General features: G+C 36.6%; 1 protein-coding gene and 1 pseudogene across 1 annotated transcript; one reads left to right on the top strand and one right to left on the bottom strand.

Annotated features, from left to right (window-relative positions):
* Positions 1 to 20,466: 20,466 nt before the first annotated feature.
* Positions 20,467 to 34,507, bottom strand: LOC129082175 (BTB/POZ domain-containing protein KCTD3-like; annotated as a pseudogene).
* Positions 34,508 to 55,140: 20,633 nt separating this feature from the next.
* LOC129082208 (40S ribosomal protein S17-like) lies at positions 55,141 to 55,572 on the top strand. The gene has a single exon (XM_054587903.1). The coding sequence runs from the start codon at positions 55,141 to 55,143 to the stop codon at positions 55,546 to 55,548; it is 408 nt and encodes a 135-aa protein (XP_054443878.1). The 3' UTR covers positions 55,549 to 55,572.
* The last annotated feature ends 16,517 nt before the right edge of the window (positions 55,573 to 72,089 follow it).

Genomic DNA, 72,089 nt, shown 5'->3' with positions numbered 1-72,089 from the left:
TGTTGCTAGACATGGACCATAATCTAGGAGGCTCTGCCTGAACAGTCTGAAAATGGGTCCTTGCAAAGTCACAGGAAAAGTATTTTGGAGACTCATGCATGTAGGAGGATTTGAGGTGTAATAGCAACATTTATTGAAGAGGCACACAATGTATAGATGCCCCTGGAGAGGCTGCTGTAGTGCCTCATACACAATTAGGTGATTCAGCTTCATCACTGTGGAAGAAGTCCAACCTCAGGGGCTACAGGTACTCATTTATTCTCAGCAAGAACAGGAGTAAGACCAGGGCTCAGAGATGCTATGCCATTAGCCTGACATCTGAGGCTCTACCAGTCCAACACCAGACAATGTGCCTTGGGCCTTTTTATGCTTTGATTATATATCCTTGGGTTTGGGATAGAGTGGGCTTTCTTTCAAACTATCAAATCTCCTTCCTAATTTTTGTAGGCTTGTGGTGGGCCCTCCCCCAATCCAATCCCTTTCCTGGATCTTCCAGGATTTCATCCCCTTACTCTATGTGATCCATTTCTCAAATTTTCCCAGGCTAGACTTCTCCCCTTTATGGTGGCCATTTTGGCTTCTACTGTGCATGACTTAGAAGAGGAATTTTCCCTCTTTCAAGGTTCTCCCTATACCTGGTAATCTATGGGAAGGGGCCAGTTGGTCCCTGGGGAGAATGGGAAGCCAGTCTTTCCTGTCTACTTTGATGCTTGTAGTGACTGTGAAAGTACCTCTTTCTAGTTAATCCAGCTTAATATCTGATTTTATTTGCTTCCTTCCTGTATTAATAGCTACTACCTATCTACCTACTGAGGAAAAAAAGAAAAACATTGTAACATTCTAAGCAAAAAAAAAAAAACTTTAATACAGTTAATTAGAGGATTATACAACTTTTGAAAGCCTGGGGGAGGAAAAAAATAAGAAACCCATAGCTACTTTTGAGGAAATTGTGAAGAATATGGGATTATAGGGTCCTATAGGGACCTTGACTACCTTCAATTCTGAAAGTGATGATCTGTAGGCTTCCAATATCTAAACCTCTGCCCACACATGTCACAAGAGAATAATGTCATCTCTTTTTCATCCACCTCCAGAATCTCATTTGAGAGTCTCAAAGAATATAATCCAGAATCACAGAAGCAAATGATCTTGGAAAGGCAGTTTCTGGGTGATGCAGAAAAGAATGAGGAGGGACAGCCACATTTCTCAGTAGCAAAAACATTCCCATAAACTCAACAATTTTAGATTACTAATATTTTTAAATTGTTATATGTTAGCATTCCATTAGACACTTAATATGCCTCATCTCCTTTAAGGTGAGGTAGTGTTATTCTTGTTGCATGCAGGGAAATATGAAGCCCAGTTGGTCAAGATTGCTCGAGGTTACATGGTTAATAAATTCAAGAGTGATGATGGGAATCCAGGTCTGTCTTTTGAACCACTGTTTATTTCAACAGATTTACCACATTATATCCAATCAGAGAAATGACAATGGACAAAGGCACATACAATGATGAAAATTCTCACTGTATAATGGTCAAAGATATTGAACAATAACATGCCCTCAATTTTGTATATTTATGTTCTTGATTACTACAAGCTTGAACATTAAATCATTATAAATGACAAGTACACTCTGACAGGTTTTACCTCTTTAGCTTACCACACAGGTCCGATCACTGCAGTTACATGACTTCTCCAGAAAGGCAGAGCTTCTAAGGTTTACTGCAATCCCTGATTTACTGTGAAATCCTGGATTTCAGTAAACTTACAAAAAAGGGGTTTAACTAGTGGTACATATTGTAGTATAACTTGTTATTTAATCAGCTGGCAAAAAAAAAATCAGGATTGATTTCAGTCCTAAAAAAATCTGTATTGTGACCTTACCAAGATAAATGCATGTCTAGTTTGTCTGATTAAGTTAAGTTTACAGATTGGAATATAATGTGTATCTGCAACATGGCCACAGTACATTAATTAGACAGCTTGTCCATGGACTCTTAATAAATGTTTTTTGCTTATTTTATTAATACACAGTGTTGTTTTTGATGCTATAATTCTCAAGCATTAAACTATTTTCATATTATGATTATTTTGATTATTTAATGACTTGCTCTTTGATGCATTTTTAATGGATCAGGAGTTTCCATCCCAATATCAATTAAGAATCTTCCATTTACAACTGACTTTTAGTCAGATTATGATTTTTTCATAGAAATGAGTACATTTTAATAAAATTTAATCTATAGTTATGTTTGGATTCCTCTGTAGCTCACTCAAAGTATATATTTTTATGAGTTGCACCAATTTAACCTTATAACTTTGAAGAATATGTGAATTCTAATTTATATAGTAGATTAAGTTGTAAAATAATTAAAATTTAATTTTAAGGATTGGAGAGATTTGTGGGATCAAACAAAAAATTGAATTAATGCCAAAATGAGTGAATATTGAATTATTCCTATTGACATAAATGTCACACAATGAGTTTAGAACCCAAGCAGTTATATAAGCTTAATTGTAAAATATAATGGTAATCTATAGAAAAATAAAGCATCATACAAAAGCCCAAAAATGATAAAAGTACATTATATTCAATTTGATAATTATAAATGATTTATTTTATTTAAGATTCAAACCGACTTTGTTAATTTTTACTTAATTTTGCTTTGTATGTATGATGCATCTTCAATATCTCCTTTATTGTGGCTAATCCTACATGACTTTGCTGTCTAAGAAATCTGACAGCTCTGTAGAGAACAGAGTGTGTATACATTATACTCCTTATTGTTGGGAACTGTCCTGCCTGGTTTCAGGGTCTGTAGCCTCACTGACAGGCAAGAGGACTCCAAGGCTGGAACTGAGCAAGGAGGCCTTGGGATAATAGGCCACTTAGGAGACAAAACCTGTCCCCCTGGCAGGGACTGTGCCCCTGCCTCCCTCACATCACCCTTCTTGGCCCTGGAGGATGGCTGGTTAGTCAATGATGGGTATGACCCCTCTATGGAAAGAGCAACCTAAGACAGACACAGTCACATAGGGGCCATCAGGGAAGGACTTGGGTGACACAGAGAATGGGGAAAAAGAACCTCACCCCACAGCTTTGTCAAGGCTAGAGTCCTATCTGAAAGAAATCTCCTTATCTCTTGGCTACTCTGCCCCTCCCACCTGACTCAGGCTTGAAACAATACTAAAGGAAAGTACAGCCCTAAACTAGATCAGGTAGATCCAGGGACAATTAGGCCTAGAAAAGAAATGCCTTAAATCCTATGACACTTACTTTGCTAAGCATTCCCTTGAGTTAATGAGTACTGATGTTTGGCGTCAAGCATAGAATGTGATCAGTTTCCCAGATTTCAGGGCTGAATGGGCACTGCCCTGTCTACCAGACCCTGACCTGAGGTAAATCTCTTCTGTGCCTTCAATTGTTATCTATGATCTCTATCTATTTTCTATAAACATAGCCCTTTGACATTGATTGATGAGCTTTGCATGCATGCTGTATACCCCAGCCTATTGTTCTCAATGAAAACCACTTCAAGAGAAAGGGTGGGGACATTTTCCACTAGAGGGAATCGCCACCCTCTTTTCCTAGCAGACTGAAAAGTGTCTGGAACAATTTATTTTATTTTCCTCCATCTGCTGCAACCTGCGGGGACTTTGCATAGGACGTGGTGCCCCCCCTCACCTTATTACAGTTTACATTACAAATAACAATGAGCCCTGGCTGGTGTGGCTCAGTGGATGAATGCAGGCCCATGAACCAAAGGTTTACAGCAGGTTTGATTCCCAGTCCAGGGCAAATGCCTGGGTTATGGGCCAGGTTGTTACCGAACAAAAGGACCCGTGGGGGGGTGGCCAGATGCTATTACCGAAACAATGATACCCTCCTTCCCCTCGGTTGTGGGTCCTTTGCCCACTGCCCTTGGAATTATGGCTCTGAATGGCAGAGTTTGGTGAAAAGGAAAAGAACTATTTATTCAAAAGTTATACAGGTTTGATTAATGGCTAAATGTCACCCTTAAACCTCAAAATCCCTTTAAAACAACCACCAGCACACACACCGTCCTGCCTTCTCCCCTTTGCCCAATTAGGCCAGTCAGGCCAGTCAGGGTACTGTCCTTCAGAAGAAAAAGAACTCAAGTCCGGGGCTCGGCTAGGCAGGCCTCTCCTGGGTCCTCCTTGCAAAGGAGGAACGAAGCTATCCTGTTATTGACATGCAACCTAACTTCTCGATGGCCCTGCTCAAGGCTCCCATCCCCCATCCCCCATGGCAGCCCTCCCTGGGGTGGGGAATATATTTATCTTGGACACCCCAATCTCTGGACCCCATTACAAATACACTTTGGGGGGGGGCTGGCTGTGCCCTGTTACAAGGTAGCCTGTAGGGGGTATGGAGAGGCAACCACATATTGCTGTTTCTTTCCCTCTCTTCCTCCCTCCATTTCTCCCTCCCTTCCCTTCTCTAAAAATAAATAAATAAAATCTTTAAAATAAGAACAAGCCTATCAACATTTTCTTTCAGTAGAAATGAGGGCAAAATCCTTAGAAAGATTCATTGATTTCTAAAACATGCAGTATATCACTCACTATCTGCAACCTCAGTTACAGTAAAATCCTAAATTATATTTGATCCTGGAATTCAGAATTTTTATAAGTGCTTGCAACCTTTAAACATCTGTTTTCTATGTATCCTTACTGATATTAAAAACAAACTCACATGATAATTGTAAAGACACTGCACTGTCAAAATTTACGAGAGACCTTATTTAAGACAGGAATTGGAGAGGTCTATAGGAAAAGCTCCCAAACCTTATTTCACACATGAAAGCCCTACAGGAAGAACTCTGTGGTCACACCACAACTCTATAGTTATAACCACCCTTCCCCTTAAATTAGTATCCCCCTCTTTAAAGAATCTTTTTTCCATATCTCAAAAGTAGTTGCACATGGCTGGCCAAGACTGCATGTACAAGATTGCAGTCTTTCCTTTTTCCTGAATAAATTCTTTTTGTTAATGGAATACATAGTCAACATTTTGTTTGTGGTTGACAGCACATACATGATAATTGAGTTTTGTTTATGAGAAACCTTGAGGTTCTATTAATTTGTTTTGACATCGATTACTGTTTTGACTAAATCATCAAGCAAAGGATGACAATCTTCATCTTGAATTCTGTCCATCAAAAATAATGATTAAGAAATGTGACATTTTAATTTTATTTCATTAGTTTGCTAATTTATCTAATGTTATGTATAATCACTATTAATTATTTTTCCTTTGTGAGTTTTTCATCCCTAATTACTCAAACAAGATTCTCATATAAATGTAACCATGCCATAACTACTGCCCACTCAGTTTTAACAATTAATAGGGTATGTAAAAAAAATTTCATTTATGACCAAATCTGTAAACATAGTCTTCATCCTTCATGCATTGCATGAGGCTATCCGTTTTAAAAGAACTTAACGATATAATTTAGTATTATCATTTCTGAAAATGCCAGGTATTTTCTCACATCCAGGTTTTTTACTTCTATTTACTCTACATAAGAATTTTTTATCTCAGACATCATCACATCTTACTCCTTTACCTCTTCAAGTGTTTGCTTAAATGTAAGCTTTTCAGCAAAGTGTATACTGGCGACCTTATTTAATATCTCAGCTGCCCTTCTGTATAACACCATATCACTTACCTTGCACAATTTGTTTTTGTTCTCTAAAATATATACCCAGAAAGACACTGATTTTTGTCCATGCCATCCATCAATTCATTACTAGCATATAAAACAATATCTGATATATAATATTTACTTAACAAAAGTTTGTTATAAAATGATTGATTTCTGTACTGAAAGTTTGGCCTGAGGTTTCTATAGGCAACAGTGGTTACATTCCTCACTTATATAAGCATTATAATTTTTTCAACAATTTTCTATTTCAAGTAAAGAACAAATAACTCTGTCATTTATTTTTTTAATATCTTAAAAGCCCTTTATTATTTTTGCCAAATCTTTTATTTTAATCAGAAATGCACGAACACCCACCTGATCACACTCTTGCCACTACTGGGTTTGTAAGGGGTTCTAATTATTGCCAATTTGAAAGATACAATTTTAGTTTTTACCTTTTGTGATTGAGGCTATATAATTGCATGATCAATGCCTCATTTTAAGATCTGTTAAAATTCTGCTTTTTCTTTTTAAAAAGTGATTTATTTTTAAAATATCACTTAATAATCCCTAAGAAATACATATGTAGGGGGAAGAAAAACCAAAAAACCAGAAAACCCGATGCTATTAACCAGCTCTGCTCTCCCTTCTGTAAATTTGCTTAGCCCAGGAACCACCGCCAGCTGCAATAAGCCTCTCCCCACTTCTGCCAGCTGTGATAAGCCCTCAGACAAAGGGCTGACCATTGCAATTTACTTCACCATTCCGATTCTTTTTCCCGCCCAACGCTAAGGCTGATAAATCTGGGCCCAACCCCAGTTCGGGGCTCAGAATTTGGAGACTGCCTCCTCTGAGCCCGCACGCATGAATAAAGGCTTACTCTGGTCCCTGAATCGTGTCTGAGTTTGATTTCCCGTAACACCTATATGTTCATCTACCTAAGGGGCCTATGACTCATCCCAATTTTTTTTTTAATTCCAGTTAAATACAGCATACCAACTGGAAACTAAGGACAAGCATCTTAGAAGGCGAGGCCTTAGGCAGACCACCTTCTGAAGCCCTTCCAGCCATGTGAAATCTAAGCTGCTCTAACCTTTCCAATCAAGTTTAAAAGTAGAGAAAAAGAAGAATATGAACAGATATTTGTACACGCATATACAAAACACCAACTTCCACAAAAGCCAAAAACTGAAAGCAATTAGTCTCAATCTTTTTCCAAAATCATTTACTGAAAAGGCTTCTCCCCCCTTCTTTTAAGGTGTTTCCTTTATTATAAAGCACATTTTTTTTATATACAGGGTGGGGCAAAAGTAAGTTTACAGTTCTGAGTCCTTGAAAGACTTTATCTTTGTATTACTTATTAATTATTGTGTTATTTTCTTTCTTTAATTAATTTATTTTTTAAATACATATGTCTCTAACTACCCCCCACAACTTTCCCCTGCCACACTCTCCCTCCCTCAATCCTTCCCCACTTTGAGGTTGTCCATGAGTTTTTGCTAGATGTTCCTTGACTTTCCTCTTTCCTTCCTTTTCCACACCCACCCCTCCCTCCTTCCACCTTGTGTCTGTTGGTTTCGTTTCTTTTCTTTCATTCTTTTTATTTTTTCAGTATTGCTGGTCTTATTTTCCTTGCATCTTTGTTTTATTGGTTAGGTTCCACTTATAGGTGAGATCATATGGTATTTGTCTTTTGCCCCCTGACTTATTTCGCTTAGCATAATGTTCTCTGGTTCCATCCATGCTGTCACGAAGTTTAGTAGTTCTTTTTTTTTTGTTTGTTTGTTTGTTTGTTTCTGCTGTGTAGTATTCTACTGTGTAAATCTACCATAATTTTTTGATCCAATCATCTACTGATGGGCATTTAGGCTGTGTTCACCACTTGGCTATTGTAAATTGTACTGCTATGACATTGGGGTGCATAGGTTCTTTTGAATTGGCATTTTGGGATTCTTAGGATATAGTCCCAGCAGGGGAATCACGGGACCAAAAGGTAGTTCCATTTTCAGCTTTTTGAGGAAATTCCACACTGCTTTCCACAATCGCTGCACCAGTCTGTATTCCCACCAACAGTGTACTAGGGTTATATTTTCTCCACAGCCTCGCCAGAACCTGTTGTTTGTTGATCTGTTTATAATGGCCATTCTGACCGGGGTGATGAGGTATCTCATTGTAGTTTTGATCTGCATTTTTCTGATAGCTAGTGATGCTGAGCATCCTTTCAAATGTCTCTGGGCTCTCTGTATCTCTTCCATAGAAAAGTGTCTGCCTATGTCCTTAGCCCATTTTTTGATTGGATCATTTGTCCTCTTGGAGAGGAGTCGAGTGAGTTCTTTATATATTTTGGAGATCAAACCTCTATCTGATGTATCATTAGCAAATATATTTTCCCATACGGTTGGTTCCCTTTCAATTTTGCTGATGTTTTCTTTAGCCATGCAGAAACTTCTTATTTTGATGAGGTCCCATTTGTTTATTCTTTCCTTTATGTCCCTTGCTTTAGGAGACATATCATTGAAAAAATTGCTGCATGGGCTATCTGAGAGTTTCCAGCCAATGTTCTCCTCCAGGACTTTTATGGTGTTGTGATTTATATTTAAGTCTTTTATCCATCTTGAGTTTATTTTAGTGTATGTTGATCCAATTCACAGCTGATGATCCAATTTCAGTTTTTTGCATGTAACTGTCCAGCTCTCCCAACAGCATTTGATGAAGAAGCTATTTTTACTCCAATTCATTGTTCTTCTCCCTTTGTCAAATATTAGTTCTCCATATAGACCTGGGCTTATTTCTGGGATTTCTATTCTGTTCCACTGGTCTATGGGTCTGTTCTTGTGCCAGTACCAGATTGTTTTGAGTATAGTGGCTTTGTAGTATAGTTTGATGTCCAGTATTCGGATCCCTCCTACTTCATTTTTCTTTCTCAAAATGACTGCAGCTATTCAGGGTCATTTATGGTTCCATATAAATTTTTGAAATGTCTTTTCTATTTCTGTGAAATATGTCACTGGTATTTTAATAAGGATTGCATTTAATCGATAAATTGCTTTGGGTAGTATGGACATTTTGATCATATTAATTCTTCCAATCCATGAGCACGGTATATGCTTCCATTTATTTGTGTCTTCCTTAATTTCTTTCTTCAATGTTGTATAGTTTTCTGCATAAAGGACTTTTACCTCCTTGGTTAAATTTATTCCTCGATACTTTATTATTCTTCTGGCTGTATCGAATGGTATTTTTTTCTGATTTATTCTTCTTCTATTTCATTGTTGGTATACAAAAATGTCTTTGCTTTCTGAATATAGACTTTGTATCTTGCTGTTTTGCCAAATTCACTCATTAGGTTAAGTAGATTTTGGTGGAGTCTACAGGGTTCTCTATGTACACTATCATGTCATCTGCAAACAATGATAGTTTTACTTCCTCCTTTCCTATTTGGATGCCTTTTATTTATTTTTCTTGTCTGACTTCTGTGCCTAGGACTTCCAATACTATGTTGAATAGAAGTGGTGAAAGCGGACATCCTTGTCGTGTTCTCGAGCTTAGTGGGAAAGCTTTTAGTTTTTGCCTGTTGAATATGATGTTGGCGGTAGGTTTTTCATATATGGCTTTTATTAATTTCAGGAATGTCTCATTTATTCCCATTATGCTGAGTGTTTTATTCATAAATGGGTGCTGTACGTTATCGAATACTTTTTCTACATCTGTCGAGATGATCATGTGGTTTTTATCTTTCCTTTTCTTTATGTGATATTTTACATTTATTGATTTGCATATATTGAACCATCCCTGCATCCCTGCGATAAATCCCACTTAATTATGGTGGATAATCTTTTGAATGTATTGCTGGATGCGGTTTGCCAATATTTTATTGAGGATATTAGCATCTATGTTCATCAGCGGAATTGGCCTGTAGATTTCTTTCTTTGGTGTGTCTTTATCTGGTTTTAGGATTAGGGTGATGCTGGCCTCATAAAAAGAGTCTGGGAGTCTTTTCTCCTCTTGGATTTATTTTTTTTTTAATAATCTGAGAAGGACAGGAGTTACCTCCTCTTTAAATGTTTCGTAAATTATTCATGTGAAACCATCCAGCCCAGCGATTTTGTATGCCAGGAGTTTCGTGATTACTGCTTCAATTTCCCCAGCTGTTATCGGTATGTTCAAGGTTTCTGCTTCTTCCTCTTTCAGTGTTGAAATATTATACTTTTCTAGAAATTTGTCCACTTCAAGTTTCTTCACATATAATTGTTCATTGTAGTTTCTTACATTCCTTTGTATTTCTGTGTTATCAGTTGTTATTTCTGCTGTTTCATTTCTGATATTATTTATTTGGGTACTCCCCCCCCTTTTTTTTTTTTTTTTTGATGAGTCTGCTTAAAGGCTTGTCGATTTTATTTATCCTTTCAAAGAACCAGCTCCTGGATTGGCTGATCCTTTGAATTGTTCGTTTCATCTCTATGTCATTCAATTTTGCAGTGATCTTGATTATTTCCTTCCTTTTACTTCTTCTGGGATTTATTTGTTGTTGTTTCTCCAGTTCTTGAAGTTGTAGTGTTAGGTCTTTTATTTGAAATGTTTCTATTTTTTTCAGATAGGCCTGTATTGCTACGAACTTCCCTCTCAGGGCTGCCTTTGCTGTGTCCCATAGGTTTTTATATGTTTGTTCATTTTCATTTGTTTCCAGAAACTTTTTTAATTCATCTCTCATCTCATTATTGACCCATTCATTGTTTAATAGTCTACTGTTCAGTCTCCATGAGTTTTCAAGTGTTTGAGGTTTCTTTTTGAGGTTGATTTCCAGGTTCAACCTCTTGTGGTCCAAATAAAAGCTTGGTATTGTTTCAATTTTCATGAATTTGCTGAGGTTTGTTTTGTGTCTTATCATGTGGTCTATCTTTTAAAAACTTCCATGCACATTTGAAGAGAATGTGTATTTTTCTTCTTTGGGATGTAAGGTTCTATATATGTCAGTTAATTACCTCTGATTCAGTATGTCATTCAGATCTACAATATCCTTGTTGATGTTTTGTTTGGAAGATCTGTCCATTTTTGATAACAGGGTGTTGAAATCCCCTACTATCAGTATGTTGTTGTCTGTATCTATTTTGAAGTCATCTGATATTTTCCTTATATATTGAGGTATTCATATGTTGGGGTCATATAAGTTTATAAGGTTTATGTCGTCCTGTTGGATTCTTCCTTTAAGTATTATAAAGTGTCCCTCTGGGTCTCTTTGTATGGCCTTTGTTTTGAAATCTATTTTGTCTGACATAAGTATTGCAACCCCTGCTTTCTTTTCTTGCCCATTTGTTTGGAATATTTTTTACCATCCCTTTACTTTCAATCTGAGTAGGTCTTTTTCTCTGAGGTGGGTCTCTTGTAGGCAGCATATGTGTGGGTCGTGTTTTCTTATCCATTCAGCTATCCTGTGTCTTTTGATTGGGGCATTTAGTCCATTTACATTGAGTTATTATTGATAGAAACGTATTCATTTTTTTCTCTTTGTACCTGTGTTTTTCTGGTTCTCACTCTTTTCCTTCATCCTCTTCAACTAATCCCTTTAGCATGTCTTGTAGTACTATTTTGGTGGAGACATCTTTTAGCCATCTTTTGTCTTGGAAACTTATTTCCCCTTCTATTTTAATTGCGTGCTTTGCTGGGTAGAGCAGCCTTGGTTGTAGACTTTTGCTTTTCATTTCTTTGAATATTTCTTGCCGTTCCCTTCTAGCTTGTAGTGTTTCTGTTGAGAAGTCAGCTGCTAGCCGTATCAGGGCTCCCTTGTAAGTTACTACCTGTTTCTCCCCTGCTGCCTTTAGGATTCTTTGTCTTTGAAATTTGTCATTATAATGATGATGTGTGTTGGAGTGGGCCTCATTGAGTTCCTCTTGAGTCGGGTCCTCTGTGCTTCCTTGACCCGTGAGGCCTTTTCCCTCATCAAATTGGGGAAGTTTTCCATCATTAGTTTTTCAAAGATGTTCTCTAGCCCTTGCTCCTCTTCCTCTCTTTCTGGTATCCCTATTATGTGGATATTATTGCGTTTCAAGTTGTCCTGCATTACCCTCATTGCTTCTTCATTCTTTTTGAGTCTTTTGTCCTTTTCTTTCTCATTCTGGGATTTTCTTTCTACCTGTCCGCCAACTCACTTATTTGATCCTCTGCTTCATCTAGTCTGCTTTTGATTCCTTCTACTGTTCTTCAATTCATAAATTGTATTCTTCATATAGCCTTGTGTCTTCTTGATAGTTTCTATGTCCTTTTCTAGGTTGATATGGTTTGTTGTAAGATCCTGATAGTTTCTCTAAAGTTTCTCAAAGTTATCTTTGAGCTGGCTGACCTCTTTGAGCTTCCTTAGAGCCATTGTTTTGAATTGAATATCTGATAGTTCACTTACCTCTATTTTATTTAGCTCTCTTTGTGGGGATTCTCCTTTTCCACTCATTTGGTGGGAACTTTTTTTTCTTCCCATTTTTGTGAGAATCTATTAATTAATTAATTTATTTATTTATTTTTGCTTGTGCTTCAATTGATCTGTCTAGATTTCCTGACTTTGTGGATTAAACTTCAATGGTAGTAGACGGGTCTTTTTATTTATTTGTTTTTTTCTTTACTTTTCTTTCTGGGCCTGCCTCTGATGCTGTCAGTTTTTGACACTATCTGACCTTGGGTCGTTTGTTTGAGCCTTCCCAGAATCTAATGTCTGTGTCTGTCTCCTATGATTGTCAATCTGGTCCCTCTCTTCTCATTTCCCAGGCTTAGACTCCACTGGGTGGAGCAGTGTCTACTGATGGTGGGACTATCATCCCTTTATAGGCTGCTGTCACTCAGGGGAGTAGTCCTCTTGAGCAAGATGGAGATCGTTGACTGGGGAAGAGTCACCACCTGGACTCCTCAGCATCTCTGTCTCCAATCTCTCCTCGAGCATCTCTGGGCAGCTCTGTGACCCCTTCAGCCAGGGATCCATTATTTCTGCGGTTCGCTCTGCACTCGCATGCCGACGTGCACACACACACTCTCTGGCCACTCACAAGCACTCACTGGGCACTGGAAATTTTAGGATCACCTATTGTATGCTTTCCCACTTTTGGCTTTTTAGGGGCATGGCCTGCCCGCGCAAAATGGAGACTAAGGAAAGGGGAAGGTGTCTCCTCCAGAATCCCCGGTTACTCCTCCAGTTCTTTTCTCAATGCCTCTGTCTCCAGTCTGTCCTCGAGGGTCTCTGGACAGCTCTGTGACCCTTTCAGCCAGGGATCCACTATTTTTGCAGACCATGTAATAATAGCGCGCCTGCGTCTGCCTCTTTGGGGTATGGCCTGCCTGCGCAAAATGGGGACTACAGAATGGGGAGGCAGTCAGCTCCAGGAATCCCAGCTATTCCTCCAGTTCTTTCCCCACCACCTCCGTCTCCAGTCTCTCCTCAAGGGTCTCTAGGCAGCTGTATGTCCCCTTTGGCCAGGGATCTTCTATTTCTTCCAGCCAGTGTGCACTCAGCGCCCAGCCCACATGTACACAAGCTGTGCATGGAGTGTGCAAAAGGCAGGTTTATTGATTGACTTATGCATGAGCGAGATGGTAGCTGCATAGTGGGAGGTGAGTTATCACCGGGGCTCCACTGACCACCGTTTCAGTTCTCTTCACAAAGTTTTCCTCACCAGTCTTTCCTCAGTCACCAGCCCACTCAGCTGCCGCCTCTACCCAGAGATCAAGGAAAGTGGCTGCCACTGCAAATTTTTGCGTTGGCCCTTTAAATGTCTCTCTGCATCTCCAGCCACCTGTTTCTGGCAGAGAGCTCCCCTACGCTTTTTGGGGTTGCATTTTGTCTGTGTGTTTTCTTGGTTTCAGATGCTGTCGTCTAGGGGTCCCTTTTTATGATTCAGACCCTGTTCTTCTTAAGGGGATCCAAATGGCCGTTTCAATGTCCTTCTGGTGCTGGTGCCTGTGGGCACTGAGCCCACCATCTTGAGCCTCCACCATCCTTCTCACCTGTTCGGATGTGTGAAAGTTGATTCCACTGTCTGTCCACGGCTCCAAGGCTCCTCTCCTGTTATCGTTCCATTGTTTTCCAGTGATTTCTCCACTATATAGTCACAATTCCAGTTTGGTCTTGGGAGGAGGTCAGTGTAACTCCCATTCACTCCTCTGCCATCTTTCAAATCCTCTCTGTGTCATTTATTATGTTTTTCTTCCAGCTTAATAATATTAATTATCCTTGCATTTCTATTAGTCCATCAGCTACTTTTGATTTACTTCCCAAGAAATTTTCCTTAGAAATTTAAACCATGTAACTCCTAAGAAAGTAAACTTCATTAAACTTGAGAAAGAGATCAACTGTTATTATGTATATCCATGATTTTCCTTTTATTTCCATATTGGTGATATTATGACAATAACTCTCTTGGGAACAAAATATATAAGTGCACAGGTCTGACAATGCCCAACAAAGGTAAACTAAAAATCCTATCGTGACAGAAATCCAGAAATACTAAATAGAATATGACAATTTTATAAATAATTTATAGCTCAATTAACAAGAAAAAGACAGAAATCTGTGATAAAAACAAAAAAGGGGATTAAAAAAGCAGAAGAAGCTGAGTCCATCCATGAACCAGAAACCATCATTTAAAATAATTAGAAGTTGCCCTGGCTGGTGTGGCTCAGTGGATTGAGCACTGGCCTGTAAGCCAAAGTATCACCAGTTCAATTCCCAGTCAGGGCACATGCCTGGGTTGCAAGACTTGTCCCTGGTAGGGAGCACACAAGATGCAACCACACATTGACGTTTCTCTTCCTCTCTTTCTCCCTTCCCCTCTCTAAAAATAAATAAATCTTTAAAAAATAAAATAATTGTAACTTAATCAGGAAGTTGATTACATAAGGAATTAAAGAGCTGAAAGACATGCAAAGTGCAATGAGTAAGAGATTATCTACAACAGGAGATCATTTGCATGCTATTTTTATGGCTGAAGTATTAGAGACATTAAGAAGAGAAAGGAATTGACTGAGTTCTCATAGTAAATAGTGGAAACATAAAGCATAACAGGCAGTTTGGCTGAACAATCTGTGTTCTTACCCACTATAATACATGATTTTAACTAAAGAATAACCAGAATGTGTAGAACATAACCAAATTAATATTTTAACATTAAAATGTAATAATTAAAATTTAAAGCATAGATGAACAGAAAATACTGAACTGGAAGCTATTTATAATTCAGTTATTCATCATATATAATGTAGAGGAAACAAGTAGATTATGAAGTTAAAAGATATGGATGAGAGAATCAGAACATAAATCAAATCCCAGAAATAAATCAGAAAATAAACCAAATCCCAGAAACAGAAAATAGAAAGAATGAATGATTGTCTCCCTGAATTGATGAAACAAATCAAATATTTAATGATTCTTTGAGAAACAAAACTAAATATTTTAATCCTAGTAGATAAATAAAAATAAATTCACATTTAACATAATATTGCACATGAAAACAAACAGGAAAACTGAAAAGCAACTGGAAAAAGATACAGTTTTTGTAAAAAGTAATGATAAACAGATAGCAGCTATGTCAATGGCACTAACAGTATCTAGGGACAGTGATTGATAAAAATAACAGAAATTAAATTTTAAAATTTGTGAGGAAAAGTAGCTGGCTTCCTAAATATCTACACCCAGCTATTATTTAAGAAGGAAGGTAAAAGGAACATTTTAAGGAAAGTGGAAACACACACATGACTTTCTTGAGAATTATATTTTTAACATTATAAAGTGTCTTTGTCTTATTTAATGGTTTCAGAGCACACATTTTATTTTTTTATAATGATATTTTTAAATTTTATTTTTATTGTTTATTGTGTCACAGTTGTTCTCCCTCTTTCTCCATTTCCCTACCTCCACCCAGCTCCACTCTCTCCCCTTCCCAAGCCAATCCCCATATCGTTGTCTGTGTCCGTGGGTTGTGCATAATGTTCTTTGGTTAATCCCTTCACCATCTTTCATACCTCTCCCTCTGCCTCTTTTCTGGCAGCTATTTTATATATCTAAGCTTCTGTTACTATTTCTTTGTTAGTCTATTGTGTTCATTATAGTCCACATATAAGTAAGATCACTGACTGGCTTATTTCACTTAGCATAATGCTCTCCAGTTCCATTCATGCTGTTGTGAAGGACAGGAATTCCTTCTTTCTTTCTGCAGCATAGTATATCATTATGTAGATGATGGAATACCATTTTTTTTAATCCACTCATCAACTGGTGGACACTTAGGCTGTTTCCAAATCTTAGCTATTGTAAATAGTGCTGCCATAAACATAGGGGTATATATATATATATATATATATATATATATATATATATATATATATATGATGGATCCATAGGAAGCTCCATTTATAATTTAGTATACTCCATAATGTTTTCCACCAGACTGCATCCCAAACAACAATACTCTAGATTTCCTTTTTCTCCGTATCCTAGTCAGTACTTGTTATTTGTCAATTTATTGACTATAGTCATTCTAATAGGTGTAGGGTGATATCTCATTTAATTTGTATTTCTCTGATGAGTAGTGATCTTGAGCATTTTTCACAAGTTTAGGGGCCCTCTCTATGTCCTTTTTGGATAAGTGTTTATTCAGGTATTTTGCTCAATTCTTAATTGGGTTATCTTCCTGGCATTGAGTTGTATTATTTCTTTGTATATTTGGGAAATTAAACCCTTGTCAGGTATATCATTGGCAAAAAATGTTCTCTCATAAATGTATCCCTGATTAGATCCTTTAGCTCTGCAGAAGCTTTTTAATTTTATGTAGTCTTATTTGTTTCTTTTCTGCTTCACACATAGTTTAATATTATAATATTGGGACCTGACATTTTTTGTTTCTATTTACCTAGGATACCTTTGCCCATCATTTTAATTTTAACCTTTTAAGTCACATTTAAAAAAAAATCTCTTATGTATATTATTGTAGAGTACGTGGAGGCAGTCTGGCTCCCTCACCAAGATGTGTGGGTAACCAGAAGGAGCAACTCCTCACAACCTTGCAGGAGTCTGATAAAGCAGTGTTCCCACAGGCTTTTGCCCTGGTCTCATGATCTTGGGCCCCGAGAGCAATAAACTGTCCTGTAGCCTTGAGTAGGATCGCATGCACAGCTCATGATAATTACTTCACCTTCTGGCCTGATTGCCTGCTTTGTTTGGGGCTAGTATAAAAGGAATCGGAGCTTTTGACAGGGTGGGGAGTTGGGGCACCAACTTGGACGCAGGCTTGTGGCCTGTGTGACTCCTTCCACATGGGCTCATGGCCGTGTGCAGCACGGATACAAGCTTTGTGGCCTGTGTGATTTCACCAGACCGGGCTTGTGCCTGTGTGACTCTCCCGAATAAAAGCATGTCAAGCAACCCCAAGTCTCCACACATCTTCATCCATCTACCTAAGCCCCAATCTGACCTGTCCAGCCTAGAGAGGCTGCAACGCAATTATAGAGTTGGATGGCTTAATAAAATTATGTAATTTTTTTGCTCTTAATAAGGGACTTAAGCCTAATTAAATTAATATGGCAGATATATTTATTCTTTCATTTGTAAGTGTATCTTGTTTTCTGGACACTGGTTTTAACTATAGTCTTCTAATTGCTAAGAAGTTGTGCATTATTTTAAAGCTTATCTTTATGATTAAACCTTTCTATAATGCCTTTACCATAGCATTCTATTAGGGGAGAAGACTCATAAAGATGTCAATCATGATTATAGTATTGCTAATGTATTAATTTAACATGAGCTCAGTAAAACTATATACAGCTTCTTTTTGTAGTGGAAGACTAGAGAAGCTGATTCATATGCTCATAAAGATATACAGTAACATATTGAAAAGAGAGGTTAATGAAGGAAATTTAACCCTACCATATAATAAAACATTATTTAATGCCTCAATAATGAAAAATAATATAAAGAACATACAAACATAACAATATTACAGAATAGAAGTTCGAGAAATACAGAATGATGTATATGGGAGTGGCATCACATATCAATTTGGAAGAACAGCTTTTTAGTAACTGGTTTTGAAAGAGCTAGCAAAAAATATGAAGAAAAAATTAAGGAAATAAAGGTTAAGTCCTCTTCTCACATCGAAAGCCACTATAAAGTCTACAGGTATCAATTATTTAAAAGAAAATTATGAGAACCTAAAAGTAATCAAAGAAAAGATGGCAAATTTCTTTACAAACTTAGAGTGGAGAAAGCATTTTTGATTACTCTGAATTCAAAAGCTATTAAAAATTGATGAAATAGACTATAAAACACTCATTATTTTCTTCATAGAAACAATATCAATATTAAATGATAATGACATGTTTGAAAATAACTTACAAATCATTACACACAAAGATTGTATCTCCCTATAACAGTATTGAAGAGAATAGTGATCCAATAAATATTAGCAAAAATATATGAAAAAACAGGTTACAAATTGCCTGTAAAAAATGAGTTACATTGAATTATAGTCTATCCACAGATAGGTTGAACAAATAAAGTTGCATTGATAGAAAATATTTTAAAAAATGAGTTACAAATTGTCATTAAAAATTGAGAAAGTAATTATTGTCACTCAAAATAAATACAAATTAGAAATTTAAGTTTTGTTGGGATAACATATTTCACATATTAGATTGGCAAATTATGTATAAGGTTGACTGCTCTGTTAGCAAGGTCATGGAAAACATGCATTTCCATGCATTGTTGATGGAAATGAAAATGATAACATTCACCTGAAAGGCAATTTATAAATATCTATTAAGATTACAAATGAGGAGGAGGGAGGGAATGGTGGAAAGAAGGGGAAGAGATTAGTCCAAGAATATGTATGAATGGCCCATGGATATGGACATTGTGGAGATAGACTGTGGGAGTGGGGGTGGGGGCTGGGCAGAGCAGGGCAAACGGGGAAAATTGGGACAACTGTAATACAATAAATAAAATATTTGAAAAATTACAAATACATTTATCCATTGATAATTTTTTTCCTCTGAGAATTTATTCTGACAATATGCATACATGAATTAAAATCAGAAAAGTATAAGATAGTCACTGCCTCATTATTTACAATGCAAAAAATAGAAAACAATTCAAGTGTTCATGCACAGGGAATAATTAAATAAACTGTTAAAATCATACAATGAAGAGTAATGCAGCAATTTACCTATATGGAAAAATCTATGATATACAATGTGAGATTAAAAAAGAAAAATTAGCCCTGGCTGGTGTGGCTCAGTGGATTGTGTGCTGGCCTGGGAATCAAAGGGTTGTCGGTTCAATTCCCAGTCAGGGCACATGCCTGAGTTGTGGGCCAGATCCCCAGCAGGGGGCATGTAAGAAGCAACCACACATTGATATTTCTCTCCCTCTCTTTCTCCTTCTTTTCCCCTCTCTCTAAAAAGTAAATAAATAAAATCTTAAAAAAAATAAAATGCAATGTCTAATAGCATAGTATATAGAGTATGTGCTGCATTTTCCATAATAGAATGTAAAAAAGAAAAGTAAGAACATATATTTGCATTAGCTTATTTTTGTCTAATAAAACTCAGTTAAGATAGACAAGAAACTGATTTAAAACACAGAGGCTTATGTGTATGTATAGGAGAGGAATGAGAATTTTTATTGAATTTTATATTGTTTTGTTATCCATATGAATATTTTACCTATTCAAAAGTAAAACTTAAAAAAAAAATAGAAGAGCCCTGGATGGTGTGGCTCAATGGATTGAGTGCTGGCCTGCGAACCAAAGGTTTTGATTCCTAGTCAGGGCACATGCCTGGGTTGCAGGCCAGATCCCCAGTAGGGGGTACATGAGAGGCAACCACACATTGATATTTCTCTCCCTCTCTCCTTCCTTCCTCTCTAAAAATAAATAAAATCTTTAAAAATAAAAATAAGGTATAAGCACACAACAAAAAGGGAGAGGAGGCAACAAAATTTTGAAAGCTGGAAAGCTTATGTATAGGATGGGAATAGTTGAATTCAGGTACCAGGAGTACAGAAAGCCAGCTTATTTGGGCCACAGAACTCCAGAATAATTCAAAATTGAAAGCAGGAGGAAATGGGTGGAACTGAAACTAAAAAATTAGCTAAAAATCAGTGAAGGAAGTAGGTCCACATACCTATCCCATAAAAAGTAGGTGACTAAATCTCTATCAACTTGGCAAAAAAGAATAATCTCTGGAGATATTTAATATCTGGCACAAGTGATATTTGGGGCACTGTACTATAAATGGAAAAGAAGAGAATAATGATGGAAAGAATAAAAGAAAGATGTGAAAGAAACTGAGGAAGAGAACTAACATTCACTGAGTAATTACTATATGTCAGAGGCTATTATGGTATTTTAATTGTTTTGGATCACTTAATCTTTGCAACCGCTCTTTGAGGTATGTACTATAATACTCTCTATGTCACATATAAAGAAGTGGTGATACAGTAAATTTAAATCATTTGACTAAAGATGCAAACCTTTTCAGTGATAAGGCTGAGAATTAAGCAGATCATCTGCTTCCAGAGCCCAAACCCTTACATTCTACTCACATTGAAAGGTAAAAATGATTGGGCACTTCTCATTTTGGTCTCTAGAGAACTCATAGCTTAATCTATGTGCCCTAATTCCACCCACTCACTGCCACTGCCACCATTATGACTGCCAGAATTCCTCTGAAGAAACTGACTAGCCCAAAAGATACCCATAGATTCTAGCAATTCTGAGTTTTGCAACCCCACACACGCACACAGGGAGAACTCTGCCAACTCATTTTATGAGGCCACAATAAACATGATTTCAAGAAAAAGACTCAAGTTACTATTTTTAGGTACAGCTCTTTCAACATTTCTGTTCAAATCAATAGCCTGGAAGTCCCTATAACTGTGAAAGCTCTCAGTCCGTGATCTTACTAACAAAGAACTCTATAAGGCCTGATAGAATCATAAACAGATGCTTCATGGATGGTTTCATGGTGCTGGAGCTGAAGGTTAGAATTCGATTCCGAGAAACAGCTGTGCTGAACCACAGGTGTTGCTGGACTGATATTAGGAGTGGCACTGCAAGATGTGCTCAGATATCAATGATCCAGTTATTTCAGCAGCTCTTTTCCAGTCAGGCCACTTGCATCCTCATCTTCGCTCTTATTAATCATGTCCATGTTAGTGATCAGATTTCACATTTGAATGCTGCTGTCTATGAGGCCTGTGAACAGGTTGCCCCTTGCCCTCGAGCCCATTCTGCTAAACCCCTCATACTCCCTCAATGTAAATAAGGATATTGTAATACAGCCAACAGTTTGAATCTCACATATTCCTTTTCCAGTAGAAGAGAATCTTACAAACACCTTGTTAGTGATGGGAACATCTTTCTGGATAAACACCTGTTGATCATCTTGCTCTCCAAAAGGCCCTATGTCATTTCCAAAGGAATAGATTCTGTGATTTTCTGTCTCCTCCAGAGAAAGTATCTTGATTGATGCTAGAGGAGTGGGCCCAGGCTTGGTAGAGATTATACCTCTAAATTGTGTTACCATCCATGTCCTAACATGGTTATTGTCTGCAGAAACTGACACAAGATGCTTCTCCAAGAATATGATTTTTGTGATGAGGTTCTAATGAACTGTGAAAGTCTCAAAGAGCTGAGAGCCTGACCCAACCATGCTGGGGTGCTGCTGCACAATCACCCATACTGCTCTAGAGCTGGTACCATAGGCAATCTCAATCCAGTTACCACTGACCCTTGTTTTGGGAGTGTGGTAAACACTCAGAGCACCATTTGTAGAATCATGATAAAGTTCACTTACAAAAAGATCATTATACTTCATTTGCAAAGGGAAATTCTGCATATTTATGTAATATATTGATCCATCGTTACATCTGAGTAGAAGGAATGACTACTCCGAAGAATTTGGAACTATAAAACCACATCTTAAAGCGTGGTGCCCATGGTGGTGGGAAAATAGAGACAACTGTACTTGAACAACAACAAAAATAAATAAATAAATAAATAGCATAAAAAATAAAGATGGAGAGAACATAGCAAAACAGAACAAAACAAAAAAACCCATGGTGCCCATATAAGTGAGCACCCCCTTGAGCATGGGAACTAATATACTGCATTCTTAATCTTGATTATGCCTGAGACTTGTCTGCAATGTTATCTTAAGTGAATCACATAATATTCTTTGGAACTTAATCTCTCAATTCTTATTGAAATTGCAAAATACTTACCAGATATTTGTTGAGGTATTATGTTTCTGACCAAAAATATCATGTAATTAAAACACACACACACACACACACACACACACACAAATTGTTGCTGAATACCAGATAACACTGTAGCAGTAGGTCCCTGGGGATAATTTTAATTGTATGTTATCTTCTGATTCTCATTGTTGGAGTTTTTAAATCTTAGCAAGCATTGCTAGTATTAAATCCCTAAAGTCCATTTAAAGTGTCTTTAAAGCTGGTGCAGTTGTCTTTGTTTAAACAAATGAAATAAAAATAATAACCAAGGACAAATCCATGAGTGCCCAGAAGGAAAACTACCAGTTCCTAGTCTGCCTAGATTTAGGAACCACTGTACTTTTTTCCAGTGTTAATAACCAAGATAATTAAATTAGAATGTAGCCATTTTGTTAGCCTTATGAATCTATGGTTCTGAATTTTTGGTTAAAGGTTTTGGCTGCACTGAAAATGTTATTCTGAATATATTTTAAATTGTGAGACTAAAAGAAAGAATGTTTTTTACTTTTTCCATTTAATTGGAATGATATTACAGTTTCTGCAAATAGGAGAAATGTAAATTTAAAGAATTAAGTATTTATTGGTGAAAAATGTATATATTCCCACTTCAAAAAATATAGTGTGTAAAGTTGAAATAAATCATTTAAAGTTTTCCATATTTCCAGTTGTTTCACAACTGTTGTCTTGTATTTATTTACTGATTAATTCAAATAAAAATAGTTAAGAATAAACCAAAAAGAGGATCACATGGGCACAAAAAATTGTAAGTAAATTGTAATTATAATAGACCTAAAACAGTTTAAGCAAAGTGATTACACCAATGTATAAAAATAGATTTGGCGCCAAGAATGCAAAGATGATATAACATCAAAAAATTTATTAATTTAATTCAATGCATTACCATATTTAAGAAAAAACCTTTGAAGTATATCAATAAATAACTAATTTCAAAAAATAACATCAAACTGATAATGGAAAGGAAAGAACATCCTTAACATGATAGAATATCTACCAAAATCTATAGTAAAATCATAATTAATGGTAAAACTGCAGGAAATTCCCTTGTAAACCAGAAAAAGAGAAGTGGGTCTAATACTATCATTATTAAGCTAATACTGTAGATCCTGAATAATATAAGACAAGAAAATTCATTTATATATAATATAGTATATGTAATAGAAAGGAAAAGGCAACACTATCACCATTTAATGATGACTTTTTCCAAGAAAATCTATAAAAAAAAACACTTTGTAGTAAAATCTTTTAAAAGAACTCCATACATATCTTAGATACTAGATCAATCATTTCCCTCAGTCATTTAACATAAATGTATTGAACAAAAAATATGTATTGAACATGAACTATGTGCCAGGCATAATTCTAGACTTTGAAGACACAGCAGGGAACAAAATAGACAAAAATATATTTTCTCATAAAACTTGCATTCCAGTAAAGGGACAGGAATTTCAATAGTACTCTTGTACATCACTAAAAGGTAAATGCGTGTGTGTGCGTGTGTGTGTGTGTCTATATATGTGTATATATATATTCAAATATGTCATTACATAAGCAGCAAGGCAATAAGATACCTAGGGAATGAATATTAATTCAATATTCATCAAAATGTCCATACTAGCGAAAGTAATTTATAGATTCAACACAATCTCTATTAAAATACCAGTGATGTATTTCACAGATATAAAACAAACATTTCAAAATTTATACAAAACCATAAACGACTCCAAATAGCCACAGCAATTTTGAAAAAGAAGAACAAATTAAAGGGGTTCACAGTATCTGATATTAAACTATATTACATGGCCACTGTAATCAAAGCAGTCTGGTATTGGCATATGAACAGACACATAGATCAATGAAACAAAATAGAGAGTGAAGAAATAAAGCAATGACTCTATGGTAATTAATAGTCAACAAAGGTCACAGAAGCATAAAACAAATTAAAAATAGCCCCTTCAAAATTGGTGTTGGGAGGCGGACAGTTACATGCAAAACTAAAATGAAACTTGTCCACCAACTTACACTGTACACAAAAATAAACTGAAGGTGGATAAAAGACTTAAATATATGTCATGACATCATAAAACTAGAGGAGAACATAGGCAGGAAAATTTCAGATATCCCATGCAGCAATGTTTTCACTGATATGTCCCCTAGAGCAAGGGGCAGAAAGGAAAGAATAAACAAATGGGACTTCATCAAAATAAAAAGCTTCTGCATGACTAAAGAAAGCATCAACAAAATGGAAAAAAGAACTAACCATATGGGAAAATATATTTGCAAATGACACCTCAGACAAGGGTTTGATCTTCAAAGTATATAAAGAATTCACACAACTCCACACCAGGAAAAAAAAATTTAAAATGGTCAAAGGACCTGAACAGGTATTTCCCCAAGGAGGACATACAGAGGGCCCGGAGAAATATGAAGTAATGCTAAGCATCAGTAACCATCAGAGAGATGCAAATTAAAACCACAATGAGATACCACTTCACATTGGTCAGAATGGTCATCATTAACAAATAAACAAACAAGTGCTGGCGACGCTGTGGAGAAAAGGGAACCCTAGTACACTGTTGGTGGGAATGCAGACTTGTGCAGCCACTGTGGAAAACAGTATGGAATTTCCTCAGAAAACTAAAAATGGAACTGCCCTTTGACCTGGCGATTCCACTGCTGGGAGTATATGCTAAGAATTCTGAAACATCAATTCAAAAGAACCTATGTACTCCAATGTTCATAGCAGCACAATTTACAATAGCCAAGTACTGGAAGTAATCTAAGTGCCCACCAGTAAATGAGTAGATCAAAAGAGAATGGTACATTTACACAATGGAATACTACACAGCAGAAAGAAGGAAGGAGCTCCTACCTTTCACGACAGAATGGATGGAACTGGAGAACATTATGCTAAATGAAATAAGCCAGGTGGTGAAAGACAAATACCTTATGATCTCACCTATAAGTCAAACCAAATCAACAAAACAAGCAAGCAAAATGTAACCAGAGACATTTGAAATAAAGAACAAACTGACAGTAACCAGAGGGGAGATGAGGGAGAGGAATAGTGGGAGAAAATAGGGGAAGGGTCATCAAGGAACATGTATAAAGGGCACATGGAGAAAGCCAAAGGGAGTAGATTCAAGTGTGGGAGGAGGGGATGAGTAGGGTGGAGGGGGTGGTGAGCGGGAAATGGAGACAACTCTATTTGAACAACAATAAAAAAAATAAATAAAAGTTCAAGTACCTTATGAAAAAATCATAAAATTTTTGAAATTGTGAGAATACATTTATATCTATGTTCTAAAATTAGAATAATTTTGTCAATTCTCTTCAAATTAAACCAGAAATTGAATCTCTAGATCCCAATGAAAAAACCTAACAGGCTTTCTCACTGATTGAAAAACTGACCTAACCATTCATGAAGAAAAGTAGGACAGACTATACATGACATTACTCACATGTATGCTCAGTCGTTTTCCTTTACCTGCTTTCTCAGCAGAAGTTAGAAAATTGAAATATACCCTTTCCCAGATTCCCTTGCAGCATAGGTTAAACATGAAATTACATTTTAACCAGTGACTTAGTATACAGAGAAATCTCCCAGGAGCTTCTGGTAAGGCTTTTGATTTTCTAATGAGACACATGGCAGGGGTCACCATTTCTCACTTCTCCCTGCTTTGAAAGTGATACTGGGGCCTGCAGGCTGATGTGATCCACCTTTGAGAATAAGACCGAGTGAAACATAGAGACACCAGCCCTGACATTATTGAGATGCTGAGATAATACCAGAAGTCACATAAATTCATAATTCTTGTTATATGTGAAAAATAAGCTTACATCCTGTACATTTGTCTTTTCCAATACTCGCAACTGAAATCTTTTCTCACCTATTCAATGAATGAAAAGCCAAAAGTAGTCTAGATGATTTCAAAAAAGAAAAAGAGGGACATTCTCTCAGGAAATTAAAAACTTATTATAAAGCTATAGTAATTTAAATAGCAACATATTTTTCAATCTAGGGAAACAAAGCTAATGAAATGACATAATTGAAGAAGAAATAAATCTACATGTACACTTCAAAGTTTATTTATTACAGTACCCTTCAAATCTATAGTAAAAGCAAGAACCATTCAATGAGTTTTGGATAATTGGTCATTTATATCAGAGAAGAAAAAAAACAAATCATTACTTCACATCAAATAAAAAATAAATTGTAAATAATTAAAAACAAATATGAAAATTAAACTGTGAGACTCTTAGAACAAAATATAAGAGAATATCTTTTCTTAAATCATTTTTTATTGCTATTTGACTACAGTTTTCCCCCATTTTCCCTCCTCTGCCCATCCCAGCCCCCACTCCCACAGTCAAATGCCACACTATTGTCCATGGTCATCCATACATGTTCTTTGTCTAGTTACTTTCCCTTCTTTCCACATTATCTCCTTCCCGCCACCCTCCCGCCAGCTCTGGTCATTTTCACACTGTTCCATGTTTCCATTCCTGTGGTTCTAATTTTTTCATTAGTTTATTGTGTTCTATAGATTCCTTTTATAGGTGAAATCATATGGTGTTTGTCTTTCACTGACTGAAATATTTCATTTAGCATAATATTCTCCAGTTCCATACATGCTGTAGCAAAATGCAGGAGTTCCTTCTTTCTTTCTGCTGCATAGTGTTCCATTGTGTAAATGAACTAGTTTTTTGATCCAATCATTTAGTGATGGGCACTTAGTCTGTTTCCAGCACCTGGCTATTGTGAATATCACCATTATGAACATAGTAATGCATAAATTCAGTTTAATTGGTGATTCTGTATTCTTAGGATATATTCCCAGCAGTGGAATGGAAGGGTCAAACTGCACTTCCATTTTGTATTTTTAAGGAAATTCCATACAGTATTCCACAGTGGCTGCAGCAGTCTGCATTCCCACCAACAGTGCACTAGGATTCCATTTTCTCCCCGTCCTTCCTAACACTTATTAATGATGGTCATTCTGACCAGTGTGAGGGGATATCTCATTGTGGTTTCAATTTGCATCTCTCTGATGGCTAGTGATTTTGAGCATCTATTCAGAGGTCCATGGACCATCTGCATGTCCTCGTTGGAAAACTGTCTGCTCATAACCTTTGCCCATTTTTTAATTGGATTGTTTGTTTTCCTGGTGTTGAGTCATATGAGTTCCTTATATAGTTTGGAGATCAGAACTTCATCCAATGTATCATTGGAAAAAAAGTTCTGCAATACAGTTGGTTTGCCCCACTTTTTTTGATGATGGTTTTTTCAGTCTTGCAGAAGCTTTTTAGTTTACTGTAGTCCCATTTGTTTATTTTTTCATTTATTTCTCTTGTCCAAGGAGATATATAGGCAAAAGGTATTGCTATAGGGGATATTTGAAATTTTCCTGCCTATGTTTTCCTCTAAGACTTTTATGGAGTCATAACTTATATTTTTTTTATCCATTTTAAGTTTATTCTGGTGTATGGTGTAAGTTGGTTGTCTAGTTTCATTTATTTTTTTTGCTTGTACTAGTCTAGCTCTCCCAGCACCATTTATTGAAAAGGCTATCTTTAATCCATTGTATGCTCACATCCCCTTTGTCAAATATTAATTAACCTTTGAGATGAGAAATTATTTCTTGGATCTCCATTCTGTTCCATTAATATAGTGTCTGTTCTTATGCCACTACCAAACTGCTTTGATTACAGTGGTCCTGTAGTATAGTGTGATATTGGGTATTGTGATCCCTCCTACTTTGTTCTTCTGTCTAAAGATTGCTGAGGCTATTTGGGATTATTTTTGGTTCCATATAATTTTTGAAATATTTGTTCTAGATCTGTGAAATATGTCATTGATATTTTAATAGGAATTATGTTGAGTCTATAAATTGCTTTGGGGAGTATGGACATTTTAATGTTAATTCTTTTGAACACAGTATATGCTTCCATTTATTTGTAATTTCCTTAATTTCTTTCTTCAGTATTCTAGTTATCTGTGTACAAGTCTTTAGCTCTTTGGTTAAATTTATTCCTAGGTTTTTATTTTTCTTGTTGCTATACTAAATGGGATGTTTTTCCTAGATTCACTTTCTGATATTTCATTGTTGGTGTACAAAAGTGCTATCAATTTCATAATATTGACTTTGTATTCCACTCTTTTCCCAAATTTATTTATTAGGTCCACTAGTTTTTAGGTGGAGTCTGTAGGGTTTTCTATGCACACTACCCTGTCATCTGTCAATAATGATTGTTTCACTTCCTCCTCTCCAATTTGGATTCTTTTTATTTATTTTCTTGTCTAAAATACTATGTTGAATAAGATTGGTGAAAGCAGGCACCCTTGTCTTGTTCTTGATATTAAGTAGAAAGGTTTTAGTTTTTGCCATTGAGTATGATGTTGATTGGAGGTTTCTCGTATATGGTTTTTTTATGTTGAGGTATGCTCCCTCTATTCCCACTGTGCTGTTGTTTTTTGTTTTTTGTTTTTTGTTTTTATCATAAATGGGTGCTGGATTTTATCAAATGTTTTCTCAGCATCTATTGATATAGTCATGTTATTGCTGCCCTTCATTTTATTTATGTGGTTTATTATGTTTATTGATTTGCAAATATTGTTCCATCCTTGCATCTCAGGGATGAATCCCACTTCATCGTGGTGGATGATCATTTTAATGCATTTCTGAATCCAGATTGCAATTATTTTGTTGAGGATTTTATCATTTATGTTCATCAGAAATCTTGGCCTGTAGTTTTCTTTCTTTGCTGTATCTTTATCTCATTTTGGAGTTAGGATGATGCTAGCTTTGTAAAAAGATTTTGGGAGTCTTCCTTTTTTTTTAAATTTTTTTGGAATAGTGTAAGAAGAATGGGAGCATGTTGAGAAACACCCCTCTTGGTTTCAGGAACTATAGCCTCATCAACAGGTGAGAGGACCCCAAGGCTGGAAATAATCAAGGAGGCCTTGGGAAAACAGGCCCCTGAGGAGATGAAACGTGTCCCCCTGGCAAGAGTGCAGCCCCTGTCCCCCTCACATCACCCTTCTTGGACCTGTGATGGTCAGTTGTTGATGATGGGTAAGTTCTCTGAAGAGGAGGGACAACCTAAGCGAGGCATTGGCCAGTATGGGCAGCAAGACAAGGACTTGGGGGGTACATGGAGAAAGGGCAAAAAAGTCCGCACCCCTCGGCTTGGCTTGGACATGGCTGGAGTCCTCATTCTTTCTGAAAAAAGTCTCCTTATCTCTCGGTGGATCGGCCCCACCTGCCTGGCTCAGGCTTGAAATAATACTAAAGGCAGGTACAGCCTTAAACTGGATAGGGATGTTCCCGGGACAATTGGGCCTAGAAGTAAGTTCCTCTAAGCATGCTTTGTTCTTCCCTCAAAAAGTGATGATAACCAGCACATATTGGGAAGGAAATTTACATTATTCATAGACCCTGACCTGAGGCAGATCTCTTGTGTTCCTTCAATTGTTACCTCTGATCTCTAGCTGTTTTCTGTTAACATAACTTTTTGACATTGATTGATGAGCTTTGCATCCATATTCCTGTGCATATGGTTTTCAATAAAAACCTTTGGACATGGGGGTTTGGGGCCTTCTGTCCCCTAGAGGGAAGAGCCATGTTCCCTCTCCTGGCAAACAGAGAAGTGTTTGCGACAACTCATTTTTATCCCCCCCATCCATGACTACCCTTGGATGGGCTCCACAGGATTCAGAGCCCCACTCCCTTCTAAGCTAGCTCCAGACAGTAACCCTCAGATCCAGGAGCCCTGCTCTCCACTGTGGTGCTCCCCACAATGCATCACCCCTGCAACAGGAATGAATTCATCCTTAAATGTTTCATATAATTGACCTGTGAAGCCATGTGCTCCAGGGCTTTTGTGTGCCAAGGGATTTTTTAAAAGATTTCATTGATTTATTTTTAGAGAGTGAAAGGGAGAGAGAAAAAGAGGGAGAGAAACATCAATGTGTGGCTGTATCTTGTGCAACCCCTACTGGGGGCCTGGCCCACAACCCAGGCAGGTGCCCTGCACTGGGAATTGAACCAGTGACCCTTTGGTTTGCAGGTCTGTGCTCAATCCACTGAGCCACACCAGCCAGGGCTGTACCAGGAGATTTTTGATAACTGCTTCAACTTCACTCATTGTTATCCGTCTATTCACAGACATGTTTTTGGCTTCTTGATTCAGTTTTGGCAGATTTTATGTTTCTAGAAATTTGTCCATTTTGCCCAAGTTGTGCAATTTCTTGGCATATAGTTGTTCATAGTAATTTCTTAACAGTACTTTGTATTTCAGTGGTATCCATTGTGACTTCTCCTCTTTCATTTCTGATTTTATTTATTTGGATCCTCTGCCTTTTTTTCTTGAAGATTGTGGTTAAAGATTTGTCAATTTTGTTTAGCCTTTCAAAGAACCAGCTCCTGGATTTATTGATCTTTTGAATTGTTCTTTTAGTCTCTATGTCATTTAAGTCTGCCCTAGTCTTAATTGTTTCCTTCTTTGTACTCGCTCTGGGTATTGTTTCTGTTTGTTCCTCTAGTTCTTTTAGATTTAAGGTTAGGTTGTTTATTTGAGTGTTTTCTACCATCTTTAGGTAGTCCTGTACTGCTATGAACTTCCTGCTCAGGACTGCCTTAACAATGTCCCATAGGTTTTGGATTGTTTTGTGTTCATTTTCATTTGTTTCCAGATACTTTGTCATTTCTTCCTTGATCTCATTGTTGACCCATTTATTTTTCAATAACTTGTTATTCAGTTTCCATGTATTTGAATGTTGATTTTTGATTGATTTTTTTTTCCATTAGGTTGATTTCTAGTTTCAATCTATAGTAATCTGTGCACACTCTTGATATGATTTCAATTTTCTTGAATTTGTTGAGGCTTGTTTTTGTCCTACCATGTGTTCTATCATTGACAATGTTCCATGAGCATTTGAAAATAATATATTTTGCTTCTTTGGGATGAAAGTTTCTGTATATATCAACTAAGACATTTTAACTAGACAGTCAGTTGTTCCGTGCCAATTGTCTGTCCATTGTTAACAGTGGGGTATTAAAATCTGCTATGGTGACTGTGTTGTTGCCAATATCTCTTTTGATGTCCTGCAAGATTTTCTTTATATATTGGAGTTCCTATGGTGGGCGCATATATGTTTACAAGGGTTATATCCTCCTTTTGGACTATAAGGATTATGTAGTGCCCTTCTTTTTCTTTTTTATGATTCTTTGAAGTCTATTTAGTCTGATATAAGTGTTGCTACTACAGCTTTCCTTTTCTTTACATTTGCTTAGAATATTTTTTTTTTCCATTCCTTCACTTTCAACCTCTGAAGATCTTTTGTTCTGAGGTGGGTCCATGGTAGACAGCATATATGCAGGTCATGTTTTCATATCCACTTAGCTAGTCTATGTCTTTTGATTGTATTATTTAATTCACTTACATTTAAGGTTATTATCAATAGGTACTTATTGCTATTTTATCTGAACCTGTGTTTCTCTCTCTTTCTCTCTCTCTCTTCTCCTTTTTATAGCAATCCCTCTAGCATCTCTTGCAGTGCTGCTTTGTGGTGATGTACACTTTAGACTTGTTTTGTCTCAGAAGCTCATTATTTCACCTTTCACTTGAATGAGAGCCTTGCTGGATAGAGGAGTCTTGGTTGCAGGTCCTTGCTTTTTATTACCTGGAATATTCCATGCCAATTCATTCTGACTTGTAGTGTTTTGGTTGAGAAATCTGCTGATAGCTTTATTGGAGCTCCCTTGTATGTTACAAGCTATTTCTGCCTTAATGTCTTTAAGATTCTCTCTTAGTCTTTAAAATTTGCCACTTTATTTTATCTTTTTATTTTTTTTTAAATCACCATATCAACACGGGTTTATTTCTGGGCTCTCTATTCTGTTCCATTGATCTATGAGTCTGTTCTTATGCCAGTAACATACTCTTTTGATTACAGTGGCCTTGTAATATAGTTTGATATCAAGTACTATGATTCCTCCTACTTTGTTCTTCCTCAAAATTGCTCAGGATATTTGTGTTTTTTTATGGGTTTTTTTATAATATATTTTATTGATTATACTATTAGAGTTGTCCCAATTTTTCCCCTTTTGCCCCCCTCCACCTAGTATCCCCATTCTCTCTGGCAATCCCCCACTTAGTTCATGTCCATGGGTCATGAACATAAGTTCTTTGGCTACTCCATTTTCTATACTGTTCTTAACATTTCCCTGCCTCTTCTGTATCTACCAATTTTTACTTCTTTTTTTCCCCCAAGCATTTCTTTCTTTCTTTCTTTATTTTTAAATACATTTGTCTCTGCCTCCCCCCCCCACCACTTTCCCTTGCCCCCTTCCTCCTTCCCTCCCTCAGCTCTTCCCGTTTGGTTTTGTCCATGAGTCCTTGCTATATGTTCCTTTACTCATATAAATTTTTGAAATATTTCTTTTAAAGCTGTGAAATATGTCATTGGTATTTTGGGCTTTTTTTTGTTTTCTTTATCTATTTTTTATTAGTTCTTTAAAAAAAATTTTCACATGCATTTGTCTCCACTTACCCACCACCACTTTCCCCTTCCCTACCCATCCCCACCTCCCTCCCTCAATCCTTCCCTACCTTTACCTTGTCCAAGTGCCCTCCACACCTGTTCTTTGATTTGACCCTTACACTTACCCTCCCCACTACCACCTCCCTCCCATCCCTATCAGTTTCTTCTTTCTCTCAGAGTTGCTGGTCATATTACCCTTGTCTTCTTGCTTTGCTAATCAGGTTCCACTTATAGGTGAGATCATATGGTATTTGTCTTTCACTGCCTGGCTTATTTCACTGAGCATTAAGCTCTCCAGTTCCATCCATGCTATAACAAATGGTAGTAGCTCTTTCTTTGATTCTGCTGCATAGTATTCCATTGTGTAAATGTACCATAGATTTTTGATCCACTCATTTACTGATGGACACTTAGGTTGCTTCCTGCACTTGGCTACAGTCAATTGTGCTGCTATGAACACTGGGGTGCATAGGTTCTTTTGAGTTAGTGTTCTGGGATTCTTAGGGTATAGTCCCAGCAGTGGAATCGCTGGGTCAAAATGCAGTTCCATTTTTAGCATTTTGAGGAAATGCCAAACTGTTTTCCACAGTGGATGCATCAGCATGTATCCCCAGCAACAGTGTACTAGGGTTCCCTTTTCTCCACAACCTTGCCAGCACCCATTGTTTGTTGGTTTATTTATGATGGCCATTCTGACTGGTGTGAAGTGGTATCTCATTGTGGTTTTAATTTATATTTCTCTAAGGGCTAGTGGTGATGAGCATCCTTTCATATGTCTCTGGGCCCTGTGTATGTCCTCCTTGGAGGAGTGTCTGTTTAGGTCCTTTGCCATTTTTTAATTGGATTGTTTGTTTTCCTGGTGTGGAGTCATGTGAGTTCTTTATATATTTTGGAGATCAAACCCCTCTCTGAGGTATCATTGGCAAATATATTTTCTGATATGGTTGGCTTGCTTTTCATTTTGCTGATGTTTTCTTTATGCATGCAGAAGCTTCTTATTTCGATTAAGTTCCATTTGTTTATTCTTTCTTATATGTCTCTTGCTCTAGAGGACATATCAGTGAAAATATTCCTGCATGGTGTATCTGAGGGTTTCCTGCCTATGCTCTCCTGTAAGACTTTTATGGTGCCGTGACTTATATTTAAGTCTTTTATCCATCTTGAGTTTATTTTCTTGTATGGTGTAAGGTGGTGGTCAAATTTTAATTTTTTCATGTAGCTGTCCAACTCTCCCAACACCATTTGTTGAAGAGGCTATTTTTAAAAACTTGACATTTTAATTATGATATGCTGTGGAATATGCCTCTTTGCACTCATCTCGATTAGGAATTTCTGTGCTTCCTGTATTTTTTGACTTTTTCTCTCACCATGTTAGGGTAATTTTCTCTCATTTTTTCAAACATTTTATATCCCTTGATCTTTTTCTTCTGCTTCTGATATTCCTATGATGTGGATGTTGTTACATTTCATATTATCTTGAAGCTCCTTTTAACTATCCTCATTCCTTTTTAATCTTTTTTTTTTTTTTTTTTTTTTTTTTTTTTTGGCTCTGCCTGGGCATTTCTTTTTACCTTGTCTTCCAATTTACTGATTGGATCCTCTGTTTCATCCAGCCTGCTTTTATTTCCTTCTAGTTTATTTTTCATTTCAGATATTATAATCTTCATTTCTTCCTAGTTTTTATTCATTGTTTCTTTGTCATTTTCATGCGGTCGTAGTTCCCACTAAGTTCCTTGAGCATCCTTATAATCATTGTTTTGATTTCTGTGTCTGATAGATTGGTTGCCTCCATTACATTTAACTCTTTTTCTGGCTATTCCACCTTTCCTTTCTATTGTGGGTTCTCTCTTTATCTCCCCATTTTAGGTGACTCTCTTTTTTTTTTATTTTAAGTATATTTAATTGCTTATGCTATTACAGTTGTCCCGTTTTTCCTCCTTGGCCCCTCTCTGACAGGTAGCCCCATACCCTCCAGTAATCTCCGTCTTCGTTCATGCCCATAGTCTTATATATGAGTTCTTTGGCTTCTCCACTTCCCATACTATTCCTAACTGTCCCCTGTGTATTCTGTTCCCAGCTACTATGCTGCTTACTCCCTGTACCTTTTTCTCCATTCTCTCCCCTTTCCTTACCCACTGAAAACTCTCTATGTGATCTTCATCTCTATGACTCTGCTCCTGTTCTACTTGCTTGGCCAGTTTGCTTTCGGTTTTGTTTTTTTCTTTTCAGATTCCATTGTTCACAGTTGTGTATTTTTCGTCACTTTACTGTTCATAGTTTTGATCTTCTGTTTCTTAGATAAATTCCTTCAATATTTCATACACCAAGGTTTTAGTGATGATGAACTCCTTTAGCTTTACCTTGTCTGAGAAGCACTTTATCTGCCTTTCCATTCTAAATGATAGCTTTGCTGGATAGAATAATCCTGGATGTAGTTCCTTGCTTTTCATATCTTTGAATAATTCTTTCCAATCCTTCCTTGTCTGTAAGGTTTCTTTTGAAAAGTCAGCTGATAGTCTCATGGAAACTCCTTTGTAGATAACTATCTTCTTTTCTTGCTTTTAAGATTCTCACTTAATACTTAATATTTGGTGTTTTAACTATGATGTGTCTTGGTGTGTTCCTCCTTGGGTCCGATTTATTTAAGACTCTCTGATCTTCCTGGACATGCATGTCTATTTCCTTCACCATATTGGTAAAATTTTCCTTCATTATTTGTTCAAATAATTTTTCAATGCCTTGCCCTTCCTCTTCTCTCTCTGGCACCCCTATGATTCATGTTGGTACATTTAAAGTTGTCCTAAAAGTCCTAAATCTCTCCTCATTTTTTTTTTTTTGAATTCTTGTTTCTTCTTTCTGTTCCACTTGACTGTTTATTTCTTCTTTTTGTTCCAAATTGTTGATTTGAATCCCAGCTTCCTTCCCTTCACTATTGGTTCCCTGTAAATTTTTTCTTTATTGCTCTTTGTAGAGACTTACTTTTTCTTTTATTTTGTGGCTATACTCAATCATTTCTCTGAGCACCCTGATCACCAGTGCTTTGACCTATGCATCTGATAGGTTGGCTATCTCCATGTCGCTTAGTTCTTTTTCTGCAGTTTTGATCCACTCCTTCATTTGGGCTTCATCCCCTTGTCTAGTCATTTTGGCATCCTCTTTGTAATTCTGTGTATTAGGTAGAGCTGCTTTGATTCCCATGCTTGGCACAAGTGTTATGTTGTAAGGGGTGGAGCCTTAGGTATTCACCAGGGTGGGACAGCACACTTTGCTGCTTTGTGGAGCTGCATGTGAGGGAGGGGTCAGATGGGGAATAATGACACTTGTTCGGTTCTTGCCCCTTTTCCAGTCACTTCCCCCACTTCCCATAAGCATCTGGCACCCTTCCAGTTTCTGCTCTGGTGCTGATTCCTAGAGGGGGTGGTTTGTGGACATTCTAGGACACAGTGGGCCCTTTACACAGATTCTCCTAAGAGACCAGTGGTTTCTTCCACTGCACCCACCCACACTGGTTTACAGTCAGAGGCTTTGAGGCTTTATTGTCTCAATTCTGGAACCCTAGGCTGCGTGGTCTCATTTTGGCTAGGTTCGCTTGCTCCACAGTTGTCTCTCTTGGTTTTTATCCACCATATGTTAATATTGGATTGCCTGTTCTGCAGGTTGCTGATTCAGTGGCCTTGCCTCCACTGCCTGCCACTGCCTTACCATGCCAGAACATGTCCTCTCTGCCTCTCCTACTTGTCTAGTTGAATGGTTCTTCTTTAAATCCTTGGTTTTCAGATTTCCATAGAGCTCAATTTTCTGGGAGTTCTGTTTTTGTTTTGTTTTGTTTTTTATTGGTTGTTATCCTTCTTATGCTTGTGCATGAGCTGAATCAAGTCTACGTATTCCTTCATCTTGGCTGGAAGTCTAGGTGACACTTTTTGTTTGTTTCTGCATCTTAGGTTGTTCTGCTTTGCCTTCCTGCCTTTGTGGGATGGATTTCTGTAATAGGAGTACTGTGGCATTCAGTGGTGCACTCTCTTTGATCTACTGATCTGGGTGTGCTGGGGGTTGCCTTTTATTCAGCTTATATGGGTTGTCTTGTTGTATTTTGGCTTTGAATTTTGGTGGTTCATTTGTTGGTGGGTTCTCCCCTTCAGCTTGCTTACTGGGAGTCACAGGTCCCACCACATCTAGTATGTTGTTCAGGTGCTGGTTAACAAAGCACTACTACCCAGAAAACCAAACCCACACCAGCAAAAATACCCTCCTACCACATCAGCAATTGAAAAAAAGTTAATAAAGGTGGAGTGAGCTTAAGAATATTATAAAATAGGAAAAGGAGAATATGAGGTGACTATAGGTAAGAAAAATGAGTTTGAATGGGAAGAAAGAGGAGAAATAATAAGAGGGAATTAAAACAAGGTGAAAAAAGGGAGAAAATAAAATTTAAAGTGTAAGTAAAACTGGGGATGGTGATGGAAAAATGGAGTGAGAAGAAGGAAGAGTATATAATAAGGTTTGAAATAAAATAAAAATGGTGAACCAAAGAGAATAAAATTGCAGAAAAACTGCAACAGCATCAATAGCAATGACAGATAAACAAAGATAATAAAGGTAGAATGAGAATAAGAATATTATACAAAAGAAAAAAAGAGAATATGAGATATGTTCAGTAAAGAAAAATGATATTGAAAAGATGAGGGAAGAAAAATAATAAAAGTAACAAATAGAGTCCATGTTAAGAAAGGGAAAAATAAAATTCCTAACTCAAGTAAGCAAGAGAAGGAGGAAGGCAAAATGGAGTAAGACAGGGGGAGAGTAACCTGTGAAATCTGAAATTAAAAAGCAAATAATAATAAACAAATAGGAATAGTGTTGAAGAAGATCAGCAATAAGCATAATATCCACACTAAACAAGCCACAATTCTAAAGATAAAAAGGAAATAAGCATATTATAAGAGGGGGAAGAAGAATGTCAGATGACTAAAGGAAGGAAGTATGCTTTAGAGAGGATAGAAGGAAAAGAAATAATGAGTAATGAATAGGAAAAAGGCATAGAGTGACAGAAAATAAAGTTTACAATGAAAATAAGAGAGTGTAGGAAAAAGGCAAAATGAAGTTAGACAAAAAAGGGTACAATGTGAGGTGTGAAATAACAATAAAATAAAAAATAATATAAATAAAAAGATTTAAAAAGGTAAAGAATAGTGAATTACTTGTAATACAATTGAAGCAAAAGAAGAAATATTAAAACATGTTAAAAGAAGAAAAAATGCAAATTATGAAGAAGATTGAGGTGAAATTTGTCTCAGCATTTTTTGGTGTTTGCCTTCTGACTTCTGTTTCTGGATCTGCCTCCAGTTTTTATCAACTCAAGGTCCCAAGGTACATTGTCCAACTTCTGGCAACACTGCCTGTATCTCCTTAACCTCCCTCTAGAGGGAGTTTCTCTTGTGTTCAGAGGGGTGAGACCTCTGGGTCTCCATTGGGAGGCACCGCTCAGTCTTCTGGGAAAATCATGGGTGTGTTCTGTCTGCTCCTGCACCACCCATTTTGGTCTGTCCTTGCTTATTTCTAATAATGTATAGTCTCTGATGAATTAGCTGACCATTTCAAGGTAAGGGCCAATCATGTAAGTGGGTCAGCTCTTTCTTTCTTGGATGTTGACAGCAGCTCTGTGTGAGAATTGAGGGTGGTAATGGCCCTGATTGCTCCTTGCTCCACCAATTTCTGATCTTACTTCGCTGGCTTCAGTGAAAATAGGGCCCTAGGAACCAGGGTATTTTGTCTCCCTGAGATACGTTTAAAATGGGCCCTTTAAGCATTCTTCTTGCTGTCCTTCTCTTGCAGAAATGCACCCTGCAGGGGTTTGTGAGACAGACCTCCCTATTTTGCAGATACTCCCCATTGGTGTTGCTTTTAATCCTGCTGGAGGCGGGGTGGGGGAGGAGGGAGTGGGTGCAACTTTCCCTTCCCGAAGGTTCAATCTCTGCCAGGGAAGGGGGTTCTGTCTGGCTTTAAATAACCTCAGATGCTCACCTCCCATCCTTCCATTTCCCAGCCCACTGCCTTCACAGTAAATAGAGTCTGAACACTCCACTCTGTGCAAACTCTGCCCTCTGGCTGCACCAGGCTGGAGCCTAGAAATCCCTTTGCTCTGTACCATTCTGATCAATCTGCCCAGCTTCACTGAGTGGGAGCAAACTGTGTCCTCAATCCCTTTCCCCTTGCTGGCAGGGCAGCTGCACACAGGGTCTCTGCACAGCTCACCTCAGCTCCCCTTTTATAAAGTCTCTCTGGGCACTCCTATTGCAGCAAAGATTCACTGGCCAGCTTCCTGTACACATCATCTCTCCAAAAAGTCAAGAGTCTCTTACAGTCACAGCTGGCTGCAGCCAGCCTCCTCTACCCAACCCAGGTGTAGATAGAATCCTTCTTTCTCTCTAGCACTCTCCCAGTTGGCTTTTGCTACTGCAGATATGGGTGTGCTGCTCTGTGTGTGTGCATGTGTGTGTGTATAGATGGATCTCCCTGACTTTGTGTATCCAAGTTACTCCTGGACTGGGTCTGGGGGTTTTCTACCCTGGGAGAGGAGGGAGCTGTAAATCTGCAATCTCTGGTCATGCTCTCCATAGCTACAGGTGCTACACATGGGTTATTTCCCCTTCCACCTATAAAATCTCATTACCACCTGTTGCGAAGTGTCTTTAGTACTCCTTGGCTTTCTAACTTCATATCAGCTAAGAGTCCATTGAATGTTCAGTTTATTATTTTGGAAGGTCAACCAACTGACTCTGTTGGGTACAAGAACAAGTAGACTCAACTTCTACCTACTTGGCCTTCATCTTCCTAAGCCTAGGGGAATATCTTGATATTTATTGCTTCACAGTACAGAAGAATTTCTTAAATAAAATGCTAAAGACATAAATCATAAAGAGAAGTATTGATACGATACAAAGTCAATATTCAGATATTGAAAGAATATTTGTACATGAAAAATGAAATATCAGAAGCAGAAATCAGAAAAAAAAAATCCTTTGCTATAGAAACAAGAAAAATAAAAATAAATAGGAATAAACTTACCCAAGGAAGTAAAAGACCTGTACACAGAAAACTACACAACATTGAAGAAAGAAGTTAAGGAAGATAGAAATAAATGGAAGCATATACCATGTTCATGGATTGGAATAATTAACATCACCAAAATGTCCATATTACCCAAAGCAATTTATTGATTCAAGGCAATCCCTACTAAAATATCAATGCCATAATTCACAGACATAAAACAAACATTAAAAAAAGTATATGGAACCATAAATGACCCCAAATAGTCGCAGCAATTTTGAGAAAGAAGAACAAAATAGGAGAGATCACAATGCTTTACATCAAAGTATACTATAAGACCACTGTAATCAAAACAGTCTGGTACTGGCATAAGAACAGATACATAGATCAATGGAACAGAATAGAGAGTGTAGAAATAAACCAATGCCTCATAGTCAATTACTATTTGACAAAGCGGGGAGAAGCATAAATTGGAGTAAAAATAGCCTCTTCAACAAATGGTGTTGGGAGAACTGGACAGCTGCATGCAAAAAAATTGAAATTCAACCACCAACTGACACCATACACAAAAATAAACTCAAGATGGATAAAAGACTTAAATATTAGTCCATAAAAGTCCTAGAGGAGAATGTAATCAAGAAACTCTCATATATCTCACACAGCAATATTTTCAGCAATATGTCCCATAGAGCAAGAGACACAAAAGAAAGAATAAACAAATGGAACTTCATCAAAATAAAAAGCTTCCGCATGCATTAAGAAAACATCAGCAAAATTAAAAGCAAGACAACCATATCAGAAAATATATTTGCCAATGATACATTAGATAGGGGTTTGATTTCCAAAATATATAAAGAACTCACATGACTCCACCCTAGGAAGACAAATAATCCAATGAAAAAATGGACAAAGGACTTAAACAGACACTTCTCCAAGGACATACACAGGTCCCAGAGGCACCTGAAAGGATGCTCATCACCACTAACCCTCAGAGAAATGTAAATTAAAACCACAATGAGATACCACTTCACACCAGTCAGAATGACCATCCTAATAAACCAACAAACAACGGGTGCTGGCAAGGTTGTGGAGAAAAGGGAACTCTAGTACACTGTTGCTGGAGATGCAGGCTGGTGCATCCACTGTGGAAAATAGTTTGGCATTTCCTCAAAATGCTTAAAATGGAACTGCCTTTTGACCCAGCGATTCCACTGCTGGGACTATACTCTAAGAATCCCAAAACACCAATTCAGAAGAACCTATGCACCCCAATGTTCATAGCAGCACAATTTACAGTAGCCAAGTGCCAGAAATAGCCTAAGTGTCCATCAGTAAATGAGTGGATCAAAAATCTATGGTACATTTACACAATGAAATACTATGCATCAGAAAGAAAGATCTACTGCCATTTGTTACAGCATGGATGGAACTGGAGGGCGTTATGCTAAGTGAAATAAGCCAGGTAGTGAAAGACAAATACCATATGATCTCACCTATAAGTAGAACCTAATCAGCAAAGCAAGCATGCAAGGAAAATATGACCACCAACACTGAAAGAAAGAAGAAACTGACAGAGATACGAGGGAGGGAGAGAAGGGAGTAGCAAAAGGGGAAGGGGGAGGGTCAGATGAAGTAACAGGTGTGAAGGGCATGTGGAAGAAGCCAAGATAAGGAAGGGTTGATGAGGGCAGGTGGGGGGAGTTGGGGCAGGGGAAAGTGGTGACAGGTAAATGGAGAAAACTGTATTTGAACAATAAAAAGTAATTTCATTGAATTAATTGGAGTGACATTGGTTAATAAAATTATATATTTTTCTGTAATAAAGAAGGAAATACTGATACATGAAAACATAAGAATTTTTTATCTGTAAATGTCATTAAAAAGTGACAAATTACAGATTAGTAGATCATATTTGCAAATGATAACAACAAAAATTACTATCTAAAATATACAGAGAGAGAGATCCAAGTAAGAGCAGTGTAGGTAGAAGTTACACTCACCATCTCCCAGGGCCAAACTGTAATTACGATTAAAATATAGAACAATCAACCTGAATAACCCACTGAATATTAGCTGAACAGCAGTCTTCTAACCAACAATTTACATAAGTAGTCACATTGAGACTGGTCTGAAGGGTAGAGATATAAAAAGTTCTGGCCTTGCTCCCATGATGGGCCAGCTGGAATTCTGGAGGGACATCTCAGCTGCAAATGTTCCCCCTGAGAAGCAGAGTTCTCAACCCCATGCTGACTCACCAGCCCCAAGTAACAGAGCTTGGAAGAGGAGTCCACATAACATTTAGCTGTGAAAAACAGTGGGCATCCTGACCACCAGAAAGATAGAGGGGTCTACTAGAATCCAAGATACTCTCTAGCACACAAAATCTCCACAGCCATTCCACATGGGCTCCAGCAGAAGGAGGGAAAAATGGAGGAGAGAACTGTGATGATAGACTAGGTTTGTGACTCTCAGTAGAAAGGTAGAGTCAGCCGGATCCCTCTCCTGAGTTCCTCTCCCACACCAAAGATGTCATCTTTCTTGGGTTGAGTCTTCCCCTCCATACAGCATCAGCCTGGGAGAATGTAATAGCGCCACCCACAAGACTCCTGGAGTTGCTAACCTGACAAGCTCTGGTTTTCAAGGGAGTCCCAGCAGAATCCTGAACAGACTGAGTCATGAGACTCTAGGATTGGGGCCATTTTTCCCTTGCATGCCCAACTGGCACAGACCCTTCTCTTTACACAGAAAATCGTAGTCTGTTTGGGACTGATAAATACTGCTGTCCACACACTGACTATGCCCTAAGACACTGTCTACCACAAAGGTCTGCAGACACCCAGTGAGGTGCAGGAAGACTGGTGTGTTTAGTGACATCTGCCTAGTAGCCTCAGATGCAGCACTGACACCGAGTTTGAACTTGTATCAATCTGATGTACACCACTCAGCCCTACCTGGCGACTCACTGAGAACCTATCTCATGCAAGTTGAGTACTGCCAGAGGCTCTTTAACTGACCAAGCCTAACCGGCAGCTAGCAGTTGGAGGCAGGTCTGAGGGTGCCTTCGTCCTTTTGCTGACCTCCCCCCCAAGGATCCATGCTGGTGGGATCCACCCTTGCTGTGAGGCTTGGTTCCTTCCTTGCACACCAAGGTCCAGCAGAGGCAGCCACAGATTGTAGATCATTTTGTAGCTCTAAACAGGTTGTCCAGGGCCAGTCACAGGCAGTATGTGATACTGATCTTTATGTGCAGACACAGTTCCCCCAAGAGGCCCAAGAATAGAAAAATAGAGTGGCCAGCATCAAACAACATCTGAGCAGTATTCAATTAGCTTTAAAAACAGCATATCCAAAGGGAAATTTTGACAGGCACCAGACCCTGCTGAGGCAAATTCTTTCTTGTGTGGTCAGGAGCTGCACAATACCTCATACATTATGGTCAAGATCATCCCCCACAGGGAGCCAGTCTAATGGTCAAGCCCATGCAGAGACAGGCCAATAGAAATCAAGACTCAATTACAACATCAGGGCTCACATGACCCATAACAGGGACATTCCTCAAGTACCCAGCTCAGGTGATCCAGGAGACTGCAACCCATTAGGTTGCACAGGACACCTACTGTATAACGCCAACCTACAAAGACTAGAAGTCATAGTAGATATACCTAATATACAGGAAAAAAATGAAAAGACAGTCAAAATGAAAAGACAAACATGCCCAAATAAAAAACAAGATTAATTTTCTGAAAAAGAGCTAAATGAAATGAAGGCATACAATTTACCAGATGTAGAGTGCAAAAACTGATTATAAGTACGATCAAACCTCAGTTCTTGGATGTCTTAGTTCTTGAACAATTTGGTTTCTTAAACAAGTTGTTCACACACACACAAAATAAAAACAAACTTTATTGGTTGTTGAACAAAACTTAGGTTCTTGATTCTTGGCCTGATACCTCTTTCATGGTGATAACTGTATGATCAGTCATGTGTCTCTGAATGACAAAAGAGTCAATTTTTGAACAAATTGCTTCTCAAACAGTTTTCTGGAACAAATTGAGTTCAAGAACCAAGGTTATACTCTATGATCAAGAAACTTGGTGAGAAATTCAATGCATGAAAAAGAACATAGAAACCATGAAAAAAAGTTAGAAATGAAGAACAGACTATCTGAAATAAAAAGCACACTTGAAGGGATAAACGTTAGGTTGATTGAAGCAGGGAATGGAATCAGCAATCAGGAAGATGAGATATCAGAAAATATCTAAACACAACAGAAAAGAAAAACAATTTTCAAAAATGAGGACAGTTTAAGGGACCTTTGAAACAACATGAAGTATAACAGAAGTGGGACAGCAAAGTTTTGAGAACATTTTGAAGAAATAATGACCAAACTTTCTTTACTCCAGTGAAGGAAAAAGACACACAAGTCAATGAATGGTGGAGAGTGCCAAAAAAGATGAACCAAGGAGATCCAATGTGGCAAAGGCATAAGTGAAAGCTACACAAGCATCCTCCCAGGACCAAAGTGGAATTACAAATAAATTGTAAAGAAATCATCCCAAATAACCAATGGACACTAGCTGTATGGAAGCCTTATAACTAAGAACAGACAGAATAAACCACTTTACCATAATGTGAATGGTAGGAAGTATTAAAGAGGCACAAGAGGGCTGTCTGGGCTCCCACAGGTAGCAGTTGAAGTTTCAGAGGGATCTTTCAGTGGCTACAGGGTTTCTCCTGAGAAGTATGGCGTCTAAACCCCAAGATGGGTTCGCCAACCTATAGCACCAGAGCCAGGAAAGGAACCCAGATAACATACAGCTGTGAAAAGGAGCAGAGTTTCTGTCCACCAGGAAGAGATGGCTAGAGAGGCAGAGAGCCTATGAAAGGGCTAACAAACAAAATTCTGTTTACGGCCACTTAGCCTGGGCTCAGGCAGAGGGAGGACAAAATGCAGTAGAGGCATATGAGGACAGTCTGAAGCTGGTGGCTCTGGGAAAAGAACAGAAGAAGCAGAAACCAGGATCCCTGTGCTGAGTCATTCTCCATATTGCAGAAGCCATTTTTCTCAGGCACAGCACTCCCCTCCAAATGGCATCAACCTGAGAGGAAGCAATAACCCCAACCATAGGAATTACTCTATCTCACCCTTCTAGGCTATTGAACAGTACAGTTGGATTATATCTCAGTAATTAACTTTAAAAACTAAGGTGAATCTCTGGGAACACTGAGACTTTTGCTAACCCTCCCCTGGACCCAGTGCTGGGATAAACTGGCTTTGGTATACAGCCTTGTTCTTCCTGTACACACCCAGGCCCAGCAGAGGGAGCCACAGTTATGGACCACTGATAGCTCCAAAGAGGTTGCCAAGGGCCAGTCACAAGCCAGGGTTGATATAGGCATGCACCAGAGTCTTTGCACACATAGTTAACACATAGAAACAAAGACAATGTGGCAGCCAAAATGGAAAGACAAGGACACCGGTCCTAAATGGAATAACAAGAAAATCCTCCAGAAGAACTAAATGAAAGAGAGGTAAGCAATATATCAGATAGAGAATTTATAGCAATGATTACAAGGATACTCAACAGCATTAAAAAAGACATAGAAACAATAAAAAAGTGCCAGTCAGAAATGAAGAATGTAATATTTGAAATAAATAATATACAGAAAGGAATAAACAGTAGGTTAAATAAGGCAAAGAATTGAATTAGTGACTGGAAGACAAGGTAGAAAAACAACTCCCAAGCCGAGCAACAAAAAGAAAAAAGAAACAGAATGAGGAGTGCCTAAGAAACATTTAGGGCAACATAAAGTGTAACAACATCTGCCCATCATGGAAAAACCAGAAGGAGAAAGGAGTGAGTAAGGGATAGAGAGCATATTTGAAGAAATAATGACCAAAAATTTCACTGGTCCGTTGAAAGAAAAAGATACATAACTCCTGGAGGTGCAGAGAGTCCCAAAGTGATGAACCCAAAGAAGCATACACCAAGACACATCATAATGAAAATGGCAAAGTTTACGACAAGGAGAGAATCCAAAAGCTGCATGAGAAAAGCAAGTAGTTACCTACAAGGGAGCTTCAATTAGACTGACACTTGATTTCTTAACAGAAACATATCAGGCTAGAAGCAAGTGGCATGAAAGGTGATGAAAAACAAGAACCTACAACCCAGGCTACTTTGTCCAGAAAGGTTATCATTTAAAATAGGAGGAATAAAGAGATTCCCAAACAAGAAAAAGCTAAAGGAGTTTGTCAACACCAAACCAGTACTGCAACAAATGTTAAGGGCTTGCTTGAGGAAGAAAAGGAAGAAGAAGATGAAAGAAAGAAGAAAAGAAGAAGAAGGAGGAGGAGGGGGAGGGGAGGGGGAAGGGAAAGGGGAGGGGGAGGAGAGGACAACAACAAAACAACAAAATAACAACAATTAAGGCATATAGTTTAAAAATAAAATAGCAATAAATGTGTATCTATGAATAATCACCTTAAATGAAAATAGTATAAATGTTACAACCAAAAGACACAGAGTAGCTGAATGGATAAGAAAGCAAGACTCATATATATAATGTCTCCAGGAGACCCACCTGAGATCAAAAGATACACACAGACTAAAAATAAAGTGATGGAAAAAGATATTTCATGCCAATTGAAAGAAAAAAAAACAAGCTGGGTTGGCAATACTTATATCCAAGAAAATACACTTTAAAACCTAGACTATATTAAGAGACACAGAAAGACAGTACATAATGATAAATGAAACAATCCAACAAGAGGATATAAAGTTAGTAAACCTTTATGCATCCAACGCACAGGCACCTAAATATGTAAAGCAAATCTTAATGGACATAAAAGGAGGGAATGCTAAAAATACAGTCATAGTAGGGGATTTTAACATCTCCTTGACTTCAATGAATAGATCTTCCAGAAAGAAAACTAACAAGGATATGGTATCCTTAAACGACACACTAGATCACATGGGTTTAATTCATATCTTCATAGAATTTCATTCCAAAACAGCAGAACATACATACTTTTCAATAGCACATGGAATGTTTTCTAGGATAGGCCACATGTTAGGAGACAAAATAAATCTCAGTAAATTTAAGAGGATTGAAATTATATTGGGCATCTTATCTGACCACAATGCTATGAAACTATAGATCAATCACAAGAAAACCACAGAAAAATATGCAAGGACATGGAAGCTAAATAATGTGTTATTAAACAATAAATGGGTCAACAATGAGATCAAGGAATAAATCAAAAGATACCCTGAAAAAAATTAAAATCAGAACACAACAATGCAAAATCTGTGGAACACTGGGAAAGCAACCCTAAGAGAAAAATCCATAGCATTACAGAGTTATTAAAAAAAATTAAAAAAAACACACACACACACAGGAAAAAGCTCAAATAAACAATTTCCATTTACACTTAAAGGAACTTGAAAAAGAACAACAAACAAAGCCCAAAGTGAGAGGAAAGAAGGAAATAATGAAGATCAGAGCAGAAAAAATTAAAATTGAGTGTAAAAAAATGCAAAAGATCAATGAGTACTAGAGCTACTTCTTTGAAAAGATAAACAAAATTGACAAACCTTTATACTCATCAAGAAAAAAAAGAGAGAACCCAAATAAATAAAATGAGAAGTGAAAGAGTAGAAATAACAACTGACACCAAAGAAATACAAAGGATTTTAAGAAAATATTATGAATGACTGTATGCAAAACATTGGACAATCTGGAAGAAATGAATTCCTAAATACATACAATCTTCCAAAGCTAAATCGGGAAGAATTAGAAAATCTGAATAGACAGAATAAACCTAATGAAATTGAAGCAGTAATCAAAAAAACTCCCGACAAACAAAAACCCTGGACAAGATGGCTTCGCAGGTAAATTTTCAAAATATCCCAGGAAGAACACCATTCCTTCTCAGACTGTTTCAAAAAATTCAAGAGGAATGAAAGCTCTCAAGCTCATTTTATGAGATCAGCATTATCCTAATTCCTAAACCAGATAAAGAAACTACAAGAAACTAAAATTTCTGGCCAATATCCCTGATGAACATATGCTAAAATCATCAATAAAATATTAGCAAACTGAATATAGCAACACATCAAAAAGACCATACACCATTATTATTTGGTATGTTCACAGGAATGAAGTTTGGTAAGACATTCAGAAATCAATAAATATGATTCATCACACAAACAAAATGAAGGATAAAACCATATGTTATTTCAATAGATACAGAAAAAGCATTTGATATAATTCAGCATGCATTTATGATAAAAATTCTCTATAAAATGGGATAGGAGGGAGCACGCCTTAACATAATAAAGGCTATATATAATAAGTCCACTGCCAACATCCTACTCAACAGGCAAAATCTACAAACATTTTCATTAAAATTGGGCACAAGAGAGGGTTGTCCGCTTTCACCTCTCTTATTCAATATTATACTGGAAGTTGTAGCCATAGCAATCAGGCAATAAAAGACATCCAAATTAGAAAGAGAGAAGTAATACTGTTTTTATTTGCAGATGACAGGAACAAACTACTAGAACTGATAAATGAATTCAGCAAAGCAGCAGGAGACAAAATTATTATTCAGAAATCTGTTGCATTTTTATATGCCAATAATGAACTATCAGAAAGGAGAATGAAGAAACTAGTCATATTCACAATTGTTTTGAAGAAGAATAAAATACTCAGGAATAAATCTAACCAAGGATGTAAAATATTTGTACTCAGGAATTTATAAGATACTGAAAAAATAAATTGAAGAATATATAAATAAGTGATTTAGTATACTGTGTTCATGGATATGAATAATTAACATTAATAAAATGTCCATGCTACCAAAAACAATCTATAGATTCAATGCAATTGCTATCAGAATTCCCATGTTGTATTTTACAGAACTAGAACAAATATTGCAAAAATTTATGTGGAACTACAAGAAGCCCAATATAGTACCAGCAATCATGAAAAAGAAGAACAAAGTTGGAGAAATCATGCTACCTAATATCAAACTATACTACAAAGCCACAGGAATCAAAACAGCCTGTTATTGGCATAAAAACAGACATATAAATCAATGGAACAGAATAGAGAGCACAGAAATAAGCCCACACTTTTATAATCAATTAATATTCTACAGAGGAAAGAAGCACATACAATGGGCTAAAGACAGTTGATTCAATAAATGGTGCTGGGAAAAGTGGGCAGATATGTGCAAAAAAATGAAACTAGACCATCTCCTTACACCACATTCAAGAATAAATTCAAAATGGATTAAAGACTTACATCTTAGGCCCTAAACCATAAAAATCTAGAAGAAATCATAGGCAGTGAAATCTCAGACATTTCTCATAGCAATATTTTATCTGATATATCTTTCCAGGCAAGGAAAACAAAAGAAAAAAATAAAGAAATGAGATTACATCAAACTAAAATTTTTTTGCACAGCAAAGGAGACCATGAACAAAATAAAATGACAACCGATGGATTGGGAGAATCTGTTCACCAATACATGTGAAAAGGGGTTAATATCCAAAACTTATAAAGAACTTACAAAACTTAACACCAAAAACTAAGTGGTCCAATTAAAAAATGGGCAAAGGATCTGAATAGACACTTCTCAAAAGAAGACATACAGATGACTAATAGACATATGAAAAGATGCTCAAAGTCACTAATCATTAGGGAAATGAAAATTAAAACCACAATGAAGTATCACCTCACACTTACCAGAATGGCCATCATCAATAAATCAATGAACAAGTGCTGGTGAGGGTGCGGAGAAAAAATGAACCTTTTGCACTGTTAGTGAGAATGCAGACTGAAATAGCCACTATGGAAAACAGTTTGGAGGTACCTCAAAAAATTAAAAGTGGATCTGCCGTTTGATCCAGCGATCCCACATCTGGGAACATATCCAAAGAAACTCAAAACACTAATTTGAAAGAACACAAGCACCACTATGTTCAGTCCAACATTACTTAAAATTGCCAAGATATGGAAATAGCCCAAATATCTGTCAGTAGAGGACTGGATAACACAAGTATGGGGCACTTACACAATGACATACTAGTCGGCTGTAAAAAAGAAGAAAATTTCAACCTTTGTGATAGCATGGTTGTACCTGGAAAACATTATGCTAAGTGAAATAAGCCAGTCTGAGAAAGAAAAATACCATGTAATTTCATTTCTATGTGGAATCTAATGAACAAACTGAACTAACAAGCAAATTTGAGGCAGTTTCATAGAGAGCAGGATGACTGCTATTGGGGATTTAGGAGGTGGAGGGATTGAACAAAAAGGAAAAAGGACTCATGAACATGGATAATAGTGCATGCTTGCAGGGGGAGAGATTATAATGGGGTTAAATAGTAATGGACTAAATACAATAAAAAAATTTAAAAAAATAGATGAACCAAAAGAGGCCCACACCAAGACACATCATAATAAAAATTCCAAAAATCAAAGAAAGAGAGAACCTTAAAAGACACAAAAGAAAGATAGTTAGTTAACAACAAGGGAATTCCTGTTAGACTTTTAGCCAATTTTTCAACAAAAACACTTCAGGAAAGAAGGGAGTGGCACAAAATATTAAAAGTGATGAAAAGCAAGGAACTACAACAAAGACTAATTTACCCAGGAAGGCTATCATTTAAAATTTAAAAAAAAAAAAAAGTAAAGTGCTTCCTAGACTGGAAAAAAATTAAAGAGTTCATTTCCTCCTAACCAATATTACAAGAAATATTAAAGAGTGTTCTTCAAGTACAAGAAAGAGGAGGAAAAGAGAATAAGAAGAAAAAAGAGGAGAAAGAGAAGAAGTGGTGGAAGAGGAGGAAGATGAAGAAAAAACAGAATTACATCAATGAAATGAAAAAAAGCTTGGGTAGTGATATTTATATCAGATCAAACTCACTTTAGATAAAGAAGAACACTATAATGATAAAGGGAGCAATCTAACAAGAGGTTCTAACCCTTGTAAGCACTTTTGTAACCTATAAAGGAAAACTTAAATATAAAATAGCAAATCTTGGGCCATAATGGGAGAGATCAATAATAATACAGCTATAGTAGGGATTTTAATACCCTTTTGGCATCAATGGATAGATCTTCCAAACAGGGAATCAACAAGAAAACAGCGGCCTTAAAAGACAAAATAGATCAGATGGATATAATTTATATCTTCAGAGCATTTTGCCCCAAACAGCAGAATATACATTTTCTTCAACTGTACATGGAACATTTTCTAGAACAGACCACATCTTAGAACACAAAACAATAACTCAAAAGCTTAAGAAGATTTAAATCTATCAAGCATTGTTTCTGACCCTAATGGTATAAAACCAAAAATCAATCACAAGAAAATAAAAACCCAAACTCATAGAAACTAAATAACATGTTATTAAACAATAAATGGTTAACAATAAGATTCAGGAAGAAATGGAAAGATACCTTGAAACAAATGAAAATGAGAACACAGCAACCCAAAATCTATGGGACACAGTAACACTAGTCCTAAGTGAAAAAGCATTGCAGGTCTACCTCAAGAAATAAAGAAAAATCTCAAATACACAATCTAACATTACAGTTATAAGATTAGAAGGAGAATAACAAACAAAGCCCAAAGTGAGTAAAAGAAAGTAAATAATAATGATCAGAGCAGAAATACATGAAACAGAGCCTAAAAATAACACTATAAATATTGAGACCAAGAGCTTGTTCTTTGAAAAGAAAAGCAAGATTAGTAAACTTTTAACCAGACTCATCAAGGAAAAAAGAAAGAAGACACAAATAAACAATATCAGAAATGAAAGAGAAGTAAACAAATGACACCACAGAAATACAAAGGGTTATTAGAAAATATTATGTACAAATATATGCCAACAAATTGAAGAATCTAGAAAAAAATGGATTAATTCTTAGAAACATAAAATTATCCCAAAACTGAATCAAGAAGAAACAGAAAATCTGAACAGATTAATTACAACTAATGAATTTGAAGCAGTAATCAAAGAGCCCTCATAAAATCAAGGGAAAAATAGCCTCTTTTATAAATGGTGTTGGGAGATCTGGACAAGTACATGCAAAAAAATAAAACTAGGTCACCAACTTACACCATACACCAAAATAAACTCAAGATGCATAAAAGACTTAAGTATAAGTCCTGACACCATAAAAGTCCGAGAGGCAAATATAGGCAAGGAAATTTCAGATATTACATGCAGCAATATTTTCATCTATACATCCTCTAGGGTAAGGGTTATAAAGGGAATAATAAACAAATGGGACTGCATCACATTAAAATACTTCTGCAAGGCTAAAGAAAACATCAACAAAATTGAAAAGGAACCAAGCATATGGGAAAGCATATTTGCCAAGGACACCTTGTCAAGGGTTTGATCTCCAAAACATATAAAGAACTCACATGACTCCAACTCAAGAAGACAAACCAATTAAAAATGGGCAAAGGACCTGAACAGACATTTCTCCATGGAGAACATACGGAGGGCCAAGAAACACATGAAAAAATGCTCAACATCACTAGCCATTAGAGAGATGCAAATTAAAACCACAATGACATACCACTTCACACCTGTCAGAATGGCCATGATAAACAAATCAACAAACAACAGGTACTGGTGAGGGTGTGGAGAAAAGGGAACCCTAGTACACTGTTGGTGGGAATGCAGACTGGTGCAACCACTGTGGAAAACAGTATGGAATTACCCCAAAAAGCTGAAAATGGAACTGCATTTTGACCAGCCAATTCCACTGCTGGGATTATTATACTCTAGGAATCCTGAAACACCAATTCAAAAGAACCTATGTTCATAGCAGCACCATTTACCATATCCAAATCTGGAAACAGCCTCAGTGCCCATCACTAAATGAATGGATCAAAAAACTGTGGGACAGTAACACAATGGAATACTGGGCTGCAGAAAGAAAGAAGGACCTCTTACACTTCACAACAGTATGGATTGAACTGGAGAGCATTATGCTAAGTGAAATAAGCCAGAAGGTGAAAGACAAATACCATATGATCTCACCTATAAGTGGAACCTAATCAATGAAACAAACAAATGAGCAAAATAGAACCAGGGACTTGGAAATAAAGAACAAATTGACAGTGACCAGAGAGGAGTGGGGAGGGGGTTAATGGGGGAAAGGAGGGGGAAGGGGAAAACAAAGGAACACAAATAGAGGAGTTATGTGCAAGAAAAATGGGAGGGGTATACTGTGGGAGTGGTGAGGGACGGGTTAGGGGAGAGCAATAGGGACAAAAGCAGGACAACTGTAACTAAACAACAATTGAAAAAAAAAAAGTAAGCTGCAAAAGAAAAGGAAAAAAAATCCCTCAAAAATCAAAAGTCTGGAACCAGATGGTTTCACAGGTAAATTTTACCAAACATTCAAAGAAGAACTAACAACTATCCTCCTCAAACTATTCCAGAAATTCAAGAGGAGTGAAGATTTCCAAGTTCATTTTACAAACAAGCATTAGCAAATTCCAAATCCAGATAAAGACACTAAGAAGAAAGAAAAATTTAGTTCAATATCTCTAATGAACATAGATGTTAAAGTCAAAATACAAGCAGGAGGAAGGGATTATTGTGAAGCATATGAAAGGGTTTTTTTTTTTCGATTACAATTTACATTCAATATTATTTTGTCTTAGTTTCACTTGTACAGCATAATAGTTTGACAATTAAGTAACTTTACAAGGTGTTCCCCCTGATATTTCTATTATCCACCTAGCACCATACATAGTTATTTCAATATAGTCAATAGACTATATTTCCTATGCTATACTTTACAAGCCATGGCTGTTTTGTATCTACAGGTTTGTATTTCTTACTCTCTTTACCTTTTTCACGCAGTCCCTCAAACTCTCTGGCAACCATCAGTCTGTTCTCTGTATCTATGAGTCTGTTTCTCTTTATTTTTCATTTATTTATATTGATCTTTTTAAATTTTTATTTCCTTTTATTTATTTACTTTTAGAGAGAGGGGAAGGGAGAGAGGAAGAGGAACATCAATGTGTGGTTGCCTCTTGTGTGCATCCTACTGGGGACCTGGCCTGCAATCCAGGCATGTGCCTTACCTGGGAATCGAACCAGCGACTCTTTGGTTCACAGGCCGGCACTCAATCCGCTGAACTGCACCAGCCAGGGGTTTTTTTAAAATAAAGTAAAATAGTCATTCTAGAAACCAAACAGAACTTCCAAAATTTAGAAGAAAAAAACATAATAATTAAAAAGTTATTAAAAATGTTTCTTTTTTAATTTATTTTCAAATACAGTTTACAGTCAATATTATTTTATATTAGTTTCAGGTGTCCAGCATAGTGGTTAGACAATATACACTTTAAAAAATGCCCCACCCCTGATATTTCCAGTGCTCAACTAGCACCATGCAAGTGTTTCCTTTTGTAGAATCTGTGGACTAGGTTATTCAGTAAACAATCCAGTAACTAAATAAGTTGGAGTTATTCACACAGATCATATCCCCTGCCACCAAAATTCCTTTTCCCTCAGCTTTATTGAGATATTATTGACATATGACATATGTAAGTTCAAGGTTTGCAGTGTATTGATCTGATACACATCTCTATTGCAAAACTAAATGTGCCTTACCTTTCTAAAATCATCAGATAACTAATGAGAAAGTATAAAATTAACAAGAAAAATGGTAACCCTGAAAATAAACAAACATAGAAGTTGTATTTGTCTTAATGGCTATTGTTTATTTTGGAAAACTTAACTCGTAATTTTATTTTGAGGACATTACTGGTTTAAATAAAAAGGCCGAAGGTGAAATAATAATAATTATAAAATACTTCAAACTGAATGTTTTTGAAAATACTGCATATCAAAATTTGAGGAATGCAGTCAAAGCACTAGAGTTAAATTTATTGTTTTAAATGCATGTATTAGAAAAAATTTACTGTAACCAAAATGACATATTGTAATACATTGGGTACAGAAACAGCTATGCAAACTGAACTGGCTGCTCTTTATCTAGACATCAAAAGGGATTTATTAAATGTAGAGCAACTACATTTAATTGAGGTAGTATTATTTTAGTAAAGTATATAACTTTAAGAATGGTAAGACATTATACAAATAAGTTATTATCTATTAGTAATGATTTTTTTCAGAATAATCAGAAAACATCTTGCAAAATACATCACAGTTTGAATTGATTTCTTCTTCAAAGGCTTTGTGTAAATCCACCCATCACAGTCATTGGCATTTCAATGCCAGCTGTGCCAGCTACATGATATTGGACAAATTACTTACCTTTCTGAATGTAAGGTTTGACATCCAAAATAATTGCACAGCTTCGTTATGACAAATAAAAGGTACAATATATGTGCTCAGGAGTAAAGGAAAATTATTATCAACTTAAGAAGCCAAAATCATTATCAACAAAACAAGTAATACCAAGTGTTGGAGAGGTTGTGGAGAAAAAGGAACCCTCTTTCACTGCTGTTAGGAATGTAAACTGGTAAAGGCAATGTTAAAAACAGTATGTTGCTCTTTCACCAGGGACCCATCAAGATGGGCCGCGTTTGCACCAAGACTGTGAAGAAGGTGGCCTGGGTCATCATGGAGAAGTACTACACACACCTGGGCAATGACTTTCACACCAATAAGCACATGTGCAAGGAGATCGCCATTATTCCCAGGAAAAAGGTTTGGAACAAGGTAGTGGGCTATGTCACACATCAGATGAAGCAGATCCAGAGAGGCCTTGTGAGAGGCATCTCCATCAAGCTTCAGGAAGAGGAGAGAGAGAGAAGAGATAATTATGTTCCCAAAGTCTCAGCCCTGGATCAGGAGATCATTGAGGTTGATCCTTACACTAAGGAGATGCTAAAACTCTTGAACTTTAGCAGTCTGTCCAACCTGCAGGTCACTCAGCCTACAGTTGGGATGAATTTCAAAACACCACGTGGAGCTGTTTGAGCCCTTCTGCTGTAATATTATCAATAAACCCATTGACAACTTAAAAAAAAAAACACTATGTCGGTTCCTCAAAAAATTAAGAATAAAGTTACCATATGACCCAGCCCTCCCTCTTCTGGGTAGCTACCTGAAAAACTTGAAAACATTCATTTGCAAAAATATATGCAGCCCTAGTCACAGTGGCCAAGACACGCAGACAATCAAAGCTTCTTTCAATAGAGGATTTGATATATAAGATGTGGTGCATATATATAATGGAATACTACTCAGCTATAAGAAAAGATGAAATATTGCTATTTGCAACAACATGGATGAACCTTAACAATATTATATTATAGCAAATATTATGCTAAACAAAATAAGTTAGGTAGAAAAAGCTAAGAATCATATGATTTCACTCATATGTAAGACATAAAATTGAAACTCACAGACACAGGCAACAGTATGGTGCTTACCAGAGGGAAGAAAAGTTGAGAGGGGACACAGTGAAAACATAAAAATAAAAGAAAGCAAAGAAAGATAACATCAATCTAAACATAATAGCACTGGACAATTTAGGTACTAATTCATTTTTATGGAGTTTTTTTTTAACTTTCTAGTTAATACTTAAATAATGCTTTATCTTACTTGTTTTCTTATATTTGCAAATGATCAACATTTTCTATCAACATTTTCTAAAGCATCTTAAGAAACTAAAACATTAGCTCATGTTTTTAAAGACTGAGAGATTGTAGAAGGACATTAGAAAAAGAATGTCTCATAAATGATTAATCCTGATTCAAATTAAGTAAAGCATGTGAACAGAGAAAATTAATAGCAAGGAAATAATGTTTTTTATTTCTATTTTTTTAAATGTCATTTGTGTAAAATAACAAGAGACCAACCACAGTTTGTTTGGCTACCTCATCATTTTGGTAACTGCAAATCTGTTCATTTAAAATGTAAAAGGTTGAGATTTTTAGTCAATTGCTTAAAATGTTAATGTTGTGTTAATCTTGGAGCAAATCATTTCCTTTTTAAATAGATTGATTCTGTCCAGGAGAGAGTTGTAATCTCTAATGATGTGATAAGTCTTTTCGAAATACTTTGAATAGCTGTGGAACCAAAGGGTCTGTCACTGAAAGAAATCAGTCAATAATTTCAGCAAAGTCTCAATATGAAATGTGTGTTGGTTGGTGCACACTAATTATACTTTGTTATAAATAACATTTATTTATGTTAATAACATGATTCTAAATGAATACAAATAACCATGGCAAAAAGAGAAATATCTCCCCTAGAAATTTCAATTATTCTTGGCAAGAATTTCCTGAGTTAAAATATCAACAGAAACAAGGAGCATTTCTTATAAGAATCAAAACACTAATATAGATGTAGAGAAGATTGGTGGTTACCAGAATGGTAGGAATCAGGGGGGAGTAAAATGTGAAAAGGGGGTCAATTTCATGGTGACAAATGGAAGCTCTCTAGATCTTTCATGGAAGTATGCTGTAGTGTATATATAGGTGTTGAATTATAATGCTGTACATCAAAGTTTTTATGTTATCAAACCATAAAACCTCATTAAACAGAAGAGATGTATATTTAGTCTGATGATGCAAACTTTAAAAAAATATTTTACCTGCCACAACATCTTTTTGGCCTGTCTGATTTGCTGTCATAATTAATTCCAACTCTTGTAAAATACTATAAAGATGTCATGCTTAAACACAGAAGAAACATAAAATATTGTTTCTTATGTTATAAAAACCATCCCTCAATACACACACATGAACAGTAACACACATACACACACAACTTATGCACTAGGCATTCTAGTACTAGGGACAGTGGTAAAGATGACCGGTGAACTGACTTATTCAGGACAGAGTTTCCAACATATAAATCAAAGAATATTCCCTTGCAATATTTGACACATACTAATATAAAAAAATGCATTGTTTATCTGAAGTCCAAATTTAATAAGCCATTGTTTTTCTATTCTGCTTGTTGTGGCTACTGTTTTACTTCTGTTTTATTATTTTTTTCTTTTACTTTGGCTAAATCTGACAATCTTAACTCAGAAATTTAATTTCTATTTTGGCACTGCTGCTTATTAACACTATGACCTTGATTGAATCACTTTCCTTTGGATTTTCAAATTCTGCTAAAATAATGATTCCAAGTTTCCATTTTTATATTTCTATTTCAAAGAAAATACTCACACTTATGGGTCACTTTCAGGTCAGTCACAGATGACGAATAAATAATCAATTGATTCTCTGAACCAATGTTACAATTTGGTGACTGAGATTAAAATGAACCATAGCGGCTTCAGTTATTGAGAGGAGAATGATATCAGATTAATAATCAACATTTGTCTTTGTAGTGTCCTTGATACGGCATAGTTTCCAAACTACCTATAAAATACTGCACTTATATTTTCCTTCCTTCTTTTGTAAATCTCCTTGCTTTGAATATCATATTACATTAAAACACTCCTTATTTCAGCCATTTTCAAATGTCAGTATCACTCTACATCATTTCCTGGAGATTTTATCTCTTGGCTCACTGTCACTCTCTGCAATGCTACTCTAGTCACAATTTTTTGTAATTTCATTATCAACATGGATGATGCTTCAAGCACCCTAAAATTTCATTTCTTTTACTTCTTTTTCCAAAATGGTTTTGTCTTTTACCTTATCTCATCTCTCTACTCTGATATATGAACATTAGACCCTGTCATAAACAAAGATGTGACTACTCCATAATTTCAATTTCTAGAATCCCATTCTGTCTACAATATCCAGTATTTGCAGTTCATTTCTTCCAGTATCCTAATTATCTCCTCCCCACCAAGGCCCATTATCCTTAGTAAACTTTTACTATACCTTATCCTCTTGTGCCTTTTTTTTCTGAAAATGCTTAAATTACACAGTTCATCAGTATAATAGTCATTATAACTATTTGTTAATATCTGATTTTCCCCCACTCTTGGAAAACTAGAAAGATTACTTGAGGTTAGGCAGGGCCTTTAATGCTGCTAGGCAATTATATTTCTGTAATTCCCTACTGTGTCCCACTGTCACAGAAACTGATTTTGTACAGGGGTGGGCAAAAGTAAGTTGACAGTTGTGAGTATGCAAAATACAGTTTATTGTATCATTTTTCATTAATTATTGCATTATTTTCCATATAAACAACTGTAAACCTACTTTTGCTCACCTGTTTATTACCCTTCCATTTCAAAACTTTAAATATCCAATACTTCCTTCTCAACCTTTACTCTCAGCTGATAGCATTGCTCAAAAATAAAAAAAAAAAAAGAGAGGGAGAGATGGAGGGAGGGAAGAAGGAAGGGAGAGAGAGAGAAAGGGAGGAAGAGATTGAGGGTGGGAAGGAAGGAAAAGGTTCTTCACGAGTTATAACATATATCTTTTCCCATAAATGAGCATATATGTTCTGCCTTCCTGTTACTGAATATGGACCCACAGCGGGGGGCGAGATACTGTTACCAAAACAATGCTCCCTTTCCATGGGGTCCCTCTGTTCTAAGTTATTTGTCCACTGTCACAGGTGGGCACAGGTAACCAGGTTCTTGGGGATTGTGGACAAAAAATTGAACCGAACACAGAGTTTATAGCAGAAACAGAGAGAAAGCAGATTTATTAAGCCACACAGACCATGGGAGCAGGCCAACTCTGAGCAGAGCAGAGCAGAGCCTAACAGCCCCGACCTCAGGAGCTAGAGGGCTTTTATTCCTTTAGGGTTGGTCTCCCATGATTTCCTTCATTGGCTACTGGGAAGGGAGTCCCACAAAGCTAATTTATTATAATGATATTATAATGAAGCAGGGGTCAGGTAGCATCTTCTGTGCAGGGGCATTTCAGATTCACTAGGATTCAATGCTTTTCCAGAAAGCAGCAACTACCAGTCTTAGAACAGGGTCTCCACCTTTTATCGATGTTCTTTATCTTAGCCCTGGGGCACTTCAGGAGTTTCTCCCTTCCTGACTATCTCCTGCCTCACCACCACCCTTAGAAATTATGGCTCTTATTGGCAGAGTTTGGTGAAAAGGAAAGGAACTATTTATTCAAAAGTTATACAAGTTTTGAATAATGGTTAAATGTCGCTGTTAAAATCTCAAAACCCTTTTAAAATACCCACCAACACACACAGTCCTGCATTTCCCCCCTTTGCCCAGTCAGGCTTGTCAGGCCAGTCGGAGTACCATCCTTCAGAAGAAAAAGAACAGAATTCCAGAGCTCAGCTAGGCAGGCCTCTCGTGTTCCCAGCACCACCATCTACGACACTACAATCTCCAGTTCTTAATCCAAAAACACGTGGCACTTTCTCATGGCCCGCTAGCAAGAGTGCTTTCTCCCCTTTCCTTCCCATATGGTCTTCACATTGTTCCCCAGAGTCTGTGTCCCATTGTCTCTCATGCAGGCCCTGTCTCCCCCTTTCCAGTTATATCCTTTATTAAAGTTTATGCAAACCTTCCTGGTTAACCTTGTTGATATGCAAAATAGCCATCTTTGCATATGAGGTATGAAGCTTTCCCACTGTTATTGACATGCAACATAACTCTCAATGACCCTGCTCCCTGTCTCCAGGCCCCACGACAACCCACCTTGTGGGGGGCAGTGTAGGAGAATATCTTATATTTTTCTTGGATACCCCAAGTCCTGGACCCCATTACAAATGCCCTTTGGGGGACCTAGCTGCACCCTGTTACACCGACCATACATCCACTTGTAGCTATAGCCCTTCTTCTATGTTCCCTTAACACCAGTTCCTCAAAGGACTCAAGGTCTCCAAGTCCTCTCCGCCCATACTTTCCGTGGTCCATTCCAATCAGAACTTGAACCTCATCATTACACCAAAACTGTACTAATAAATGTTATAAATAAACTCCATTTACTTAAACTTGATCATTTTCTCACTCCTCATCTCATTTGCTCTATCAGCAGCATTTAACACAGTTTATCATCTGTCTTTGCATAATCTCCTCACTTCGCTTCCATGACATCATGCTATACTAATGTTCTTCCTATTGCACCTGCCATTACTCTTCAGTCTCCTTCACCAATTTTTCCTCATCTAATTAAACTTCCAAGGGTGGAAATACCCCACTATCATTATTTTAATATTCTATCACTAATTTAGTAATGAACTGTCCAACATTGCAGCTTTAATGTACCTATACACTGACAACTTCAAAATACATATCCCCAACCTGGACCTTTCCTCTAAAGTCAAAAAAGGGTACATATATATATATCCTTGCATAACTAAGGGTATCTCAAATATAACCTGTATGAAACTATGGTCCTTATCTGTTTCCTAAGTCTGTTTCTAACACAGTTTTTCCCACTTCAGTACCCACTGACCTTCACAATTCTCAGGCCAAAAACTTGGAACTCCCCCCTTTCACATCTCACTCTTTCACATTTCACATCCAATTTCATAGGAAATGTATATTTGTTATATCTTCAAAATATCCAGAATTTAATAATGCCCCATACCTCTTCCACTAACTCTATCGTCAACCAAGCTGCCAGTATTTTTTTTGTCTAGATTATTTGTTATATTTCAAATGCTGCCTCTCTTTTGATTCTTGTCCTGCATAATATATTCTAAATACAGCAACCAGAATAACCCTTAAAAAACAGAGTGGACCATAACTTCCTCCATATAAAACCTTTGAGAATTTTATTCATCTCACTACAGAAAAAACAAAGTTTTGGCATTGGCTATGAGGTCTTATATAATCTGGAGGTATTATTTCTTCCACAAATTAACTATTTTCATTTTAAAAATACTGGTGCCCCTGATGCTCTTCAAGTATTTCAGAAACTTATTTATCTTTTGTAGCTGTTGCATTTGCCCTTCCCTATGCTTGAGAATACTTATCCAGATACTTGCATAACATACTCCCTTGTCTTTTTTATGTCTTATTTAAATGCCAACTTTTCATGACCACCATAATAAAATTAGAATTCATTCTTCTGACTAGCACTTCCCATTCTCCTGTATCCCACTTCATTTATCTCCAAAGACCCTTATATTGATAATATAAAATTAATACATGGTAGATAATTTAGAAAAACACATAGATAGTAGAAGGAAGAAAACTTTAAAGAGAAGCTATTATCTTTACCACCCAAATATACCCTTACCACCCTAATACTGCTTTTAGACATTCTATGAAAATAGATTACATCATACATACTGTGTTAATGCCTACTTTTCATTTAATATATAACAAAAGTATTTTCATTTGAATAAATATTAATTTACTACATCATTAAGTCCTTTCAAATTATGGAAGATCATATCTCAGCTTACAGTTGTACTATACAGTATCATAACCTCATCCCCTGCATACAAGGTCCTCTGTGAAATTTGTCTTTATATCATTAGAATATTTGTGCATGTTTTATGAAGCTATTTATCTATTAATATAGATGAAGTTTATTACTTGAAGGTATTCATGAAGTGGTTGCTGAATCTGAATTCTGCATACTGAAATGAGTGTTTGCTGTAATGATTAGTTTTGTCAGACATATACTGCTAAATATATTCATTATTAATGAGACATGCACTACACTTTAGTGACTGTAAAAAATTAGATCTCTTTTCAATAAATCACTCATGTTTGTCAACTTGATCTCTTCTATTCACATGTTTTCATTATGCTACTGTGATACAATATAACACAGCAATGCAATGGATCAAACTCAAGAGAAGTGTTTCTCTTGGCAAGTTAATGGTAGTAACTTGATATCTACTCTCGTTCAAAGTACCAATTCATGTATAAAGCAGTATAGCTGAAGAAGAATATAACCAGATTATGAGTCAGGAGGTCTAGAATCCATTTATAGCCCTTGTCACTATCTTGCTATGTGACTTGAGCCAGTGGTTTTCAACTGAGACCTGTTTTGACCCTCAAAGGATGTTTGTCAATATCTGGAGACATTTCCTATTGAGATATAATGAATAGAGGCCAGATATGCTGCTCAACATTTCACAATGTGCAGGACAATCCTACCCCCAAATAAAGAATTATCCAACTCAAAATGTCAATAGTTCTAAAATTAAAAAACCCTAAATTAAGCAAATCACTTTATTCCTTTAGGTTTTAGTTTTCTCATCTATAAACTATTTTAATCACGTTCCAAAGATTCTCTACCAAAAAGCTCAACATAATGAACTGCACTCATGAAAAAGTACCAAGGTATTCAATACAGTTCAAAATGATTTATAAACAGCATTTATTTTCAAACCCATTTCAGAAGAATCTGATTCAGAAACAGGGTAAATGGCTTGCTTGAGAAAATCTGGTATGGGAATATAATGCTGTTTTCTGGGGTTCCGAGTCAGCTGGAACGTCAACCTCATCACACAGCTTCTCAGAGATAATTTGACTGGTTGGAAATGACTGGCTTGAAATATTTAAGTTTTGGTCAAAAACTACAGCACCTGTTTTTATTTATTTTTAATCTGTAGAGTGAGTGAAGTTCTTCTCATTTTTGGGATGCCTTCATAGACCTCAGGCACTTGAGTTCATCAAACAGACCATTTGATTTTTTTCTGTGTTGCTAACCTGTGTTTCTCCATAAATCTCAAGCCATATACTGTTAATAATTGTTTGCACAGATCTACCTTTCAATTTTTATAGAACACTATCAAAAGTTTCTTGTCCCATAGAGATCTCTTAAGGAAAATGATTACATTGTATCATTTTATTCATCTAGTACTGATTTGATTAATCTCTTATTAGGGAATATACCATATATATTAGAAATTATAAATTTCAATCATTCTAAAAGTACTTCAAGAGAAATATACCCCAATACATTGGCTCTTCCTACTACCCAGTCAGAAGCTTACTGCTTTGCTCATTAACATGTCTATATTGTTTATAAATTCTTCTGTTGTGAGAAACAAAAAAAAAAAGGCATTAGAAATCTGTCATAATCAGGTAATTGACTTTCTCTGATGGCTTCACAGGAAGCATAGGCTACCAACAATGGGGCTGAATCACCTTCGTCAAAGGCTCATGCAGCCTCAAGAAGATTCAAGACAGTGAACACAAACTGTTCCTAACCTAGCTGTGCTAGACATTTGATTTCAATCTTATTTATTGTTTTAATTAATTAAGGTTATAATTTTGGCCAGATACTACATAATGATAATGTCAGTTTGTTCGATCTGTTAGATATCAATTATATTAGCTTGGTTTCTTTCCTTTGCTACTTAGAAAAAACATCAGCAGATACATGTATATGCCCTTACCTCCTCTTATTTTACATAAAAATACATTATATTTACTCTTCTTATAGTTTATTATTCCATTTTATAGTGGAAATCCTTGAAATATCTTTATTTTAGGTTATACAAACATTTTTTAATTAATTAATTTATTTTTTCAAATATATTTGTATCTGCCTACCTCCCACCACTTTCCTTTACTCCCTCCCTCCGTCCGACCCTCCCTCAACTCTTCCCCTTTGGTTTTATCCATGAGTCTTTGATGTATGTTCCTTGACTTAACCCTTCCCTTCCTTCTTCCCTGCCCCCATCCCTCCTTCTCTCTTGTCTCTGTTGGTTTCTTTTCCTTTCAGTGCTGCAGGTCTTATTTTCCTTGAATCTTTGTATTGTGGGTTGGGTTCCATTCATAGGTGAGATCATATGGTATTTGTCTTTCGCCCCCTCGCTTATTTCGCTTAGCATAACGCTCTCCAGTTCCATCCATGCTGTCCCGAAGTTTAGTAGTTCTTTTTTTCTTTCTGCTCCATAGTACTACATTCTGTAAATGTACCAAAGTTTTTTGATCCAATCATCTACTGATGGACATTTAGGTTGCTTCCAACACTTGGCTATTGTAAATTGTGCTGCTAAGAACATTGTGGTGCATAGGTTCTTTTGGATTGGCGTTTTGAGATTCTTAACATATAGTCCCAGCAGGGGAATCACTGGTTCAAAAGGCAGTTCCATTTTCAGCTTTTGAGGAAATTCCACACTGCTTTCCACAATGGCTGCACCAATCTGCATTCCCATCAACAGTGTACTACTGTTCCCTTTCCTCCACAGCCTCACCAGCAACTGTTGTTTGTTGATCTGTTTATGATGGCTATTCTAACCGGTGTGATGTGGCACCTCATGGTTTTGGTCTGCATTTCTCTGATGGCTAGTGATGCTGAGCATCCTTTCAAATGTTTCTGGGCCCTCTGTATCTCCTCCTTGGAAAAACGTCTGCCCAGGTCCTTTGCCCATTTTTTGATTGGATAGTTTGTCTTCGTGGAGTGGAGTCGAGTGAGTTCTTTATATATCTTGGAGATCAAACCTCTATCTGATGTATCATCAGTGAATATATTTTCCCATAGGGGTGGCTCCTTCTTTTTGCTGATGTTTTCTTTAGCCATGCAGAAGCTTCTTATTTTGATGAGGTCCCACTTGTTTATTCTTTCCTTTACATCCCTTGCTTTGGGAGACATATCAGTGAAAAAATTGCTGTGTGGGATATCTGAGAGTTTCCTGCCAATGTTCTCCTCTAGGACTTTGATGGCATTGAGACTTATATTTAAGTCTTTTATCCATCTTGAGTTTCTTTTTGTATATGGTGTCAGCTGATGAGACAATTTCAATTTTTTGCATGTAGCCATCCAGCTCTCCCAACACCATTTGTTGAAGAGGCTATTATTGCTCTATTTTATGCTTCTGCCCCCTCTGTCAAATATTAGATGCCTATATAGACCTGGGCTTATTTCTGGGCTTTCAATTTCGCTGATGAACATAGATGCTAAGATCCTCAACAAAATATTGGCAAACCGCATCCAGCAATACATTTGAAAGATTATCCACCATGATCAAGTGGGATTGATCCCAGGGATGCAGGGATGGTTCAATATACGCTAGTCAATAAACGTAATACATCACATACATCAATGAAAAGACAAAAAGCAAATGAACACCTCGATAGAATGGAGTACTATGGAGCAGAAACAAAAAAAGAACTACTAAACTTCGGGACAGCATGGATGGAACTGGAGAGCATTATGCTAAGCGAAATAAGCGAGGGGGCGAAAGACAAATACCATATGATCTCACCTATAAGCGGAATCTACCCAACAATACAATGATCCGAGGGAAATAAGACCTGCAACACTGAAGGGAAAAGAAACCAACAGAGACAAGAGGGAAGGAAGAGCGTGGCAGGAGAAAAGGAAGGGAAGGGGAAAATCAAAGCAAAAATAGCCAGGTCTCATGGAGAAACCAAAGGGAAGGATTGAGGGGAGGGGAGGTGGCAAGGGAGAGTGGTGGGGGGATGACAGAGACAAATGTATCTAAAAAATTAAAAAAATATAATTAACTTACATCTCAATTCTAATGGTATATTTTTCACAAGGATTGTTAAGCTAGAGTAAAAAGAATGTTCATATCCTCAAATGCAATAAAGCTTTGCAAAACATAAGAGAAGGAATATATTCTACAAACATTGTAAATAACTAAATTTAAGAGACATGGAACATAAGTGAAAAAAGGAATATATCTATATATGCATATGACTAGCAACCCAGAGAGTATAATGTCTATATATCTTGCCAATATCTCTAAATATTTTCTGTAAATTATATAGTTAACACTTTTCATTTCACACTTATTCCTCAGGACTTTTGAAACATTACATCACTCCAGAATATAACACCCACAACATCAAGAAAGATAATCCATAAGGGTGACAGTGAAAACCATAGAGATAGTACTGCCAAAATTTATAAACAATTCTATAATCAAAATAATGAAGCAAAAGGCTGATGAGTCTATAAACAGAGCAGATTCATCGCTAACATAAATTGAATTTCATTTTGTAAAATAAAACTAGCACACATATTTTGGATGTCAAATTAATTTCATTTTGGCCATCAAAATCATCTATTTGAGAAACACGTCTAAGAGGAGCAAGGACTATAGAAACTATCTGAAAAAGTAATGATGGAAAAAGTCTCTATTGTGAGGAGAGAAAAAGTCACACAAGCCCAGGTAGCACAAAGGGTTCCATTCAAGAGAAACCCAATGAAGTACACTCCAAGACACATCATCATTAAAAAGGCAAATATCAAAAACAAAGAAGGAATCTAAAAGACAGCAAGGGAGAAACAGGTAGTAATATATAAGGGAGCTCTGATACAGCTAGCAGCTGACTTCTCAACAGAAACACTACAAGGCGGAAAGGAATGGCAAGAAATATACCAAGTCATGAAAAGCAAAGGCCTGCAACCAAGACTGCTCACCCACCAGGCTCTAAATTAAAATGCAAAGTGAAATAAGGAGTTTCCCAGGCAAAAGAAGGCTAAAAGTATATACCTCCATCAAACCAGCACTGCAAGATATGCTACAGGAACTGCTTTAAGAAGATGGTGAAAAAGAGTGAGAAAGAGAGGAACACAGGTACAAAGGGAAAAAAAGAATACACACATATAAATAATAACTTTAAATGTAAATGGATTAAATGTTCCAATCAAAAGACTTAGGATAACTGAATGGATAAGAAAACATGATACATACACATGCTGCCTGCAAGAGACCCACCTCAGAACAAAGGACCTACATAGACTGAAAGCAAAATGTTGGAAAAAATATCCTAAGCAAATGGACAGAAAGAAAAAAAAACAAAACAGGGTTAGCAATACTCACATCAGACAACATATATTTCAAAACAAGGGCCATCAAAAGAGACACAGGGGGACACTTCATAATATTTAAACAAAGAAGCCATCAAGAAGACATAAACATTGTAAACCTATATGCACCCATCATACGAGTTCCCCAATATATAAGGAAAATCTTGGAGTACTTCAAGAAAGATATAGACAGCAATAATTTGATAATAAGAGATTTTAACACCTCACTGTCAACAATGGATAGATCTTTGAAACAAACTATCAGCAAGGGTATTGTGGAATTGAATGACACATTAGATCAAATGGAGATAACTGACATGCAAAATGCACATCCTTTTCAAATGCACGTGGAATATTTTCAAAGAAGGACCATATGAAAAGACACAAAACAAGCTTCAAAAAATTTGAGAAAATTAAAATTATAGCAAGCATTTTCTCAGACCACAAGGGCTTGAAACTAGAAACCAACATCAAGGAAAAAACTCAAAAACATTCAAACTCATGAAGACTGAATAGCATACTATTAAACAATTAATGGTTCAATAATGAGATCAAAGAAAAATAAAAAGAAAGTTTCTGGAAATGAATGAGAATGCATGCACTATACTCCAAAACCTATAGGATACAGCAAAGGAAGTCTTGAGAGGTAAGTCCATAGCAATACAGGCCTACCTAAAAATAACAGAAACATTTCAAATAAGCCACCTAAACCTACAGCTGAAAGAACTGGAGAAACAACAAACAAAGCCCTGAACAAGTAGAAGGAAGGAAATAATCAAGATCAGAGCAGAATTGAATGACATAGAGTCTAAAAGAACAATTCAAAGGATAAATAAATCCAGGAACTGGTTCTTTGAAAAGATAAGCAAAATTGACAAGCCTTACCCTGGGTGGTGTGGCACAGTAGGTTGACGTCTTGCCTGTGGACCAAAGGGTCACTTGTTCAAATCACAATGCAAGGCACATGCCTGGATTGTCGGTCAGGTCCCCAGTAGGGAATTCACGAGATGCAACCACACATTGATATTTTTCTCTCTCTCTTTCTCTTTCCCTTTCCCTGTCTAAAAATAATTAAAAATTAATCTAAAAAAAGCAAAAAGAATTTAAGCAGATTCATCAAGAAAAAAGAGAAAAGACCCAAATAACTAATATCAGAAATGAAAGAGGAGAAATAACAGTTGATATCACAGAAATACAAAGAAGTATAAGAAATTACTATGAACAACTATATGTCAAGATATTTGAAAAACAATGAAATGGACAAATGTGTAATATATATATATATATATATATATATATATATATATATATATATATAACCTTCCAATACTGAATGAAGAAGCAGAAAGCCTGAACAGACTGATGACAGATGGTGAAAATAAAGCAGTAATAAAAAAAATCCCAGCACACAAAAACCATGGAATGTATGGTTTCACAGGAGAATTGTACAAAACATTTAAGGAGGAGCTAACCCTTGTCCTTCTCAGACTATTTCAAAAAATCCAAGAAGAAGGAAGACTCCCAAACTCTTTTTATGAGGCCAGCATCATCCTAATTCCAAAACCAGATAAAGACACACCAAAGAAAGAAAACTACAGACCAATATTGCTGATGAATGAAGATGTTAAAACCCTCAATAAAATAATGGCAGACCACATCCACCATACATTAAAAAAAAAAAAAAATCCACTATCACCTAGTGGGTTTCATCCCAAGGATGCAAGGATGGTTCAATATTATCAAATTAATAAACATAATAAATCACATAACCAAATGGAAAGACAAAAATCACATGACCATATCAGTAGATGCAGTAAAAGCATTTGATAAGGTACATCATTCATTTATGATAAAAAACAAAACACTCAGCAAAGTGGGAATAAAGGCGGCACACTACAACATAATAAGGTTGTATATGAAAAACCTACAGCCAAAATCATACCCAATGGGCAAAAACAAAAGATTTCTCACTAAGATCAGGAACAATACAAGGTTGTCCACTTTCACCACTTTTATTCAACATAGTATTGGAAGTCCTAGCCACAGAAATCAGACAAGAAAAATAAATAAAAGGCTTTCAAATTGGGAAAGAGGAAGTAAAACTATTATTGTTTGCAGGTGACATGATAGCGTACCTAGGAAACCCCATAGACCCCCCAAAAAAACTACTAAACCAAGTAAATGAATTTGGCAGAACAGTGAGATACAAAGTCAATATTCAGAAATCGAAGGCATTTTTGTACACCAACAAGAAATAGCAGAATCAGAAATTAGCGGGAAAAAGCCCATTTGTTATAGCAACAAGAAAAATAAAGTAGCAAGAAATAAACCTTACCAAGGAGTAAAATACCTGTATTCAGAAAACTACTCAACACTGAATAAAGAAATTATGGAAGACACAAGTATTTGGAAGCATGTACTGTGTTCATGGATTGGAAGAATTAACATCATCAAAATGGCCATACCTCCAAAAACAATTTATAGATTCAACACAGTCCATATTAAAATACTACTGATGTATTTCATAGCTATAGAATAAACACTTCAAACATTTATGTAGAAATATAAATGACCCTGAATAGCCACAGCAATTTTGAGAAGGAAGAACAAAGTAGGAGGGATCACAATATCTGATATCAAGCTGTATTACAAGGCCCCTGTAATCAAAGCATTCTGGTAATGGCATAAGAATAGACACACAGATCAACAGAATAGAGAGCCCAGAAATAAAACCATGTTCTTATTGTCAATTAATATTTGATAGTGGGGACAGAAGCACAAAATGGAGTAAAAATAGCTTATTCAACTAATGATGTTGGAAGATACGAACAGCTGTATAAAACAAAAAAGGAAACTTGACCGCCAACTTACACCATACACAAAAATAAATTCAAGGTGGACAAAAGACTTAAATATAGGAAGTGACACCATAAAAGTCCCAAAGGAGAAAATAGGCAGAAAAATCTCAGAAATTCCATGCAGCAATATTTTCACCGATATGCCGCCTTGGACAAGGGATATAAAGGAAAATATAAACAAATGGGACCTTATCAAAATTAAAATGTTTTGCATGGTTAAAAAAATATCAGTAAAAAAAATGGGAGCCAATCATATGGGAAAATATATTTGCCAATGATACCTCAGACAAAAATTTAATCTCCAAGGTATATAAAGAACTCACAGGACTCCACTCCAGGAAGACAAAAAATCCAATTAAAAAATGGACAAAGGACTTGAACAGAGACTTCTCCAAGGAGGACATACACAAGGCCCAGAGACATATGAAAGGATGATCATCATCACTAGCCATCGGGGAAATGCGAATGAAAACTACAATGAAATACCACTTGACACTGGTCAGAACGGCCATCATAAACAATTCAACAAACAACAAGTGCTGTTGAGGTGATGGAGAAAAGAGAACCCTAGTACACTGTTGGCTGGAGTGCAGACTGGTGCAGCCATTGTGGAAAACAGTTTGGAATTTCCTCAAAACCTAGAAATAGAACTGCCTTTTGATCCTGAAATTCCACTACTGGCATTATAACCTAAGAATCCTGAAACAGCAATTTAAAAGAACCTATGCACCCCAATATTCATAGCAGCACAATTTGCAATAGTGAAATTCTGGAAGCAACCTAAGTCCCCATCAGTTAATGAGTGGATCAGAAACTATGGTCCATATACAGAATGGAATACTATGCAGCAAAAAGAAAGGAGGAGTTCCTTCCCTTCACGACAGCATAGATGGAACTGGAGAGCATTATGCTAAGTGAAATAAGCCAGGCAGTGAAGACAAATACTGTATGATCTCACCTACAAGTGGAACGTAATCAAGAAAACAAACAAGTATGCAACGTATACCCAGAGTCATTGAAATAAAGAACAAACTGAGAATGACCAGACAGAAGGGAAAAGAGGGATAATGGGGGAGAATAGGAAACATTCATCAAGGAACATGTATAAATTATACATGGACAAAGCAAAAGGTGTTAGTATTTAGAGTGGGAGCTGAGGACGCCTGGGGTGGTCAGTAATGGGGGAGGGAAATGGAGAAAACTGTACTTGAACAAGAACAAAAAAAATAAAAAAGTAAATATAAAAAATAATATTTTTCAGAAGAAAAATAAAAGTCTCTGGAATTAAAATCAATGTATGACTTTGATTTGTGTTGGGAAGCATCAGGGATCCTAACATAATTATGCAGTCTCCCCCATGGTCCTGCATGTTCATGGTTCTCATGTTGTTTTATGCTGTATAAAGTTGAACTTAAGCATCTTGATTTCTTTGTATCTTTTGAAACTGTGAAATAGCTTCTTTCCTGACTCCTCAGCATTGAAGTTTGTATTCTCTTTCTCTGGTCATTCTGCTGGCTTCTGTTCCTCCTCTTACACCCAAATGTTGGTTCTTTCCCTAGGAGATGGCAAGTCATTGGCTCAATTATTTATATTGTCTTTATTAAAAAAAAAAACAAACTTTTATTGTATTTTTTCCATTACCATTTATCCCCTTACACCCACCTCCTCCCTGCAATCACCACACTATTGTACATGTCCAGGAGCTCTTTTTCTTTTTTGCTCATTCCCTCCATCCTCAACCCCACCCTCCAATAGCTGCGGTCCTGCTCGCTATCTATGACTTTATCTCTGTTTGCTTCTTACCTCTATTTTGCTGCTTACTTTAGTCATTATATTCCACATATAAGTGAAATCATATGGTATTTTTCTTTCTCTGACTGGCTTATTTCACTTAGCATAATATTCTCCATGTCCATCCATGCTGTTGCAAATTGTAAAATTTTCTTTTTTGTTATTTCCAAGTAGTATTATATTGTGTAAAAATAGAAAACCCAGAAATAAACTCACACCTTTA

The sequence above is a fragment of the Pteronotus mesoamericanus genome, unplaced genomic scaffold (assembly GCF_021234165.1).
Source record: "Pteronotus mesoamericanus isolate MK-2021 breed Mesoamerican mustached bat unplaced genomic scaffold, CSHL_Meso_final scaffold_12, whole genome shotgun sequence".
NCBI lineage: Eukaryota > Metazoa > Chordata > Mammalia > Chiroptera > Mormoopidae > Pteronotus > Pteronotus mesoamericanus.
Note: the sequence above shows the minus strand (reverse complement) of the source record. Positions and strands in the feature narration are given on the sequence as shown.

What these genes read in the sequence shown, in the direction of transcription:
- LOC129082208 (XM_054587903.1), top strand. Translation starts at nt 55,141, where the DNA reads ATGGGCCGCGTTTGCACCAAGACTGTGAAGAAGGTGGCCTGGGTCATC.